The following is a 72,089-nucleotide window of genomic DNA, read 5'->3' on the forward strand; positions in this document are numbered from 1 at the left end:
ATAAATATTGTGTCATTTTATCTTCCCAACCACCTGGGAAGTTGGTGCTATTATAATTCTCATTTTACAGAAGAGGAAACTGAGACAAACAGAGTTAAGTGACTTGCCTAGGGTCACATGGCTAATGTTTCTGAGGCAGGATTTCAATTCAAGTCTTCCTGATTCCAGAACTAGTGGTCTATTCACAGAGCTATCTAGCTGCCTATAGACATGCCAGTTTGCTGAATCAATCAAGATTTTATTTAATAGAATTTTAAAGCTGGTTCATATTAAAACCAGCATACAATATTTCATTTAAATATACTAATACCATAATCATTCAGAGAAAATTCAAATGTTTAAAGATGGCTTAGAGCTCAAAAAAGAGATTTATCTATCTAAAAATTTTATTTTATACTGGGGATCTGATATTCCTTAATGTGTAATTGTATGTATATCTGATCTGCAAGTAGATTAGCTAGAGATATCTCTATCTACCTATTTATCTAATTAACCTTAGTTTATAGCCTAAATATTGAGTTATACAAACCCTTTCTGGAAGAAGAGAGGCATTTTGCCCAATTTTCCTTTTATCACTTTACCTTAAAATAAATGTAGAATATGGCTATTTGTGGCTTTTTTCATATTCATATGATTTTTAAAAAATATCTATGCTTTTAATCTTTGGAAGAAGGTTATTTTGCCTTCTAAAAACAATATTACACCTTCTTAGATAAGTCCAAACTTGGGTAAATTTCTATTGCTCTCTATCAGTCTTACATTTCTCTTTGATGGATAAGGTTCTTACTCTATAAACCATCCTTGCTTGTTTATAATTTCACTGAATATTTCGTTAATGATTTAAATAAGGCATTCCCTTACAATTTTGACAAGAAATGGTTTTAAGTTTATGTTACAATAGAATGAACAAAAACAAAATTTAAAGAGACTTTGAAGAAATAACTGATAAGCTCATATGGAAATAATGAAAGCAACAAAATCAATGTAAAGAGGTGTAAAAAGCATCTGATTGTTTTTCCTGGTATTTAAAGTTAAGTTCATAATAAATAATTTCAAAAATAAAAGGAGATAAAAACAGCCATTTCACCTTAAGTACTAGAAATTACCATTTCTAAAGAAAAATAATGGATTGGCAAAAATGATTTCTTGTGAGCAACAAAATACATATGCGTTTATTTGCATCTATTTTGTTTTATTATTATGCAAATATAACAAGGACACTTAACAAACTTTTTAGGGAGATAATTAATTCTATCTATTTCTATCTCTGTATCTGTTTCTGTCTCTTATTCTGTATCTCTGTCTGTGAGTCTATCTGTCTCTCTCTCCCACACACACATGCGCGTGCACGCGCACACACACACCCACAGTATATCACAGTCCATGTTCACTTGTCCTGGAATGCAGGATCAAACAGAATAGCAATAGACTAAAATACCATCGAAAATGCTGAGCAAGCATGGGAACCTTGGTAAGGGTTAAAGCAGAATGCATGAACTAAAAAACAAAGTGAAGTAATGAACAAGATAAACAGATCAGGGTGGAGCAAGACTACAGTAATGATTCGGGATTGAAATGGATACTGGGAGCTTGGTCTGCTGGGATGACAGATTGAGGGCTCCAATGCCTTACTCCCAATGCCTTGCCAAAACTGACAATGCCTCCTACACTTTCCCTTGATGAGGATCAGCTGTCTATGCCAAAGACAGACAAGTACAGACAGAAAAGATTCATGTAGGGATGGCATCTTAACATAACACAGATTTAGAATTAGAAGAGCTCTTGAAGGCTTTCTAATCTGATCCCCTCATTTTACAGAGGAGTAAAAAGAGTCCCAGAGAGGTGAAGTGATTTGTAAGGTCACTTCCATTATTGACAAGGTCATTTAAGTAATAAAAAAACAAAAGAATATCTGAATCCAAGTCCCCCAGTGTCAGATCCAGGGCTATTGCTACTAGACTATGCATTCAGTGTTGAAAGGGGGCATTGAGATAGAGTAATCCATGGCTCTCATTTTAAAGACAGAGAACCTGAGGCCCAAGAGGATGTACAGAATAACGTGACAAGTTAGTGAGAAAGCTACAATCTGAACCTACATCTTTTCATTCCAATTAAAAAAAATATATTGATTGAATGCCCATTATTTGAAAAACACTGTGCTAGGAGTTGTGAGTACACAAAGATACATATGCATTTATTTGCATCTATTTTATTTTATTATTATGCAAATATAACAAGGACACTTAAACTTTTTAGGGAGATAATTAATTCTCTCTATTTCTATCTCTGTATCTGTTTCTGTCTCTTATTCCGTATCTCTGTCTCTGAGTCTGTCTGTCTACCTACCCTCAAGGAGTGTACATGTTCAGATACATACCAATAGTGTTGGATGTATGATTTTGTTAGAGTTAGCATATTAAATTGAATTTGGTTTAGCCAATAGTGTGACAGAAATGTTTGTCAGTCTTTACAAAAAGTCTAGACAAATGATGTCAGACCACTATGCAGAATTTCTAAGGATTGGAGGATTAAACCTGCATAGCAGAATATCAAGGAAGATATTTATGGTGAAGAGGAAGAATTTTAAAATTCGGAAGGAACACTGAAATCTGTTTCAGCCTTTTATTCACTGTCTCTCCCCTTTCCAATAAAGGGCATCTGACTAAAATGACTTTTACCAAAAGACTACCCTTATAAAATCCCAATGGAAAATAGTTCTCATATGAATTTAACCAATTGTTTTTTGACCAACAATAGAATCCTTTAATCAACAGATATTGAGTACCTACTAGGTATTAGACATCATACACTGTACCATGTGGGATACAAAGTTTGTGAGGGTATTAAAAGTGGACTCAAAGTCTAGAATCCAAGGTTTTAATTTTCTGCCTTGCTTCCAACTAGTTGTTTGACTTTGTACAAATCAATTTATATCTGCGGATCTTATTTGCCTAATTTATAATATAAGAGTATTAGATTAGACAAGCTCTACTCTAAGAAATTCCAAGGATGAGTTGTATTATTGAAGATATAGTTTCTCATCTCAATATACTTATAATCTAATTGGGAAGACAATACATATACAGCTGTACAGATTTTTGTAAATAGTGAACAAAGAAGGTATAATTATATTTTGTTTTATACTTCTCCGATACAGTTACCAGAGTTTCTTTATGTCTCTCAGCATATGGCATGAAATTTTACACATATACATTATATACAAATTATATATGTATAAAGCACTTAATAAATGTTAGATAAATAGACTTGGAGACAGTATATAAGGGTCAAATGAGTTTTACCAACAGTGAGTTTAAAGCAAAGGGAAATCATAATGGGTTAGGGTAGATAAGGAAGGCATTTCTTTAGCCTTAGAGATACAAATGACCATATTTTTTTTTAATGAAAAAACATTTATTGAATTCCTACTAAGCTCAGTATTGGGGATGGATGACAACCATGGAAAGACAGTCTATGGTCAAGTTCACAGTTTGGCAGGGGGTGGGGGAAGAGACAACATATTATTAGAGAGTTCAATTGCTGGGTAAATGAAAAGACTTTTAAAAGTTCTAATTCCTAAAAGTTGCAAGAATGCACCAGAGGGGCAGATTGCATGGCCCAGACAGGCATCTTTAGATAGCAGTCTGGATTAGCTTATAGGTAGTTTAGGGTAAGAGCTGAGCACATCAGAGTTCAGTTGGATCTGACAGAGATGAGGAATCTGCCTTTCTTTTATTAGTAGTACATGTGAATAATTTCTATAATTGGTTTCGAGTATGTTTATAATAATTTCTACTCTAATTAGTAGTACATGTGAACAATTTCTATAATTGTTTATAGCATGTTTATAGTATAAAATATAGTATTTTGTTCATATTATTGAAGAAAAATTAAAATAGCACATAGCTAAACAGACAGTCATGGAAGACAGCTACAACACAAGAGGGGGAGAAGGGTAAAGAGATTGATTTGGAGATTATATTGCAGGACTAAAGAGAGTAACACTTTAAATTTCACCCTCTGCAAAGTATTAATTGAGTCTTCTCACTTCTTTCTAGTTGCTTCTCTGGCTAATCTTTTAGCTTTAGTATTGCCTTCAACTTTCGAACTGGCAGGTACATACTTCCACTCAACCTTCATGTCCTGAGTCATAGTATTGGTCTTTGTGGACTACTTCTTTATTTTTACTTGTTTTCCAGTCATTTTCTTTCCAATTGTGAATCCATTCATTCATGCCTTTGGTGACAAGATGATTATCTGTGTACACAGTGAGTCTGTCCTTATTTTGGGCCTTTGCTTGCTCGATCACTTTGGTAGCTGCTTCCAATGATGCTCTTTGGTTTCTCTGTCGTCCAGAATGTGTACTACTTATGTTTCGACCATTGTTGGGTCCCCAGAAGACACCAATACCTCCTTGCACTCCTTCTCTTCCATTATTTTTGCAGGCACCCTTGACATACACAGTGTTAGGGTCTGATGCCTGGTATGATTGCCCATATGGGCTTTCAGAGCCTCTAGTCTCCCAGCGATACTCATAGCTCCTTGGATTGTGTTTCCAACTCATCTCCAGTCTCTCCAAAGTCTTGGTGTAAAAAAGAAAATGAGTCTGACCTTCAGAGATTGAGAGCCTGACCATATTTTTTTAATCAACAAGAAACATACTTTTAAAATGTGTGGTTTTTTCCTATTCCTTCTCATTCTTAATCCATATATCTTTAAGTAGAAGGAAAGAAATAAGCATTTATTTATTGCTTTCTATGTGCCAAGCACTGTGCTGCTATGTGCTTGACAAACATTATCTCTCACTTGATGCTGACAACCCTGGGAGGCTGAGACTACTATCCCCATGTAGAGTTGAAGAAACTGGGGAAAGCAGAGGTCAAGTTATTTGTCCAGGATCATAAAGCTATTAAGTTTCTGAGGCAGGATTTGAACTCTGATTTCCTAATTCTAGGCATAGTGGTCTATCCATTGCACCATCTAGCTGTCTCTGTAATAGATGTTTTTTGCTACCCTTCATGCTATTTTGATTATTGATCATACAAACATTTATTTAGTGTTTATCGAGTGTGACATTATGCTACTTCTAGGAATAGTAGTCCACAATAGAAACTTCTTGACTTCAAGGAGATTATATTCTATGGGAGGAGGAATGAGTGTGTATTTGTATTGCCTGTCTTCCACTATCTTCATTAGATATTAAGAATAAATTATATCTGATGGGACAGCAACATTTTTCCCCTGGGGCATTATACTATGGGTGGAGCCAGGTATGAACTGTGGTATAAAAGAATTTGAAGTTATTTTGCATATTAATACAATCCTTTATCACAGAAGAACTAAATGGGATCATAAAAGAATGTGTGGTGTCCTAAATAGGATATTTAATTTTGTACACCAGAGGGAAAGTTGCTCCTTAAGATGCCATCTAAAACAATGAGCTTTGGTCACTTGCTGATCTGTTGAACATGGTGAGTCATTGAGGAAAGGGAAAAAGGAAAATATGCAATTGATTTCACAAAATAATGGTAGAAGGGATGGCTTGGAAGTGAGAAAAGAACAAAATTCATTGTCTATAAATACACACATATAGTTTTAATGCTGAATAAATGTTTAAGTCCTGGTGATCTTTGGCTGAAAGGTGCTATAAATGTCATCTTTTATTAAGCAGTGTATAAATAACAAAACAAATCCAGAATCTGAACCCTACAATGGTGTTACCTTTCTGGTGCAAATATTGCGAACAATTTCATTGAGTGACATATTTTTATCTTTATCTTTAATAGAATCAGTGGCATATTTTTTGTCCAGGCCAGAAATATTAACACTTTTTTACGTGGATACAATTGTCAAAGATACATTTATATGTTTTAGGACCTGCTTCCACTGGAATCCAAACTATTTCACTTAAGCATTAGAAGTTTACTTGATTAATCACTTGACTAATAAAGGAAGCATAGCATAAAATATAGTATTGGTATTGAAGTCGGTTAAGACCTGGGTTCAATTCTTTCATATTTATAGGCAGCTTGGCCCTGAGCTAGTCATTTAACCATTACAAGCCTAAGGCAACTTCTTAGGACTTAACTTCTAAGCCATAGATGGGTTGCAATCTCATAGAGAGGAACTCTGCATTTGCATGTGACCTGACAGAAGGAATTTTATCGTCTAGAGCAATGTGGCGGAATCTTGGTAGCGGAATGAAAATCAGGGGAAAAGAAGATCATTATGGGTCACTTAGGTCATCACCTTGAACTCATGCCCATGTTGCAGTACATAGAGACATTGATTTACTGCAAGACCAAAGTTTAATGAACGTGATTATTAGGTTGTGCCACAACCTAATACAAGGTTGTGCCAGGATGTGGGCCAAGTAATACAGCCTTATCTCAACTGTGAGTGGAAAATTTTATATTACCCACTGTATATTAGAATGGATTGTATATACAGAATGATCTTTCAGGAAAAAAATTAAAAAAAAACATTGCACTAGGGTTTCAACAGAACTACGTTTCTCATAGAATAATATTATGTTGAATGTGAAAATAAAAAATTTTAAACATATCGTTTCTTGACCATCTACTGAAAGAAAACATATAGATGGCAGGCTCATAGAACTATAAAGTCTCTCAAAAGCTCCCAACTCAAAATCTCTCATTTTTTTTAGGTGAGAAAACTGAGACCCAGGGAAACTACATGATTTACCCAGGATCATATAGGTAATAAGTATTATTGGTAGAATTTGGACCCTGTCCTCTGACTGTTGATCCAATAATACTTTGCCTGTGCCATACTATTTCTCCTGAATCAGTGCTTACTGGATTTATGCATTAGTACAGTATATCCAAAAAGTGACCTTATTCCAATGGTCAGAAACCCCAAATTAGAGTAAAATGGATAATTGACTTTAAAACATCAGGAGCAGTCTAAATAAGTTAAACTATCCAAGAACTCCCGCTATCCTCTGCCTACTACTCCAAACATAAAGCTTTCTAGAAGAACATCTGTTGGACAGTGCTCCGTGTAGGTGGAATATGGGAAGAAAAAAAATCGTTAAAGATAGATAACGGCTATTCTTGCCAAGTAGTCTGGGAAGTTTTATCTCTAGGCCATAGGTCAGAGCACTAACCATTTGCAACAGGAAAAACAAACATATTTTAAAAATTGTTTAGACCTGCCTTTGTCTAAAGTTCTGTTTTTTTAATTGTCCTCATTGGGTTTCTTCACCCTGTGATTCCATTGCCTGATGTTGATTCATCATTTTCAGTCATCAGCAGAAATCATATTTGCTCTCTCTGAGTAGTTGAGTGCCTGGGAAATTATTCCTTTAGTATTCCCACATGGAATAAAGTCATTAATACAAATGTAGTATGATATATATGGGGGATTGGGAGTCGGTGAGGAATAACTGGATTTTGGGGAGCAAGTAGGTAGCATGGTAGATAGAATACTGGGCCTGGACTCAGAAAACCCACATTCCTCAGTTCAAATCCAGCCTCAAACACTTACTAGCTGTGTGACCCTGGGTAAGTCACTTAGCCCTGTTTGCTGCAGTTCCTTATTTGTAAAATGAGCTGGAGAAGGAAGTAGCAAACCACTCCAGTGTCTTTGCCAAGAAAACCCTCAATGGGGTCACAGAGATTTGGACATGACTGAACAACAACAACAACAAACTGGATTTTTATTGACTTCAGATATTTTACTGCTTCTTATTCAATGTTGGCAATTTCCAAAGCTGTGAGAGCTCCCAGATCCCAGATTAGTACCATGATCCTACCCTTGTTCATAGAAGGCAGCGTCTGTTTTTAGATAGTATATGTCTAAAGTAGGTTTTCTATTACAAACCTTTAAGGAAGAAGATTTTAGGAGGTATTTAGTACGAGATCTATGAGAATGAGAATGAAGGGAAATAAGTGCAGTTGATTACGTATATTTCATTCATTCATTCCTTTCTGGATCAATTATTTCAGCTTGGTTGTGTGTTAAGAGCCAGAGGTTTACTGGAAAGAAGAACTTGGTAGGAAATCCAAGAAATACTTTGAAATTTGCACAGGAGAAGTATGGTAGCTAACTGGATTCCAATACAGAGAGTAACATGGGGAAGATAGTCTCCAGGAGAGAAATCACAACAAACTAGATTTTTTAGCCCAGGGCTGTACTTTCCCTAGGAGTGAGTGATATAGGCTTTTTGTGTGCTGGTCCCCCCCTGGAGATTATTCACATTGGACCTTTCCCTTCACCTCAGGGAAACCAAGTCAATGTGAGGGTGTGCTGGTATATTAGGTAGTTGGGCTTGCCTTCAATCTCTTGAAAGCCTGAAGTCCAGACACCAGTTTGGATTAATAGGTGAAAATACTAAGGTTTATTTAAGAGTGAAATCAACTTTAATCAATAAATGAAATTACTTCAAGATGGCTAACCAGGGCTGAAATGAACTCAAGGATATAGTGGCTATTCTGAATTCTACTCTAGGAATGAAGCTTTGGGGAAATGGGCAAATTTGAATAAGAACTTTGAATTGATGAAAATATCTATCTATCTATACATACATGTATATATATATACACACATACATATATGCATATGTGTATATATGTATGTATATAGATATAGATATACACATACATATAGTGATATTAAATTGAAATATGTGTTTTGTAGAGGTCGACAAGTTCTGGAAACATTGCCTCCAGAGTTCATGAAACGCTTTCTATTTTGTGAATTAGCGCAATTAGGGGAGTATTCTAGTAATGATAGAATAAGTAATGTCAATGGAACAAATAAATGAAATAAGGTTAACAGCTTCAGACACATGACTTGGAAACACTAGTGTATTAAACTATATAGTTTCCCTTAGTAAAAAGAATAATGAGGATAGGCTTGTTCGTATTGAACTTTGTTTTCTTTCAATTTTGATTTTCAGTTCCAAATTGTCTCCCTCCTCCTCCTCCCCAACAGATTGAGAAGGTAAGAAATACAGTACTAATTATACATATGAAGTCATGCAAAGAATATTCATATTGATTGTTAAAGGTATATTTTACACATTATTCTTGAAGAATGCCAAATGATCTCTAAATATAACAGCTAGCCAATCTATGCATATATTGAGGAACTCTAGTTAACCCTTAGGACAATGCTGATGAAGAACAAAATGGAGAACATTTAAATGGGGATTTAGTTTAAACATTAAAAATGCATTTACATTTTAATTTACTAAGCAATATTCCTCTTTGAAGGAAGGTAAATTCAAAATTTTCTAATCCAAAAATCAGAATTAATTTCTATACCTAGCTACCTTTATGATGAATAAGTCAATATTCTCACTTGCTTTAGCTTTCATCTTCTATTATTGTTGTTACCCACTTCTTTCCACTCAAATGGTAGTTGTATGTTTGTGCTGGAGAGACTGAATTTGTAAAAGATCCCTAAGAAAATGTGACACTAACTGTAATAACTTGTGCACTTTTATCAGCTTTTTTTTTTGCAAATTTAAAGATATTTTCAATTAGGAAGCATTTCTTTTCCTTCCCTCTGTCCTTCCCCACCTGTTGAAAATAAACAATCCCCCCCAAAGAAAAACAACAAACCAAAACCATGTAACAAATATACATAATCAAGCAAAAAAAATTCCTACATTTGTCATATATATATACATATGTGTGTGCATATATATGTGTGTATATATATATGTACATGTATATATATACATATATTCTGCATCTTAAGTCCATCATCTTTCTATCAGTAGCTGAGTAGTATTTATTATAATCAGTACTCTGAAATCTTGGTTAGTAATTATATTGATCAGAGGTCTTTACTTTTTCAGTTATATTTTTTTATCAGTGAATTGAGTTTTGTCATATTGCCACTGACTGCCACATCTCCAAAGATAATATTTCTATCCACAAAAGAGTCAATCTTTTAGGAACCTTTGCTTAGCCCCTGTAGATAAATGAAGACAAGAGAAAGAAATAATCCTAAAAGAAAAGAGAGAGTCCTTGATGACTGTGGTGTTCCTTCCAATAATGCAAATTCACACCTTCTCTTTTTGTGCATATATCTTTCTTTAAGGACCTGCCCAATGTACTTCAGACCATCTTCCAGGTCAGGGGTTTTCATATTATTTGTCATATACTTTTGGCAATATGGTGAAAACTATGGATCTCTTCTCAAGACAAGTTTTTTAAAGGCATAAAATAGGATTACAAAGGAAACTAATTATATTGAAATAGTTATCCAAATATATTAAAGAAACAACCAATAGCAAAATACTGTTCATAGACCCCAGACTGAGAATCCCTACTCTAGGTCTTAGGTTATTATGTGTAGCAGACTTGCATTCATGTTGTCCAAATACTTACCCTGGATCATTTTATATTTTTTATATTTATTTTTTGGATAATTTGTTGTTGTTCAGTTATTTTTAGTCAGATCCAATTCTTCCTTACCCCATTTGGGGTTTTCTTGGCAAAGATACTGGAGTGTTTTCCCATTTCCTCCTCCAGCTTATTTTTACAGATGAGGAAACTGAAGGAAACAGGGTGAAGTGACTTGCCAAGGGTCACACAACTGGTAAGTATCTGAGGTGAAATTTGAATTCAGGATGATGAGTCTTCTTGACTCCAGGTCCAGCACTCTATCCACTGTAACACCTAGCTGCCCCTATAGATATTCCTAAATCATACAGATCCTGAAGCCTTTTCCTAATATCATTTCTTGTATGCTATCCTATTGATTCTCTTCTCATTTCTTTATTTTCCAAAACCAAAACACCTTTCTCTGACTACATTATCCCTCCCTATTAAAATGTAGGTTTCTTGAGGGCAGAGATAGTCAGTCTTTTATAGATGTCTAGTGCTCAGCATGGGACCTGTCATATTAGCATAATAAGTTCTAAATAACTGCTCTTAAAATAATTCATTCACTGTTCTTCTAGTCAATAACAATGCATTCAATTGGTTCATTGGTACATATATATTGAACAAGCTCTTCAGATGGACGTGATTTGGTCCAGAATTAACTAGAAGGAAATGAGAATACTTGATTATATTTGGATGTACAGCTCTTTCAAAGAGTCCAAGTAGTTCTCTGATGTAAAAAGCTATCTTTTTAATCCTGTGCTATAATTTGTTAACCATGGCACTCCAGAATTAAAAAAAAAACTCAACCTGTCCATCAGCATTCATTAAATGTTTAGTATGCTCTTGGTACTGCCCTAATTGCTGGGGGGTAGGAAGAAAGGTAAAAACTCAAAAACAATCCTTGCCCTTATAAATCATATTTACTAATGAGGCAACAGCATATCAATTTAAAATAAAGCATAAACAAGATATATACCAAGCAGAAAGAAGGTAGCCTTAGAGAGGAAGGCTGAAGTGGATGGAAGGACTGGGAAATACCTCTTGCAAAGAGGCCCTGGCTGACAAAAAATTGTATCAGGAAATGTTGTTGGGACATGTACCTATCTACCTGTCTGTCTGTCTGTCTATCTATCTATCTATCTTCATGTAAAGAGAATCAGGGTAAACAGTTGGACAACTTGAATGCCATCCACTATGTACTATGTAATACTACAAGACCTAGAGCAGGAGTTCTCTAAGTCTTCAAAGGATGATATATGAGGCATTAAAAGAAGCCAAGGATGTCAAAACATTGCATTGATGATGGAGAGAAATCCAGGCTTTAGGGGATAGTAAGCACAAAAGTATGGAACTGAGAGATGGAGTCACATGCGAGGAACAGCAAATAGCCCAGAATTGGTTGATTGTAAAGTTTGTGTGTAAAATGTGAGAAGACTAGAAAGGTAGAAAAGGTATGATGTTGTACAGAGCCTTAAAAACACAACAAATGTTTTCCTTTCATGTTCATCAATATCAAATTATTTTATAAGATCATATTATTTTATTATTCCATGTTTTTCTATTCCTAATGAACCCTAATCTTGTTCTTTATCCCCAGCAAGATCTCCTAAAAGTATTGGTGACCCCCAAAGTTGTATACTCTACCACAGTTATTTTAAACTAGTATATGTTTATATTAATATTGCTAATAAACATAGCCCTTAATTCTATTCATACTGAACTCAGAGACAAAAACTGGTTATTTGTGGATGCCATAAGTCTGTTGGGGCAGCTAGGTACCACAACGTTTGGAGAACCTGGAGTCAGGGAGACTCATCTTCCTCAGTTCAAATCTGGCCTCAGACATTTATTAGCTATGTGACCCTCAGCAAGTCAAAGAATGATGAAGGTTAATCTCAGTCTCCTCACCTGTAAAATGAGCTGGAGAAGGAAATGACAAACCACTTTGATATTTTTGCTAAGAAACCCCCAAATGGGGTCATGAAGAGTCAGATATGACTGAAAAAAGACTGAACCATAACAACTGAATTAGGTCTGTAGTAGAAATGATCATTACTGTGAGCTGCCCAGGTGCCAGGTTTTTCTACCACCTTTCGAATTCAACTCAGAGATTTATGTGCTAGACATCTATGTGAAAGCAGACTAAAATAGTGAGGCATGAGGCATCATGCATAATGGCTCTGATGAGTTCTGCCTTGACTGTAAACTTTGCATTAAGACATTCAGGGATGGTTCATCATTATGGGCAGTGCTCATGTCAATACTTCTGTTGCCTCTTGATCTTTGGCAATTTGCCACTTGCTGCTCACTTGACATCGGGGGCCAAGAGCCAAAAAGCAATGAGTAGCAATAAGGGCAGCATCTTTGTACTTCCTGAGTCTTTGCCAACTTCTTCATTGCCTTTTTACCATGCTGCTGAATGGTAGGAGTCTAGGAACCATGCCTAACCAGGGTGACAGGTGTTGTTATTTTTTTTTCTTTTTCTCTTCTAACTCTAGCAGCTTTCTCATCCCCTACTGGCTCCTGATTCTAAGAAAATTGAAAATTTATGAGAAGCATATGGTATGACAACTCCACAGTGGCTCTGGGGATAGCCACCCTATCCTTCTCCCAAGGAAACAGCAAATCATAGGATTTGCTGTGCGTCATATCAGACTGCTCCTTTTCTATGCAAGCTGTCAGCTTTGATGAGGAATTCTACTGGTACTTTACTTCCACTAGGCATCATTACTACCTCTGAAGCTAAATCTGAACAGATGAATACAGCTACTGTCTGTTTTCTTTACCTCTCTTTCTCTCCTACTCCTCTGGTTCACATAGAGGTAAGAATGGCAGCCAGATATATGGACACTTATTGGCAGCTCTCCTGGCCCTAAGTTATTTCAGATAGTCTGGAGCCAGGAGGCCTCTCTTCTCTGAGATTGAGAATTAAGTCTCAGAGAGGTTGTTAGGTTGAAGGAGTTAGTAAAAAAAAAGAAGTAAAAGTGTTGGGAGGAGGAAGAATAATATAGGAGACCAAGAGAAAATGTAAGTCAGGTTTAGAAATCACAAATATATGAAGAGTGATTGTGTGAAGAAGAGCAAACATGTAAGGTGATGTACTGTATTTGCCAATGTTTGGAAAAAAACAGGGGGAAAGAATGATGAAAATCTGTGCCTATCTAGTACCCCTAAATCTTGTGACAAATAAACAGATAAGTGCCGTTTTTTGAATATGAAAATAGTACTGCTGACCATTGCCAGCTTGGAGTTATTTTCTTGTAGTGATGAATTTATAATAATCCATTTGTATATTTCTATCCAGTCTCTCTTTTGGCCAAGAATATCTTGTCTGAACAGCAGGGTCAACTATACAGCCAATAGGAGAATCTGCATTAAGATCCTAATCTCATTGACATCATTTTTTATAATGAATAGCATAGTAGGCTTTTAATAAGTATATGTTGACTAAATAGGTACAGGGATTGAACCTATGATTTCACTGATACATAGTGAGCTCCAAGGTGAGGAAATTCTTTCTACCAGTGCATGTCAACATTGTCTCTGAAATTTATAGGCTTTGAGAGTTGGCTAGAGCACTGAGAGCCTAACGTCACCTAGCCATTATGTATCGGAGGCAAGATTTAAACCCCTATCTTCCTGGTTCTGAGGCTGGCTTTCCATCTACTATACTGCACTGATTAAATAAATAAAAGGGTTGATAAATGTTGGAACTTAATAATAATAAGGAGAAATGCAGTATTTATAAGTGTTACAAGATGGACTTTTCCTACCTAAAAATGTAGATGTTAATTCTGTTATACATGTTCAGGGCTGGTGACAAAGTCTCTAGAGAATGTCGATTTTCTACTCTATATTGTATTCTATAGTAAATTATTTACAAAACCAGAGGAAGATAAAAGAAAAAATGCCTTTGCTTTGTGGTTGTTTGTGGTATTTTGTCACTTGGTCTATCTTTTGAAAAAAATCTTCCTTCTTCTGTTCTTGTGCTCTTCATTTAATGCCAATCAGCATCTCAGTCCATGTAAGCCCATTTGCTCCTTCTCTTCTGACTATTTTGGAGAACTCATCATGCCAGCAGTTCATTCCTCTGTTCCTCTAAATCCGCTTATAAAAACTAGCAAGGATCCTGCAGTTATATTGAAGGATAAAAATAATCCTTGTATAAGTAGAGGAGGAGGCTCCAGGAGTGAAAGGAAACTGACCCTTTTTATAGATTAATAAAAATAAAAAACTTTCCTTTATGTCCCTTACCAAGAAGTTTTAAAAGAAAGTGGTAGCCATTTATAAGTTAAACTAAATCACTGCCGTGAATTCTGAGCCCAAATGAAAACACAGAATGCTATACAACTCATGCTAAAAATGATGGCTTCAGAAGTGGAGGTTGGTTCCTAGCCTATGTGGCTATGACCTTTTTTTGATCCTTAAAGAGCCTGCTATAGTAACAACATTTCACTTTAAGTTCTAGGGTTTTGAATTCAAATCTGCGAAGCTTTTTCTGAACCTTAACCTTCTTCCTTGGACATCCTATCATCACTTTGATTTCAAGTTCTGACAGTTCTGACATTTGGTCCTTGAATAGTGCCCTGTCCAAAGGAATATTTTCTCTTTTTTATTATTGAGCTGGGATGTCAACAGAAAACTCTCTCTGAGTTTCAGCTCAAGGATATAATTTTTTGTGCTGCTACTTGTGTTGAAGAGCAACAACCTCGGTTGTGGGTTAAATTTAGAGGAGAATATATTCCCTTTCTTCTGTTAAAAATTATTTCCCAACTCAACAGGGTTATATTCCTTTTCTTCTGTTAAAAATTAATTAATTAATTAAGAATTTATTGCACACTGGGTGAAAAAAAGATTTCTGGAACGGAAATTTTTCATATCAAACTTATGCATTTGTCATTTTTCAAATAGCACAATGTGAGGAGGTGTTCCTTGGGAAGGGGAGAGATGACCAATTCAACATCTTATTCTACAGTTCTTGAGTTAGCAAAATTAAAGGAGGAAAAATAAAATTAGCAACATGTTGTTGTTGAACCTGACTTAAAGCCAAGGGCTGTACCACATAGTTTTCAACAAAATACAATTTGAGAGGCTACACAACTCTATAGAAAATGACTGGCTCATCAATCGAAATAAGGTACCTTGAAAGAGATCAACACATAAGAAGGCATACAGATATGCAACAATGAAAGAACAACACATTCCTTCACATGTGTGTTTACAAACATTTGTGTTTTTCTGCTATCATATAGCAAAGAACAAAATTACGTGACCTTCATGTTCAGGCAGAAAGGGAAAAAGGTGAAGTCACAGCCAGTTTTCTAATTGGTTTTAATCATTTGCCACCTTAGCTTATTACTAAACCACACTTCACAAATAAGCAAATTCACACACCTTATTCAAAGCATGAGCAATGTAAAAGTTTTGTTTTTCAAAGCCACAAGAGCAAAGAAATTTATGCCCATGTTTTCCAAGTATGATTTGGACAGATTTGTGTGTACTTAAGTGATTAAAAGAAAGATTTCTGGTTTTTGTCTTCTTTTTTTAAAGAAAAGAAATTCTTAAAAAGCACACACATGGCTATTGGATTAAGCAAACAAATGGAATGAAGAATTCAAATGTTAATATTTACCACCAGAAAGGATGACTGGCTTATGGGAGAAAGGCGGAAAAAAGGAAATTTGCTCATTCCTTCTGATGAGTTCTTCTCTCACGTAGGTCTTATCCAGCTCTAATTTCCTTTGATTTTAACACATTGCAATGACCAGACATCTGTGAGTATTTATGCCTTTTTTGGTTATGTGCTGTCTTGCTTGGCTATCCATCAAAACCAGAACAGGCTTCCCAGCTATGTTTTGTACAAAATGTAGAGTAGAATGATAACTGATTAGAATTACGTGATAAATGGACATTCTTTAGCTGATGCTGTATGCTCTAAACAGCTGAGACAACATATGAGCAGGAAATATAGTGTCTTGGTTCCTGTTCACACAGCTTTTTTTAAAACTTCTTACAACCAAAATTACATATAGCTCAGATACTACATATAATAGCCATCTAATATATATGATGACTAAGCATTCCATTGCTTGTCTCTTTGTGCATGTTGAAGACAGATATTTTGAAAACAGAATCTAAGATTTACCTCTTTTCCTTGTCAGAAAGAAAGTGAAATGATTGTCATAACCACCTTAGCCAGGACCCCTACTTAAACTCAGAAGAGATAGTTCTGACAAAGACACCTATGCTATAACCTCCAAACCTGATCTGATTCTTTTCCTTGACCCAGATGAACCCAAAGATGTCTGGAAATTTTTGTGTGTTGCTATTTGGTCCCAGGAATGAGGATATCATGCCTTTTAGGTAAAAGTTCTAAATGAAATACAAGGAAGGACTCTAAAATTAGTTTTCATAACCAGGTAGTGAGGGCTTAATATTAAAAACAAAAACAAATGAAAACTTCAAAGCCCTTAGGCCACAGTCAGCAACTGCTCTCAAATACCTTTCCTTAGTATGGTGAACTTTGGATTTGGAAACTTCTTATACTTTAGCCCTTGTAATTGAGTTCCCGACATTGCTCTGTGTATTCCCCGGCTTCTACCTTGGAATTCTCAGACACTGAATTCTATGACTTCACCTTTATCCCAGTCCTTGATTTCATCAGGACTGAAAAACCTGACAATTCTTTAAATCTTACAGGTATCCACCTCCTTATCACTTGGTCCATTTTCCCAGTCTCTTTCCCAGGTCTTCCTGTTGTGCTGACTGGTCTAGACATGAAGGCAGATCCTACAGCCTAGTGAAGTATTGGCATCCTCTTTCTTTATGAGTAAACAATTTATCTTCCACTTTTATGATTCTTAAATAACATCCAAGGGCTTATCTGAATTGGGCATGATTTTTACTTCATTTTTCCATTGGACTAGAAACTGACTGCATTATCTTAATAAGACTCTTTAGGTTAGCATGGTGTCCTGTAGCTTTAAATAGATTATTCCAGAAATCTAATACCACAACATTGAATTAATTAGAATATTACTAATTGAAAGTTTCATAGTACTTTAGAAATGGGAAGAAGCTTGGAGAACAACTAGTTATATTTCAATTAAATTCAATGAATATTTATTAAGTGCCTAATTTGTGCAAGGCACTCCGTTAGGCCCTGGGAACACAAAGAGACAAGTCAATGACTTGAAGTCTCTTACCTTCTACTAAGAGTATACACTTAAATATAGGACAAAAAGAGGAGAGAGCAGGCATGAACTGCAAACCTAGGATCAGAAAAATAAACTAATGAATATGAAGCAACTCTCTTGCTTGGCAGAAAATACCTTCCACATCTGAAACCTCAAAATCCTTCTCAAAAATTATCTTTCTTCTCTGAGAAGAAACATGGAATAAGAAAGAAAGGAAGAAATAAAGAAAGAAAGAAAGAGAGAGAGAAAGACAGAAAGAAACAAAGAAAGAAAGGAGGGATGGGAGGAGGAAGGAAGGAAACAAGGAAGGAAGGAAGGAAGGAAGGAAGAGAGGGAGGGAGGGAAAAAAAAGCTAAACTTGAAGGCAGGTGGTCTGGGTTAAAATTCTGGCTCTGATAATTAGTAGCTGTATGACCCCAGATAAGTCATTTAACTTTTCTGAACCTTCCTTTCCTCACCTCTAAGAATAGTATTACTAATACTTACAACATCAAATACAGGATTTGATCCCACCAATAGCTATCTAGTCCTATCTAGCCACTGAGGGAGCTAGAACTGTGTTAGAAACAGAGATTCTTGCCACTCAGATAGGAATCAACAGCCCTTCCCTTCAATTGAGACTTGATCAGGGTTAAAAAGATCTATTAATGATTCAAAGCAAAAACTAAAATAAAACCAAACAAAGGATAAAACAAAGTTTAGTTTACTAAGGCAAAACAATGTCTCTTCTTCTACTATTTTCTCAGTCTCTTTCTAGCTCCCTTTGCCCAATATCGACGTATGTGCCAATAGTTAAATTGCCTTCATTAGGAATGGTGAAGGTTGACCCTTTCCTTGGATGAAAATCCACTTCTGCCTCATTCTAACTAAATTCGAGGTCTATCCATGACCCTGTTAATGTGATCCTAAATGGCTCGTGTCTGAAGCCCTAGAGTCTTTTCTCTCTAATTACTTCAGCATTGAGGGCCAAATCATCCCTTTTTTTCTCCCCCTCAGTCTCGAAGGAAGGTGGCTTCCCATCAAATTGAATTTCTCAGTGTTGGAGTTTTCAGTCTATTTGCCAAGTTCAGTGAACCTGGGTCCAATTAACAACCATTCAATTACTGAGTAGGCTTATCAACTCCACCTACTTCCCTATGTTCTCATTCAGATGACTCATGAATGAAATGTCTCCAAGAAAGTTGTTCCCTCCTCATATCTCATCTTATTGTTTTACAAAATCCTAAATGATTTAAAATATAATATTAACAGTATGGACCTTCTGCAAACAGTATGTACTTAGGAACAGAACAAGGTATAGAATCAAGGTCATCAGGCTCTCATTTGATGTTCTTTCACATTGTATCTCAATTTGTGATTTAAAAAAGGGGGTGGAAGGGACAAACAAAAGGATAAGCTGACTCATTCTTTGTAGAAGAAGGGATTTAAAAGCAAACCCTTTATCAAGCATCAGTGATTTCATTTATGTGGATGATTCCTGGACCAGTACAAATCGCAGTCTCTCTATTCCTCAGTTTCCTATCTTTATTAGTTGATAATGGCTGAAAAAAATTCCTCAATTGATTGCTGGCAAGCATCTGGTGATAACTTAGAACTCAAATAGAATGGTTCGTGAATGGAACATACACAGTTCGTCATTCTATCTATACTAGAAGTTTTGTTTTGTTTTGGCAAGGTAATATTTTTTATAGTTTGTGTTTGGATAACATAGGCTTTGACAAAACATGAAGTCACCTCCTAAGCATGTTGAGTCATAAGCAAAAATTCAAGGACAGTATTTACCCATTGGAGGGAACAAGCTTTTTTTAAGTATTTTAGAAATATCTGTTTCAAGTCATTGTAACAATTAGAGGTTCACCTTAGAAGTAGGCTAGTGTTTGATATGCTAACACTTTTTAGAGCATGACCAATAACAGTTGACATATTTTTTACTCTAGTTGCAATTTTATTTGGACTTAGCAGAGGGAAACACAAATTTTAAAAGTGATAATAGTGAATTTTTCAACATGCTTTCCGGTTCAGATTTTAACAGTATAGATAGGCATTTCTTTTAGTTAATTAACATAGTGAAGTTTTAGTGTATTGCTGATCTGGACTGTATTGACAACTTGTATTCAATGATGCAGCCTTAGCTTGAGAAATAAAACTAATCATATTTGTCATCGTATCTGTACATTCATTAATGAGTATAATCCATTAACTGTGTCAGATATTTAACATTTCTAATTATAATAATTCTTCATAAGTCCCTGGGTGTTCGATTCCCCCCCACCATGAATATGAGTAAATTGAATGTGACAACATACTATTCATTTAGAAATATAAGTTGTTTCCCTCACCCTTAATCTGGAATATTTTAATTTAGTTTAATTTAGATGAGGTTAGGTTAGCTTAGATCATGTTTGGTTAGTTTAGTTTAATGTGTATGTGTTTTAATATGTACAAGAAGTTTCAAGACTTGCCTCATCTGGTCTAGTCATGCCTTTCAAAATGTGAAATCATTGGTTTCAAGGGCAGACATGTTAAATGTGCCGGATGTATTTCATGTACTATTCTTTTCATAATGCTTCAGTGTTTCTTAGGACAAGATATGTTGGTTTAACCACCAAGTGGAATTGATAGTGATTCACTGGGAAATCCCATGCTGGCCCATTACATATGCCCCGATGGAATGAAAGTGCCAAGTAGATGTCATGCTCTTTATAGTTTCCAAAGAATCAGTAGTGTTTCATCCCTTAGCTCCACCTGTCTCTACAAGGTGGTGCCCATTTGTTGTGAAGGTGTGGGCGAATTTGTTCATCTACCCAATCAATATTATCTCTGGGCCCTACTCTACTCACTGGCTTACCTTGTTTCATTTTTGACACTTTGTGCATTTCACTGCTGAGTGCTGACAAATCACCTCGGTATAATGGCATCAGTGGTATCAACGCTGGCCAAAAGCCTGGTGACATTTTCCTACCATCTTTCACTGTTTGTGACTGTTTTTCTTGGCTTCCCCTTGCTGGAGTTGAGTCTCTCTTCTACATTTCTATTCACATCCTGTGCTGAATACCAGAAACTCTTAGTAGATGGATAGTCAAGGAGGACAATAAAAGATAATAGAATATTAAGAAATAGCTAGCATTTATATAGTGCTTTAAGGTTTGCAAAATGCTTTAAGAATATTCTTTCCATTTGATCCTTACAACAACCCTGGGAGGTAGGTACTACCACCCCCATTTTACGGATAAGGAAATTGAGGCTTAAGAGACTTGCCTTGGGTAACACAACTAATGAGTATCTTGGGCATGATTTGAAGTTACTGACTCCAGGTCCAAAGCTCTATCCACTGAACCACTTAGCCGCTTCAAAGAATGACAGTAACTCTGCATATATTTTGTATAGAAACATCTACAGATAGCTGATTCTATACCTTTAGAAAAGGAAGCATTTTTGGAAGGTTTGAAATATTTTGTTATAATTTTAATTCCCCAAATATTTCTAATCTAGTCCAACTTTTAGTTGAACTCACTTAAGAGTCTGGAAAAAAGTGGAGAAATTGTCATGTCATCAACAGTACAGGTCAGATGAAGTTTGATTCTTTGATCCATACTTGAGCTAAGTACTTTTCCAGGATTGAAGTTGCTATCCTATGCTCTGAAAATTCATCTTATCCCAGCAATCATTTTTCATTGACATTTGTCAATTCAGTCAGAAGCATCATAAAAGTAGAATCTAAGGTTCTTGGGGGGTGGAATATCTTGCTTTTGTCTTTGTAGAGTCAGGGCCTAATGCAGTGCCTTGTACATAGTAGGCACTCAATAAATACTTATTGAAGGGAACCAAAGCATAAGGCAAAGTCCTTGCCACAAAAGAGCTTATAGTCTCATAGGAGAAATAAGAGTAACATATATTGAAACAATTGGAGAACAATGTGTGATAGCATGTAATTAAATGCTAAATGCTATGGGACAGAGAAGGAATGCTGGAGAAGTGCAAAAGGGAGTGTTGTGGTTTCATTAATAGTGTGAGTAGAGAGCAAGAAGGGAAATCATTTCCAAATTACATGATTTCTCCTGTCAGTGATGTTTGGTGAAGAGGAAATCCAGGCCCAACTTGGATCAAAAGCATTGTCTCTAAATGAAGAGCTCAAAAACTGTACAGATTTCAACTGACAATTATCCAACTCATGAACATCTTGTATAAATGAATGGCTGGCCCAGTGTATGCAGACCCACCCCAGAGTCCCAGAGAGGCAACGGTAGTCCCAAGCTGTTCCATTACCTTCTCATTGCAGAATCTATTTTCTCATGCTAAGGGAGAGGGGAGGGGGAAGGAAGAAGGAGGGGGGACCAAAAAAAACCACTTTAAAATGTTATTTGGTTCTCTCCTAGTACAATAGTCATTTTAAGTTCAGCTACATTATAGGTAAAATAAGCTTTTGTGGGTTGGCCAAGGAACCTATGTACCATTTATGACATTGTTTCTTTGGGAAAATGTGGTCCAAGTTTCCAGCAAATGAACTTTGGGAACATAGCTTGTTAAAAGTAGGAGACTGCCCATATTGCAAAGAATAAGTATTAAAATCAAGGCAAGCCCTAAGCAGTACAAGTTATTGTGGAGAATCTGCTGCCTCTTTCCTTTTTTTCAGAGCCTCTTCCATGTTCTAGTTTTCTCATGCGGTTCTATAGCTGTACAAAGAACTTTAATCAACATTAAAGATGGCATTGCTCCACCTGGTGATCTCATGTTCGTGCCTTAAGCACCCACTTATGTACTGCTTTACCATAGACTATTTATATTGGCTAAACAGTGATTTTTCCTCTGAGACACCACATCCTGCCTAGTCATATCCTGGGCCTGCTTTCTTTACACACTCATCAAAACTTATCTCCATTGTGGTCCTTGCCAAAAAGGTCTCTGCTAGCTAATCTGATGAACTAATTTTCACCACTGTGTTAATGGTTAATATGTGACAGAGATAAGGTAGTTTCACTTCAACAGGACCTTATGTAGAAAATCTATTAATTCAAAGGGCTAATTCTCTAGTAAGAAAGTCATAGTAACTAGAAGACTGATGGGGAAGAAGTTGTGGGTGATAAGAAGAAGGGTGGAGATGGGAGGTGTGTCTTAAAGCACTCCTCAAAGAATTCCACCAGGATGATTGCCTATCTATCCCTGAAATAGTTCCTGACTGAGATGGCCATAGATCATAGTCACTTTTAATACTACTTCTTATATCACAAAGGTATATGTGAATTTTTAATAGTAAAGTTACTTAAACCTATCGAGAAAAAAACCATAAGAAGAAAAGTTTGATTTGTGTATCTATACTCCCTGAACTATTTTTTAAATGTAGCATTTTTACTGTACTTTAGAAAATAGGAAGACATTTTATGCTTCTTAACTCATGGTCAGGGCCAAATTTTGCTTATCATTCTTTCTCTCTTGCAAAGATGATGTAACTGCAATTAGCTTGAGGGACATTACACAAAATTTGCAACGCAAAATGTCTATTGTGGAATCTTACCTTGATGCTTAAGCTGTGAATGTGATATCACCAAATTGACCAAACCCATCCCTAATATTGGCAATATTTTATGCCCAGTTTTGCTGCAGTATGAATTCTTTGATTAGATTGTCACAGTGTGTAATTTCATTCCCTTCTTGGGAGAGATGAAGTTTAAAAAGTTCATGATGGAATTTGCAAAGGATTTCTCCTCTCACCTCTTTCTGGATATCCTCTAACAAAAGTGTTCCCATGACATTTGGAAAGCTTCCATGCATGACACTTGAACTATCCTCATTTTCTGTCCAAAATTACAGTTGTTTTCCTTGACAAATGATGATTTTGACACTATTTAGGAGAAACCTATTTATCACTTATGGGCTATGTCTGGAGACATTTCCTTTTCTCTAATCTCAATACAGCAATAATTCTAAGCTTTTAACTTCCAGTATTGTTAAAAGTTAATGTGACCACCAGCTCAGTATCTGACCACTGTCTCTTGAGGGTAGTAAACCAGGTGTGAACTTCAAAGACTGGGAGAAAAGAGAGTTTGAGTTTTTTTTTCTTCCTCTCTTTCATTCCATTCCCCCACACCCTTTTCTGGGGGCTGTCTAAACAGCTCAGTCTTATTACTTCGTTTTTCCATATTACTTTCTATTATTTCATAATCATCGCTATTGTTAGGAAATTCTGAGTTCTTTGTCTCTCCCCCAACAAAGCCAATTCATAAACAAGAAAAGACACCTTTGGCGCGTAACAGCAGTAGCTTCTAAATGACGTGTCAGCCAGAGCATATGTACTAGCGGGGAAATGGTGGTACGTGTTTTTTCATTTGCTTGAGCTTCTCTGCTGAAATCTCCTCTTTGCATTGTGGAAACCTCTAGAGCAGGTTGGGGAACCCGAAGCCTCGAGGCCACATGTGACCCTCTAGGTCTTCAAGTTTGTCACAAGTTCTCCAACCCTGCTCCAGAACATACATCAACAACACTTGAGTATGTACCCAGGGCTGACTTTCTCTGGAGATGGACTATGCCTGTAGAGCTTCTAGGGACTCCAGGAAAACCCTGCTTCCCTAAGATAATCATCTCCTGCTTATTAGCTAAAATATTATGGCCGGCACTTATTTTCTCCAATTTAAGGCTTTGTCCTTTTAAATATGCAGTTATCCCTGGGAAGAGTAACATTTTAACCTCTTATGAGTCATTTATGCCTTAGGGCAAATGAAGGGGCTAAGAGTGTTTCATTAGTGGGATTGGGCAAAAGAACAAGCAAAGAGTAAAAGTCTACAGTAGAGCATAGAGACTATCATTCAGGGTATATTAAATTACTTTTTAAAATTGACTTTGTATATATTTATTTTGAATATACTTTTCTTTTTCTATTTTGTTGCCACACACACACACACACACACAAATACACAAAGTTCCTTAAGGACTAAGTCTGATTCATTTTATATTTATTTCTCAAATTCCAGCATAGTGTGTGGCACATAGTAGGCATTTAATAAACACTTGTTGAATGGATAAATGAAGGGCAAATGAACAAAAGAGGAACTTATTTCAAGGACCTTCTAGTCTCCTACGTAGGGATGAAGTAACTGCAAGAATAATTGAAATACAAGACAAAATATGATAAGAGAGGTACAGAGTCCTAAGGGAGGATGTTTTTGTTTGATTGTTTTGGTTGGGGGTCTGAAGGCTCCAAGAGTATTTCCTGAAGGATGTAATGTTTGATTTAGGTGGTAAATAATTTTGCCAAGTAAAGATTGGGGCGGAAGGAATTCAATCAGCCAGTCAACAAACATTTCTTGGGTGCTTATTATGTCCCAGACACTGTGCTGAGCATGAGAAAAGATGATGACCTGTCTTTCTTAAAACTGACAAAGGACAAACATAGTCCCTTATGTCAAGAAGTCCATATTATAAGGTCAGAGACTAATATGGAACTAGCTATATAAATACACACACACACGCGCACACACACACACACACGCGCGCGCGCGCACACACACACACACACACACATATATATATACATATATGTATATGTATATATATACACATATACACACACAGACTAGATGGAAGTTAATTTCAGAGAGGAAGACACTAGCACCAGGATGAATGGAAAAGGCCTCCTGTTGTATTTGACTCTTGGAGGAAGCCAGTGAATCTAAGAGACAGAGAAAATATCAAAAACAAAGATGTGGAGTCAGGAAACCCCAGGATATATTCAAAGAGCTGAAAGACATCCAATTTTATGGGAGAGCCAAAGGGAAGGAAGCCACTGATGATGATCACATCACCACTTGCAATAGATGAGACAAGAAATGATGAAAATCTAATGAAGGCTTGGTGAGTAATCCCCATCATAAAAAGCATGAACTTGGGTAAATGGTAATGAGAATGGAAAAGAGAGAAAGGAAACAAGAAATAGCATGGAACCAGATAATACAGAATTTGGAAACAGGTTAGATGTGGAGCCTAAAGTAGAGGGATGAAGTAAATATGTTGCCAAAGCCTCAAGCTTAAATACTGGGAGAATGGTTGTGGCATTAGCAGAAATATGGAAAATTAGAAAGGTGAGAAGAAAGGGGGTAAAGTGACACTTCTTAAAACAAATAAAATCCTTAAAACATACATTAAAATATATAAACAAGATTTTTAAAATCAGATATAACCCCATAACAAGTTATATAGGTAGGTCGATATAGATACATCTATATCTGCCTGGATCTAAATATCTCAAGTTTGATGTGGCAGTGGAGTATAGGGTAGCTGAGAAAGAACTCCAAACTCTTATCCTCTTGTCATCCCTCTTTCGCTTAAGATCAGCAATGAGAAATTAAGCATTCTTACCTTAGTCAGAAGTCCTGACAACTAAGGTCAAAACCATCATAAGACCTTTAATCCAAACTTTTACTCTTCTGTCAGGTAAATTGGACCATAACAAACTTTTGGAAATTTGAATCTAGGAGGACGAAAATAGTTGAGTCAGAGTACTTGTGAAGTGGCCTTTCCTTTTTCCTCTTCTATTTTTTTCTGATTTCCTTCAATTGCCATTATTACTACAAAGCTAAGAAAGCATCATTACAAGATTATTTGAAGATGAAAATATTAGATTTCCAAACAATAGACCTGGGTTTTGAAATTTAACTCTTCTATTTACTACTTATACGACCATGGGAAAATCAGCTGAACTCTGAGTCTCAGTTCCCATTATACAATAAGACTATAAAATGAGAGGAATGGACAATTTGATCACTATAATTCTCTTCAAGCTGTAAATATGAAACATTTAGGTTGAAAGGCCCCTATAGGAAAACACTCGCGCACACACACACACACACACACACACACACACACACACACACACAAAATGGGCATATTATAAGAATCCATATAAATCAGTATTTGAAGTAAGAAAAGGAGCAAGGGAGTAATTATATTCTTCTTTGGTAGCTTTAATTGCCCTTTTAAACTGCACAGACACAAACTTCTACAGAATGCTGCTTATCCCATTGTCTTTCCTGTCTTCTCTTTCTTATCATCCTTGATAAAGCCAAAACTTAACATGGGGAGATGGGGTTGTTATATTGGATAGTGCATATTTAAATAACCATTTTTCTTTATCACACAATGGAGGTTTCAATTCCAAGAGAGGAGGAAAAGCGGTAACCAAATCACACACTCGTATTGCCTTCTGAGATTCTGGGAGGCTGAGGATGATGGATCACTTAAGCTCAAGAATTCTGAGACAGACTAAGTCAAAGCTTCTGTGCACATGATCAACAGAATGGGGCCCATGGGTGGCCAGTACACTTCCAACTTGGGTAAGATAGGAAGACTGTCTCCAAGACCAACAAATCAAGCAACAAATGAATGAAGGAACTAACAAATGAACGAATGAATAAATGAAATGGTTATTATAAAATATTTGTTTTTTAAAATGGTAAATTGTTATGTTCAGGATAGGGGGAGTTTTATTGTGGCAGATCAAAAGAGAAGAACTGTTTTCTCCCCTTAATCAAACCCCTTAATCTTGGCTCTAAATAATTGTAGTCAGAACATTTATCCTGTCTTAAAAGTGTATGTTACTGAAGTGTGATGAATTTATGGGTTCCTCTTTCAGATGTGTCCACAAAGCAAAAATTTAACTTTGTAGTTTGCATGTAGCACCTAGCTTATTATGATGCCCAAGTTTTCAGAAATATTAACAATAAACATGTTTCCCAAAGTGCACATTTTTGGAATATATAGCGTTTATCACCTTCTTTTAGAATGAAAGAAAAACCATTGGAATTCTCTAGTACTTCCATATTTTCATCCAAACTAGATAAGAATCTCCACAAAAGTATCGATATTCTGTTTATAAAATTCAATTCTTTAAATACTTATTCTATTTGCTTGTCTCTGTACTTCGCACTGGGAATAAACATAGAACAAAGGAAAAGCAGCCTTTGCTATCAGTGAGCTTACATTCTAGTGGGGGTTATAACCTGTAAACTGATAAATAGGATAGCATAAATAGAATAATTTGAGTAGAGAGAGACAATTACCAAGTAAGGGGGTTAGGGGAGGTTTTGCAAATGAGGCTTTCCAGTTATTTTTCAGAGTGTTATAATTCCACTCCATTTAAAAGTGAGTTAAAATATCTTCAAAATGCTCAACATACCTGATCCTTCTCTTCTTCCAACCCCAACAATTCTTTCTTCATCTTTTTTTGTTCACTCATTTTTTTTGTTGTTGTTCACTTAAGCTTCTTCTCTGACTTGAGACTAAACAGAATTGGTCTACAGAATGGGGGCAGAAAATAGAGGACAAAGTTATTTAGCTCAGGCCCTGAGCATATCCAATCAAACCATATTTGTATTTTGTTCTTCCACAATCATACAGATTTTCACAAGCCTGTGATGTTGCTAATATAGCATGAGTTTCTGAATGTCACTTGAGAACAGAAATCATATCTTTGAAATCATGACATGTACTTGTCATTTGTAGTAATTTAATGTCTAAAGAATTTGTGTTGAATGGAAGATTTTGTTGAAAACATTTGGCAAACTCACCTCTCCCAAATGTGTGTGAATTTATCTGTCTTTGTCTATGAGTCAGGGATAATCAAAATGTAAATGTGGGATCTGAGAATGTTAGTGTTCTACTGGAAAAAGCAATGCTGGGACTGGCATCTCAGGGTCAGAGAGAAGGAAAGAAAGAAGAATAAAAAAAAAAGCCTTGCAGCATTTGTGAATTGAGTAGACCTAAAAGATCATAAAAAATGAATTAAAGTATTACAAAATTGCCATAAGTAAAACTTTCTACTCTGGAGAATATAAGTATAATAAACAAGTTCTAGGTAAAATCAAGGAAAGAATAATAGACTATAAAGGATTCAGGTGGTCATTATGAGTGCAGTCTGATAAAGAACTAAGGATTGGGATAGGGAGCCAGAAAGGAAGGGCTAAGCTGCTCAACATTGGGAGGGATGAGTATATGGCCAACAGAGTTAGATGGTCACATCTATGACTGAAAAGTAAAGCCACAGCCTGCTGGTGGGTGATGTATCTGTTAAGAGGAATCAAGTTTAATTGAATAACAAGATTATATCCCTGTATGCACACTTGCATAAAATACTTTTTGAACTCTAAATGGATGATTAAATATGATATACTGAAGAACACTAGAGAGAAGCAAAAAGGACAAAGTTACGGTCTCAAAGCAAAGCCCGTTGAAGAAAGAATACTCATTCCTTGAGTGGTGGAAATGAGAATCCTTCCTTGAGCAGAATGATCAAGTAACTAACTATAACTTCCAGGCATTCTAGACCCATTTGGAAATGGCATAATTTTTTTTAAAAAATCCATATTTTTAGTCCCATATTCCTGTGTGTTTTTTAAATGTTATAAAATAAAAACAATTATTTCAGGATTTTAATTGGTTAAGGTTTTTCCCTTGAGTAAGACTATATAGAGCTTAGCATCTGAAGGCTTTTATTGCTATAAAAACTATAATCTCTAAAGAGTTGCAGTTTTGTGCGCTTGAATGTGACTTTTGAGGAAAATGAAAACTGAATTCTCTTCTTTGGTTCAGTTGTTTTTCAGTCCTGTCTGACTTTTTGTGACCCCATTTGGGGTTTTCTTTGCAAAAATACTGGAGTGGTTTGCTATTTCCTTCTCCAGCTCCTTCTACAATTGAGGAATTAAGGTAAACAGGGTTAAGTGACTTGTCCAAGGTCACACAGCTAGGAAGTATTTGCAGCCAGATTTGAACTTGGGAAGATGAGTGTTCCTGACTTCAGGTCTTGCATTGTACCCACTGTGCCACCTTGAAAGCACTTGCCTCATGAGATTAATAATAACAATAATAGTCATAATAGCATATATATATATATATATATATATAGTACTTTAAGGTTTGCAAAATGCTTTACCAATATTATTTCACTTTTACACTCATGACAATCTTAGGAGGTAGATGCTATTATTATCTTCACTTTACAGACCAGGAAAATGAGACAGAGGCTAAGTGACTTTCCCAGGGACACACAACAAATAAATATCTGAGGCCAAATTTGAAACCATGCCTTCCTCCAGGTCCAATCTTCTATCTAAATATAGCCATAGAGAAGCAGATCGTAAAAGCTAGGCATGCATTTAAAACAGCTATATTTGAAAAAGTCTGACCTTGTGGTATTGGTAGGATATATAAATAGTCCTATCTTTTAGCTTGTTAGAATTAATGCTATTGGTGTCCAAAGTGTCCAAAGTGAATGACTGGGATGCACAAAAATTTGTGTAGATAGATCATTCTAATTGGAGTTTCTGAAATTAGTCACATCATGCCACAACTAGCCCGTGGGAAATGTCCTAGTAGTGATACTTTCAAATGAAGGCTTGAACAGAAAATAAACTAATGCAAGGAGTACTAGGAAGAGCTTTTGAAAGAAAAGTATTCCAAAGGTCAGTAGAGAGAATTCGCTGGACCTGTTGGAAGTAATCTGTGTTTAGAAATTTACAGTAAGTAATTTTTGTTAAGGAGAAAGTGGAAATGAGAAGCATTTTAAAAACTTAAGTATAAGGATAAATTTGGGTTTTATGGTATGAAAGTCAGATAGACATTATTCACCTTCATTAACAAATGACATTTATTAGGTTCTCTACAAAGTAAGATACAGTCCAGTCTGTCCTAGAAACTCACCACCTGGGTCAAGCACCAAATTCAAACACATATAGTTAGCAAATAGGGAAACAGAGGAATAAAACCAATTTATCAAAACATAAATGAGAACCATGAGAGGCTGAAGGGCATAAGCAAGGAGGACTTTTGAGTCAGGCAAACCTGGATTTAAATCTTGTCATAGACAAATACTAGTTTTGCTTATGGGGAGGAACCTCAATTTTTGCTCCTGGAAATGGGCTTAGTTAGACAGAGGATCTTATATTTGAAAGCAAATGAGATTTCATGTATAAAGTGTTTTGTAAACCTTAAATCATGATATAAATGTCCACTGTTTTTAATGTTACTAATGGGCATATAGGTACACAGAGCACCTGAATCTCAATCTGAATTTATTGTCTGAAATTACCTAATCAATGTTGATATTAATCAATTGATCATTAAATGGAGCGTTTAATAAGCACTTGCTGTGTATCAGGCACTATAGTACGTGCTTGAAATACAAAGATAGAAATGAAACAGCCCCTGCTCTCAAGGCACTTATGTTTTAACGCGGTGGGGAAGAACAACATATACATAAAACATACATATGAAATATATATAAAATAAATCCAAGGTAATCTTTTTTGGAGGGAGGACACTAATATGGGAGGACATGGAGAGTCTTTATATTGAAGTTGCCAGTTAGCTGAGTTTTCAAGGAAATAAGGAATTCAGGAGCAAAGGTGAAGTGAAATTGTATTCTGGGCATGAGAGAAAGGAGAGACTAGAGGCAAGGAGACCAATTAAGAGTCCATTGCAGAAGTCCAGATGAGAAGTCATGAGAGTCTGAACTAGAGCTCCTAAGGAGTGACTAAGGAATAAGATTTCATTAGCAAAATATACTTTCTTAATCTGAGTGCACTGTGGCTCTTGAACCCACGTGACTCTTTTATGTGCAGCTTGTAGCTCTGCAAGATCTCCAGTTTCTGTGCTAAGATATTATATTATGTTACACTCTGCAGAGCATGCAGTGATCGTATGCATCTTTTTGTTAGTAATTTCAAATGCAGCTCCAGGGTCACATAATTGTGAGTACCACTATCCTGACTCTAATGTTATCTAATTTGAGAGAATGTGATTTCAGTAAGAAGAAAGGAGTCAGGGGCCCCAATTCTCTTTCTAGTCTTGCTATTGATTTCTTTGTGGTTTAGATAACCAACTGAATCTCACATTAGCAATGTCTTCATCCAGAAGGCGGTGTGTGGTCCAGGAAAGAATCCTAGATGTGTAGCTGAAGAAGCTGGGTTCCATCCTCTGCCACTTCCTAATTGTGTCACCTGGGGTAACTGAGCCTCAATTTCTTCTACTGTAAAAAGATTCAATTGAACTAGATGAATTTTAATGTCTTTTCTAAATCTGAGAAATGAAGAGAGAGAGAGAAAAACACCAGAAGAATAACCCACCAGAAGTTAATCACCTCTTCCTCCAGTTTTTTCCCTATTGTTGTGCTGATTAATTTCAGCTATGGAATCAATTTTCAGCCACTTGGCTAGCTCCTGGAGTTACGAGAAGAAAAGGTTAACAAGTAGCTCACTCAAATAATTCAAGAGGACAATTAGCTCTGTAGGGCTTCCACCTTTGTCATCAGCCCAAAGAATTGGGTGCCAGGCTATATTAGCCTTGTCACAAGGAAGTAGAAACCTCCAAATCCCAAGAGGTTTTTTTTTTCCTTCACAGTGAACTCATGCCATTGAAGGGCACACATAGTATTTCCCTGTTACATTCATAATTACAAGATAGTCTGGTAATAAAAATGGTATTCATAGAATCATTACAGCTTGCTATAGAAGGCAGCAGAGTGTGGTGGTGGAGAGAAAACCAAGAGACCTGATTATGACACTAAGTAGTTGTTGCCCTTGGGCAACGCTGCTCTAATACTTTTTTTCTTTTAAACTCTAACATGGGGATAATAATCCGTTCCTTACTTTCAACAGAATAAAATCTATATCTTCGCTTCCAGGTTTTCTCATTGTTGTGCGGATATAAAGAAATAATTGATATTAAAATGTATTGAAAAATTATAAAAATGCCATTTGAACACATACATGCCATTATTTATTTGGTTCCTCTTATGCAGCAAAAATTATAGCTTGTAATTTTATAGTGCTTTTCAAAGCATTTTGCCTAGTGAGTGCCAGCGGATTAAAACTATGGACCATAGTTTACTGTAGTAACCTTGTAGAACAGATAATGCTATTGCTATCATCTCTATATTTATGTTGTTATTTTGGGCTGTAGTTATGATAGTGTTAGTATTGGGAACTCCCAGTATGGAAACTCCTTCTACTGACACACATCAGCAACTAGCTTGTAACCTGTACTCTCTCAGAGAGAGTTACCTGGGAAAGATATTCAGTATGTAAAAGAGGCAGGATTTTAACCCAAGTCTTTCCCATTCTAATCTAGCCATCTATCCACTATGCCATACCTCCATAAAAACACATATAGGACTCACCACTAGGTGTAGCAATTCAATTTGGAGAAGGGCAAACATAATAATGAAGTTGTGGATTTTTGCCTTATAAAAACCAGGCTGAAGACTGAGGGTATAAAGAAAAAAAGAGTTAGTTAAGGATCTTAACTGAGGAGGTTAAATTAATTCCAAAAAATAGACTTGACTAACAAATCCAGAGTCCTTTTCTCAGTTCTCATTCTCCTTAACTTTTTAGCAGCTTTTGAAACTATCAACCCCTCTTCCCTTCTTTATCGCTATTTTATTCTCTTTATCCCTTGGTTTGTTATTACCTTTTCCAGGTCTGCCTAGTCATTCCCTCTCAATCTCCTTTGCTGTCAACATTCATCTTGAATTGCTGATTAATTTGTGAAATTATGAAATGGGGGAGGGGCAGTCATGTCTTCTTCTTTGGGAACTTGCTGGGAAAGACTGTGACGGCAGTGGGAAGTGAATGTGTAATCACACTTTAATAAGGCAAAGAGGGTATAGGGACAAAAGGTACAGAAAATACAGACAAATGGCAATAGGGGAGGATAGAGAGGCAGATGGCATGGGGACAGGGATGAGGTGGTGAAAGAAGGGAGGCAGGATGGGAACAGGATGGAAAAGGGTAGAGACACAGAGAATCATTCACATAAATTTAGATTAGAGTAGGGAGCACTGGGCAGCATAGACCCAGTTGGAGATTGAAGAGTCTTTGGTGGGTAGGAGTTTGACATGTCATTTTTATTGGGGGGAGGCTAACTATTTTGGTGTTATATCAAAAAAAATCCAAATCATCACAAAGTTGTCAGTAAACTTTAGAGTTAATATATCCACATCATCTCAAAGTTGTCAGCACCATTTGGCATTCTGTAGGTCTTACTGCAGAAGTCTGGAACCTATCCGAAATATAAGACCCTGACTACAAAGCCTAAATGGCTTCCACTGATTCAGCACATATTTCCAGGATGTGATTTTTGGTTAAGATATGATATAATTTTCAAATATACTCCTTTGATCCTTGGGGTGGCTTATATGTGACTTTTAGATTCCCCTTTGCAATCTTACCTTCTGTTATTGTACTTTATATTGGCTACATATAAAATTATTTACTATACTGACCAAAGGAGGACCAGAATAAGATACAATTTCAGCATATGCCTCTTGCCTCTTAAGCATAGATGTCCCTTAAACGCGTGTCTTCTAAGGCCTCTTCTGTTATTTCTGGACATTTGCTCTATTGGCAATCTTCTCAGACACTGAGTTCCAATTACTATTGCCATAAAAATGATTCCAACACCTACGTATCTGGTCATTATCTTGTGCCAGAGTTAATGAACTCCATAATCCAGATAAATTGGATGACACTCCATTTTCCACCTTCATATATTTAGATGTGTGTATTTGGGGTGGGGATAGTTGGTCTCTAAGCAACACCCAAGTCCAGATGCTGTCACAGAAAGTAAAGGCAAATAATGAGTATCAAGCTAAGTGTAAAGATGTATGTGTCTTGCATACATTTCCTTTACAAAATGTGAAGAAATATTTCTTGATTTCAGGAGGAGATGGTTGACAAAAATATTGGCCAAGCCCCAGTGGCCCTTAAAAGACGTTCAAATAGCTTTAGAGTTCATCAGTTCAAGAAAGTTGGAGGTACAATTCAGAAAAAAAAATACAGCTGGGATCGGAGACACACTCTTCATGGGTACAAGGTATATAGAAGAGCAGCATTCAAGGCAGGAAGCAGCTTTAAGGAGGGATAGTGATGGCCACAGAGAAAAGAGCCGACTTTAGATTCTAGAAAGAAAAATTCGATAATATATGAAAAGCAAAATAAAATAGCATCTAAAGTGAAAAAAATCCTCACAGTTGAGAGTTGACTTGCCAAGAGAAGCTGACTTAAAGCGCTCGCCCGAACAACCTGCCCAACAGAGAAACTGTCCACAAGGGAAAGAAATGTTAGGATTCCATGGCAAGATGTAGGACACAGAGCCCTGTAGTACTGCAGGACCAAATTACCTCCCTTATATATTCCATCTATGTGGGCCTCTCTGATGAAATGCTGTGCTCACCCTTCTCATGTGTATTGTGAGACAGCGTGTCCAATGTTTATGATGGAAATGTTTTGTAGTTACTGTTCGTTCTCTACCATCTTAGTAATTTATTTTGCTTTGAACCAGTTGAATCTACTGGCTGACTGTTAAAGGTCAGCTCATTGATAGGAATTGTTTTAGCCATTCACACCCTCAGTGTAATCTCATGAGAACAGCCCCTCCTCTTGAGGCCCCACCTGCATAACTGTGAGTGCTGATCCGGGGAAGTAACTTCTTGAGAGTCAGGAAAGACACACACACACACACACACACACACACACACACACACACACACACACACATTTGGAGGCAATAGCAATTAAGTGACTTGCCCAGGATCACACAACTAGTAAGTATCTGAGGCTGGATTTGAACTCAGGTCCTCATGACTCCAGCACCATACCCTGTCTACTGCACCGAGTAGCTGCTCCAGGAAACACATTTTTAAATTTTTTTTTATTTTTATAAATACATGGTTACTACATACACAAGCCACCACCCATGCCTACATTCTAGTCCCTCCTCATCTCCATGGTTCTGAATCTTTACTTTCCTTTAAGACTCTTCTAGAAGCCTTCTTCTACATGAAACCTCTCCTGAATCCCACTATTTGATCTCCGTATTTCACTGCTCAAATTACCTAGTATTTACTTATCTTCCTAGCCATTTTATCCCTCAGTCTAATGTAAGTTTCTGGAGAGTAGAGTTGTTTGGTCTCTCTCTCTCTCTCTCTCTCTCTCTCTCTCTCTCTCTCTCTCTTTGGGTCTCTCTATCTCTCTGTCTCTCTGTCTCTTTCTTTTCTTTCTCTCTGCCTAGCACAATGTCTTAGACTTAGACACTTTACTTTTAATGAATGATACTTATAAATATTTGTTGAATTAAGCATTATTTTTTTTCTGTCTGGACTTTCCATTTTTGAGGTAAATCCTTTGTTTTGAGCCCCTAGCTTTCAAGTCAAAGAATGTCAGCTAGCACATGTATCTGCACAGTTCTCAGTGTTTTGGGCATGCACTTTTAGAGGCCGCTTTTGGCCATCTCTGTGCCTCCTTACTGTTACTGAGAGTTGGCTTTTGGTGTCTGTGATGGCTGTCAGCTGTGGTGCATCAGCTGGTACTGATGAAGTCTTCATATGAAAATATGCATATATACATTTTCCAGTTTGGTTTCTCCTCCTACTCCCTTTCTAGTGTTCTAGCAAGGCAAGAAATCAGAATGCAAACCTCATATATGACTTACAGAGCTATAGAAAGACAGTGGCAGGGAAAACAAGGATCATTCCCCACATTTTCTCTAGGAGCAAACTTTATAGCATGAGAAACATATTTCAACGATAACCTTGGAACAAAAATGGCCTTGGCAAGTGAGCATGACACCTGCCATTCTTAACACTTTCACTCCAGGTGAATCTGAAAGCCCTGCTGTTATGGTTCTCCTGATTGCCTGTTACCCTCAGCCTCTATTACAAGGAAGCAGTGGTAACAAACCTCAGTTATGCCCATGTCTTGGCACTACCACCTAAACCCTCTGCTCTCTGACTATTGGCACTGACTGCTGGCAGGGAAAAGACCACCAGGCAGCAGCATCAACTCCATTAGTGTCTGTCTAATCCCCTGTAATGGGATCTACCCAGGCCAAGACCAGACACAGTTTCTCCTTCTCACACCAACGCACAGCAGGTCACTGCTGAGCACAGCAGCAAATAGCTAATTGAGGAGATGATGGCAGTAGATTCACAATCTTTTTCCAGTGGAGGACCAGATTGTAGCCATCAGAAGACCCTGCGCTGCACCTTCTCACATCTGACATACTTTTGCCCTTAGCTGTATCTGTTCTAGAGCTCTGGAGTTGGAGCTGCCATTGCACCAATTTTTTTTAACATTTGAATTTATTTATTTTTGGTTTTTAACGTTTATTTCCACAAGATTTTGAGTTCCAAATTTTCTTGCCATCTCTCCCCTCCTCCCCCACCCCAAGATGGCATGCATTCTGCTTACCCTTTCCCCCAGCCTGTCCTTCCTTCTATGACTCCCCATCCCCTTCCCCCTTACCTTGCACCAACTTTAGAAATGAATTATTTTAGACTACTCATGAAATATTGCATGCAGCACATATGACTTAAATTATAATGAAGGATAGTGGATAATGGACTGCGGGGAGTGGGAGGGGGTTGAGATATAAAGAAGAATATTCTATGACTACAGTTGTCGTGCAACCTTTGAATGCCCCAGAGGGCTATGTATTATCATGAAGATTTCAATTAAATTCATTAAACATTTATTAAACATTTCCTAGCAGTCAGGTATGGGGTGGAGGTATTATAAAGATAAAAATCAACACAATTCCTGACCCTCAGTGAGCTCACACTCTGTGAGCCAGATATGACACATATACAAATGAGTATAAGATATGATAGAAAGGGACAAAAAAAGATGTCTACTCAAAGTGTTAGAAGGGAAAGGAATTTGAACAGAAACAGAACCCTTTCATCGCAGAGATTCAGGGTAGACAACCTGGAGGAGATGCCCTATGAACTGGGCTTAGATATGAGGATTTCCTCCTATAGATGAGTATATTTCAGTCATAAGGGGAGGGGGGAGAGGGTGGGAGAGAGAGAGAGAGAGAGAGAGAGAGAGAGAGAGAGAGAGAGAGAGAATGCCAAGAGGAAAGGAAGGAGAGGAGAGGAGAGAAGAGTTCTTGCCCTCAAGGAATTTTCATTCTACTAGGAGAATATAAAATGTTTACAGATTTCATACACATGTATAATGTGTGTATATATGTATGTATGTATATGTATACACACATCTGTAATGCAAAATAAATATAAATATTGGGAGGGGCTAATGATAGGAAGAATCTGAAAAGTCCTTTTGAAGTAGGTGCCATGTGAGCTGAGCTTGGACACAAACTAGGGGTTCTAGGATGTAAACATTGTGAAGAAGAGGCATTGTGATGACCTGTAGAAAGGGGTGGAGGGTGGATGTGGATTTTCGTATATAGGTAACAGCAAGGAGGTAAGTATGACTGGAGGTTGAATGAATGAAGGGGAATAATACAGAATCAGTCTGAAGTCAGAGTGGGGAGAGTTTTAAATGCCAAAAAAGAAGGAACTTTTGTTTTATCCTACACTTAATAACAAATTAATGATTTTTTTGGAGGAAGGGGGCTATACAGTTAGACCTATATCTTAGGGAAATCAATGTGATTGGTATGGAAAATGGATTGTAGGAGGCAGTTGTTCAATGTAGAGATACCCATTACACTAGCGCAGGCCAGAGGTGATAAGCACCTTATAACTAGGGTGATAGTCATGAGAGTAGAAGATGATGAATGTGAGATGCTAACCCATATTAACGTGTATCCTAAAGGAGAAAAATCTACAGTTCTGTGGCATTCTGAAGTATATAAAACACTTCACTCCCATTATCTAATTTGACTCTCACAACAGCCTAGGAGGTAGGTAATGCAACTGTTATTATTTTAATTATATAGATGAAGAGTAGTCTCAGAGACATGAAAGGACTGAAATGAGGTCAAGTAGGAGAGCCAAGACTTGAACCCAGATCTTCTGACTTCAGAGACCTTTCCCTGTGCCATGTTGCATTTTTTGACTTAAGTATGTGACCATAAGAAGGATCTGTGAATTTTGGCTGATGTGAGAATTCTCATTAGTACATAAGTCCTAGGAAATTGCCTCTGGCACATCGAAGTTGAGGAAGTTGTCCTGAGTTGGATCCAAATAGCTAGTTAAGTGTCACAAGAGGAATTGGGACTTAGGTCATGCTGATTCCAACCTCAAGCATTCTCTGCTCTATGCATGCCATGTTGCATCTAAACTGCTTTCAATAGCATATGAAAATTGGTAGTCATCTATGACTTAAGTCAACTGGATGATCAGAGGGCCTCAGAACATAAAGGAAATATTACCTTGGGTATACACACAAACACATACACATATACAAATAGAGATCTGAACAACAACAGAGAAATAATAACTCAACTTGAATGCTTCTCACCTCAACAGTGGCCTCCCCTCTCCCTTCCCCCAGGAGTAATGAACATTGAACAATAGATAGGAAATCATTAACAAAGATGAACAGCTTGCCTCTGGGTTTTCTGACAGTGACAATGTGGCTGCTGACAGTCATGAAGATTTGGGCTCTCCTGAGCACTGTTTATGCTATTATGATCCTAGTTTGTGCTCTCCAGAAAACCTCAAGCCCTCTTTGATCAGTGCTGCTCCTGGATGCAGCACCTGTATATATACCTGGGAGTCTGAAAATAGCAATAGTCACAAAGCACTGCAGTGAATTCAAAAGAGCCTCCCGTTGTGTTTGCAGTTTGTATTTCTATCTCACCCCTTGTAATGACACCCACTTAACATACTTTCCCTGATTCTACAAACAGCTGCAGTTTTTGCTGGCTCTCCCTTTTCCCTGTGGTTTAAAAAAAAAGTATTTCAAGTATCAGAGAAATGAGTTATATTTGTCTGTATTTGAAAGATTATTAGGGACTTTGATCAGTCATTCCTAAAGGTTTTCAATGGAGATAAAAGGAAAGACAAAAGTCTATTTCTAAAAGACATTATCGCCCCTCAGCCTACTGCCATGGAGTTTGCTGAATTTATGAGGAACAGGCAAAATGCCATTGTACCTGGATGCACTCTTTCTCTGATTTATCCTAGCTGCACCAGTGACTGGGAAGGGATGCATTGGTATGGCTATGTGAGAATCCCAATTTTGACATTTAGGGGCTAGATTTTGCAGAGCCCTAAGTAGTAATTTTTGTGCCTTGTATAGCTGGCACAAAGTCTTTCAATTTTTAAAAACAAATTTAATTGATGGATAAGGATTTGATCTCCTTGGGAAGAAACCCTAGTATACTGTGAAGCTATTCCTAGGAAAACTGCCTTCTGTGGGGAAAGCAGGGGAAAAACAGGGAGGAACTCACCTAGGTGCTGCACAGGGTAGAGGGAGAGAAGGAGAGGGAGAAAGAGAAAGAGAGAGAGAGAGAGAGAGAGAGAGAGAGAGAGAGAGAGAGAGAGAGAGAGAGAGAAACATGTTTCTAACATTCCTCCAACACTATCAACCACAGAGGACAATCTGTTTTTGAGGTAGCCAATGTATTACAGCCAAATGTTACCTTATCAAGGGAGATAAAGGAACTGAAATATTTAATTCTACAATCCCCGCCCCTGACCGACTCTGGTGTTTTCTGGGATACCATAAATGTGAAGATAGAAAGTGAAAAGTGAAGTAGTAGAAGTAGTTTTATCTCAATGTTCATTATAATATAGTCTTTGACTATTGCTTCTCTTCTCTTAGACCTATTTATAACTATTACAGACAACTTGAGCCATTGATAATTCTGACTGCTCATCACGAGTTTTGCTCCCAAGCCATTCTTCACTGGGTCCGAAAGGAGTGATTCATCCATCACTTCCTCTACTCCCCAGTTTTGGATCCTGCATTAACTCTTTCAATATAGAAGTTCCTCATTTCCAACACTTAATAACAGCAGTCATTGCCAGTAATGATTTTTGGGCACCTAAAAGAATTGATACTCACTTTTTAAGACATGAAGATGAGTTTGATGTAACAATTTCTGTGAGCAAATGTTTGTGAGGTTTCTTGTTTTCTTTTTGTTCAAGATACTATAAATGATGGATAACCATGAAAAAAGAATTTTATGTTCAGTTTTCCTGTTTCCTTTTCAAATGGAATCTATATCCAACTTAACAATAGCTAAAGCTGTTGGATTTTGCTTTGTTTCAAACCGAGCCCATTTTTCAATGTTCTAAAGAGCTTTTGAGGTTACTTTTGTTCTTGTCCTCGCTCTCATCTCAGAAGTAGTAAGTGGGGAGTAGACAAAGAACTCTGCCTAAATGGGAGATTTTTCACAATAGACTTTTCTCTACCTACCCCTTCAATTATATCTTAAATTGAGTTTCTGTGTATCTATTTATTTAGGGTGTGTTTTGCAATGTAGCTCACTGAATTGAGCCTAGTACTTTTTATTAGAAATTAAATAAAATATTCTAGTTATTTTCTTTGCTATGACTTTCTTCAAGATGAAACTTACTCCATTATACTCACAATGCAACTTTCATACTAAAAAAACAAACTGTTTTGAGTTTCACATATAGAACAGCTTAGGTTCACAAATTACACTTAAAAAGCCAAATGGAGCAGCATAAATAAGGAAAATAATTGAGGGCATTAAAGAAAAAGACTGACTACATTTTGAGAAGGAAATGGAAGTATGGAAGGACCTTTGAAGCATCTGCAATTAAAAATGTTAATAAGAACCCATGAAAAACAAGATCTGTAAATGAGTCTTTTAAGAAGTAGAGAAATATGATAAATTGTGCTACTCTGGATAATCACAATTAGCAAAATGGAGGATAATTAAAGAAACCAAATGAGAGCACAGACAGTGATAAATGGGGTTATGCTTGTTAAAGAGTTGTGCTATTAGCTGTTTCTGTGTTGGTGGGAAAAAGCGTAAGGAAAGAGAGGGGATTTATCAGTGAAAATAAAAGATGGGCATTCCATGCCCTATTGCACTTAATGAAATGGTAGTATAACAGTGAGAGGTCTGCAGGGAGGCGAATACAACAGCAGGCAAATGTCCCTGAACCCCCAGGGAAGCAGCCCCCACCTGGTAGCAACCACTCAGGCAAATACTTAGAGCTGTCAGGTCACCAAGGCCCAAGATTTCTCCATAGTAATTTTTTCCTGCAGGTGTCTTCCTTTAACAGGTGTAGCTATGAAACCCAGTGTGTTATACAGTGGTGAGGAGCACTAGAAACAGTCCCAATACTTTATGGGGATGTGGAGGCCAGCAGAGCCAGCAGACTCTACCAGCAATTTTTTTGTTATTCAGTCGTTTTCAGTTGTGTCCAACTCTTTGTGCATTTTCTTGGCAAAGATATTGAAGTGGTTTGCCGTTTCCTTTTCCAGCTCATTTTACAGATGAGGAAACTGAGGCAAACAGGGCTAAGTGATTTGCCCAGGGTCACACAGCTGGAACGTGAAAAAGGCCAGATTTGAACTCAGCAAGATAAATCTCCCTGACTTCAGGTCTGGTATTCTACCCACTGTGTCACCTACCAGTACTCTAGCAAGCTAGAAAAGCTTCATTCATGGAGCTGACAAAGCACAAGTATGTGTCATCTAAGAAAATAACTTCAGAAGTCAGAGAGCTGATCAGGTTGTTTTATCATTTTTGTTGTTATGTTTTTTAATAGAGCAATTTATATAGAATGTTGACTAAACTGTAAGATTGGAATTTTATCAGTGGAGAGAGTACCCACTTTGCTGAAGAATCACAGTGTTTTTGAATTCTGGAGCAATGGACCCACAGAGCATTCGCTGTTTGCACTGGTCCACTGGAAGTGTGGATATAGGACAAAAAAATACTTTGTAACTGTATTTCAATATAATTAATTTCTTTAAAATATTTCGTGTTTTATTTTGGGCAGTTTTAAAACAAATCATTATTTTGAGGAATCTATAGGCTTCACCAAGCTGCCAAAGGGGTCCATGACACCAAAAAGGTGCATACTCTAGACAAAAAAACAGTGCTCTACAGTGCCAGAAGGTGCGCAATCTAGTATGAAAGGAGTCCGAAGACCTGGGTTCTGGGGCCACTGCTTACTACTTGTCTAATTTCTGGAAAGTCATTTAACCCCTCCTTCAGAGGCGCAGCACAGTATAGCTGAAAGTTTACTGGGTCTCCAGTCACCTGACCAAGATTCAAATAGTAGTCTGCCCTCTAATACTTATGGAACCTAGGATAAGTCATTTGATTTACCTTGGCCTCAGTTTCCCCATACATAAGATGAGAGGACTTGACTAGATGGACTCCATGGACATATCCTACTATATTTTTGTGAAATTCAGTTTCCTTATCTATGAAAGGGAGATAATACCTTCCCTTGACTGATTCGCAATATAGTTATAAGAAAAGGAAAATATAGTATTTGAAAGAGCTATGAAAAGCAATTTATAGAAATATAAACTATTATTATTAGATATGGTAAGGATTATTGAGGTCATCACTATGGGTCTATATTTCCCAATTACATGTAAGAACAATTTTTAACGTTCATTTTTTAAAAAAATTTTGAGTTCCTGTTTTTCTCCCTTACTCTCTCCCTCAACTCCTCTCTCACTGAGAAGGCAAGCAATTTGATATAGGTTTTACATATACATATATATATATATATATATGAATTCCATTTTAGTCATTGTGAAAGACAGCACAGACCAAAAACAACAACAACATTATAAATTAAAAAAAACATTTGCTTTGATGTGCATTCATACTCCATCAGTTCTTTCTGTAGAGGTGAATAGCATTTTTCATCACAAGTCCTTTGGAATTGTTGTGTATCGTTGTATTGCTTAGAATAACTAAGTCATTCACAGCTGATCATCTTACAATATTGCTGTCACTGTGGACATACTTCTTCTGGTTCTGCTCACTTCATTTTATATTAGTTCATTTCATGTAAGTCTTTCCAGGTTTTTCTGAAAGCTTCCTGTAGTGCAGGAGGGCTTTTTTTAAAATTTTATTTTATTTTGAACTTAAGGAATGCAACAAGCATTTTCATAACATAATAGAATAGAAAAAATAGTAGAATAGATGATTGTAAATGAAACTGCAAATCTACTAGGTACAACTTGCTATTCCTTTTAAATATATAACAAAGTTATCATGTAACTTTCTTTTTTATCCCTTTTTTTCTGTCCCCTGCCCTAAAGATGGTCATCATTAGACACATATGTGTATACACACACACACGCATGCACACACACACACACACACAGATGTAAAACCATTCTACACATACTTCTATTTATCAGTTCTTTCTCTGGATACAAATAGCATCATCCTTCGTATTTCTTTTGTATTAGTTTAGATATTTATAATAGTCAAAATAACTTAGTCACTCAAATTTGTACTTAAAACAATATTGTTATTACTATATGCAACTGTCTCTTGGTTCTTCTCATTTCATTGTTCATTATTTCCTATGCCTATCCATGTTTTTCTGAGGTTATTGAGTTTATGATTTATTTGTTTTATCTTTTGTTTCCTCTTTTTAAATTTTTTTTTAAATTTTATCATTTTATTTAATATTTTAGTTTTCAACATTGATTTCCACAAGATTTTGAGTTACAAATTTTCTCCCCATTTCTACCCCCCCCCATTCCAAGATGGCATATATTCTGATTGCCTCGCTTCCCAGTCAGCCTTCCCTTCTGTCACCCCAGTCCCCCCATCCTCTTTCCCTTTATTTTCTTGTAGGGCAGGATAGATTTCTATGCCCCATTCCCTATATATCCTATTTCCCAGCTGCATGTAAAACAGCTTTTTTTTGAGCATCTGCCTTTAAAACTTAGCATTCCAAATTCTCTCCCCTCTTCCCTTCCCACCCAACCTCCCTACCAAGGCAAGTAATTCAACGTAGGTCACACATGCATCATTATGTAAAACATTTCCACAATACTCATGTTGTGAAAGGCTAACTATATTTCCTTCCATCCTATTCTGTCCCCCTTTATTCAGTTTTCTCCCTTGACCCTGTCCCTTTTCAAAAGTGTTTGCTTTTGATTACCTCCTCCCCCTGTCTGTGTTCCCTTCTATCATCCCCCCTTTTTATTCCCTTCCCCTTATTTTCCTATGGAGTAAGATACCCAATTGAGTGTGTATGCTATTCTGTCTTCAAGTTGAATCCAATGAGAGCAAGATTCATTCATTCCCCCTCACCTGTCCCCTCTTCCCTTCCCATAGAATGGCTTTCTCTTGCCACTTTTATGTGAGATAATTTACCCTATTCAATCTCTCCCTTTCTTCCTCTCTCAATGTATTCCTGTCTCACCCCTTAAATTTATTTTGTTTTTTTAGATATCATCCCTTCATATTCGACTCACCCTGTGCCCTCTGTCTATATATATGTATATTCCCTTCAACTCCCGCAATACTGAGAAAGGTCTCATGAATTATACACATCGTCTTTTCATGTAGGAATGTAAACAAAGCAGTTCAACTTTAGTAAGTCCCTTGTGGCTTCTCTTTCTTGTTTACCTTTTCATGCTTCTCTTGATTCTTGTATTTGAAAGTCAAATTTTCAATTCAGCCCTGGTCTTTTCACTGAGAAAGCTTGAAAGTCTTCTATTTTATTGAAAATGCATATTTTGCATTGGAGCATAATACTCAATTTTGCTGGGTAGGTGATTCTTGGTTTTAATCCAAGCTCCGTTGACCTCCAGAATATTACATTACGAGCCCTTTGATCCCTTAATGTAGAAGCCACTAGATCTTGTGTTATCCTGATTATGTTTCCACAATATTCAAATTGTTTCTTTATGGCTGCTTGCAATATTTTCTCCTTGACATGGAAACTCTGGAATTTGGCAACAATATCCCCAGGAGTTTTCTTTTTGGGATCTATTTGAAGAGGCAATCGGTAGATTCTTTCCATTTCTATTTTAACCTCTGGCTTTAGAGTATCAGGGCAGTTCTCCTTGATAATTTATTGAAAGATGATGTCTAGGCTCTTTTTTTGATCATGGCTTTCAGGTAGTCCAATAATTTTTAAATTATCTCTCCTGGATCTATTCTCCAGGTCAGTGTTTTTTCCAATGAGATATTTCACATTGTCTTCCTTTTTTTCATTCCTTTGGTTCTGTTTTATAATATCTTGATTTCTCATCAAGTCACAAGCTTCCACTTGCTCCAATCTGATTTTTAAGGTGGCATTTTCTTCAGTGGTCATTTGGACCTCCTTTCCCATTTGGCTAATTCTGCCTTTCAAAGCATTCTTCTCCTCATTGACTTTTTGGAGCTCTTTTGCCATTTGGGTTAGTCTATTTTTTAAGGTGTTATTTTCTTCAGTATCTTTTTGTGTCTCCTTTAGCAAACCATTGACTTGTTTTTCATGGTTTTCTTGCATCACTCTCATTTCTCTTCCCAATTTTTCCTCTACTTCTCTTACTATTGGGCTCCTCCATGGCCTGAGACCAATTCATATTTTTCTTGGAGGCTTTTGATGTAGGCTCTTTGACTTTGTTGACTTCTTCTGGCTGCATGTTGAGATTTTCTTTGTCACCAAAAAAGGAATCTAGAGTTTGTATTTGAGTCTGAGTTTGAGTCTGAGTTTTTTTTTCACTGCTGTTCACATTCCCAGACAACTACTTGACCCTTGAGCTTTCTGTCAGTATATGACTGCTTGTAGAGAGTACTTTGTCCCAAGCTTTAGAGTCCAAGTGCTGCTGTTTTCAGAGCTACTTCTACTCCACCATAACCACAGGCTCTGTCACAACAGTGCTCCTCCTCCCCCAAGAACCACCAACCAGGACCTCAATCCAGATCCTAGCAGGGAACAGTAAAAGAACCTGCTTTTGTGCCCACAAAGTGCTGCTTACACAGTTTCCCACTAACCTGCTCTTTGGAGTTTGTGGGTTGAGAATTCTGGTAACTGTCACAGCTCGATGATTCATGGCCCAAAGGCCATGTTCCAGCCTGCTGACTCCCAGTCCATTCTGTCCTGGCACGGGGCTGCCATTCCCAGTGAAAGTAGGCTTCTAGAACTAACAGCCCTCTCTTCCATCCATATTCCTCTGCATCAGTTCTTCCTCTCTCACTTTATTTGTATAAGATAATTAATCTTTTTGGCTGTTCCTGAACAGTTTTACTTTTAAGTCATATCATACTCAGATCTACCCCCCCTCTTTCTTGTGAACTACCCAATTACCAATAACAATCTTAGACATATGTTTTTCATTTTACACACATAAAAGGTAAAGTCTGTCCTTATCAAGTCCCTTGTAATTGGTCTTTGGTATGTACTTTATGTTTCTCCTGTATGTTAAATCTTCTGTTTGTTTGTTTGTTTTTTTGACAAAGTCCTGAAAATTTGACAATTCATTAAATATCCATTTTGTTTTTCACTGAGAATTATGTTTAGCTTTGCTGGGTATGATATTTTTGGCCAAAAGCCCAGTTCTTTTGCTCTTAAATATATAGTGTTTCAAGACCTGCTATCTTTTAGTGTTGCTGCTTCTAGGTCTTGTGTGATCCTAATTGTGGCATGGCCATATGTAATTTTTTTCTCTTTTTCTTAATATTTTTTCTTGAGCTAGGGATTTTGGAATTTGACTAGAATGTTCCTGTATGATATAATATTTCCTCATAGGATCTCTTTAGGTGGTGATAGGTGGATTTTTTTTTCTATTTCTATTTCCCCCTCTTGTTCTAATGCTTCAGGACTCTTTTCTTCAATTATTTCTTGTATTATTGTATCAAGTTCCTTTTTTTTTGATCATATCTTTCAGGTAGTCTGATAAGAATTTATATTGAAATCTATCCATAGGCCCCATGATAAGAACCTAAAGGCTTTTGTTTTTAAGCAGAAAATTAAATAAAATTAATGGAACTGATCAAAAGGAGCACACAGAGTGCTCTAGGAATGAGTCCGAGACTGCATTCACTGGGGACATGGCTATCCTAAAATAGAATTATAGAATATAAGAATTGGAAGGGGCATCACAGAGTTGTTGAATATATCTCCCTCATCCCATTTGTCTTGAACGATATTATTTTAAACATGAGAGAATTTTTATTGGAGGAGAGTGTGATAAGGCTTTGATTTGCCCTCTTGTGTCTATAGTAGAGGATTTTTGAGTCTAACTACTCCCTTCTCATATTTTCATGGATATTCTTGATATGTTTGTGGATTTTTCACATAAAGATTTAATAACGACCATAAAGTGACATATGGGTCAGTAGATACTGATGTTTCCTCAATTTCCTCTTTGAAGTATTAATATCACTTGTGATTTTTCTCACCCTTCTTTTGATTTCTTCTCCAACTTCTCCCTTGCCCCTTCTGCATGTCTAACAAGTCAATCCTTCAGTGCTTTTGAGATGGTGTTGTTTTGGGCACAGATTTTCTAGCTGATAATATGACTGCACCCAGGTGGCTGATACTAATATGACTCACCCATCAGTAAACAGTCAATTCTCAGCTCTTAAGATATAATTGATTTTAATTTGGGGGACATTTTACAGTGCTTGCTATGTGTAGAGCCTTCGAACTACAATCTGGAAAGAGTCATTAAGGTATATAGGAAGACAATTTCTGAATATTCTTTAAGCTTATTTAATTTCCCAAACTTGAGCCTTACTTTCTAACTTTTTTCCCCATACTCTTTTTCCCCACTTTCAAGTTGATATTACTAGATATCAAATGATTAGTTCAATGAGATTAGGGATCTCCTCAAATTATTCAAAAAATTTCTCTACCTCTTCATTTATAATCTTTGTTGGGAGATAAGGGGCAATTATGGTCACCTTTTGGCTAATGCTTTCTCCCTCCCTCTTTCTTCCTTCTTTTTCTCCATTCCTTCTTTCCCTCCTTCCTTCCTTCTTTCCTTTATTTCCTTCTTTTTTTCATATTTCTGTTGCCAAAGAATTCATAATGAAGTGGCCCACTTATTTGTAATGAAGCTCTCCATAGTGAGCTAGGTTGGCCTTTGGATAGCAGACTCCACCTATTGCCACCTATTGATAGCATTCTTTTGAATTTTCAACCTAGTTTACTTGTCAGAGTCTACGCTTCATTGTCTTAATCTTTGAGAATATAGTAACCTGAGCCGTCAGAGCCACCTCCATTCCACAATGAGTCATCACAGTGTTTGAATAGTTTATTTTCATTTACCTAGAGAAATATTTTCTTGATACATTTCTTTGGACATTTGTTTTATCTTCAAAATAGATAAAGACATGGAAATGTCAATTGGTCATTTTAAGTGAACAATATAATGAATTTGCTGTCAATGAGTAGCAGCCAGTAATCTGAAAAAAGAATAATGAGTCTTGGGATAAAATTCCACGTTGCTTTTAAATGAATTTCATTTATTCAGAAAATAAGTACTCAATTATTGAGTACTAGATATTGCACTTGCTACCGTGGTTATTTAATAAAAAATAAATGAATGCAAGGTCTAAAATGCATACTTCATCCACCCTTTTATCCTCACAAACACTACTTCCTAACTCATAAGTGTTTTATTGGTACTTTAAGAATACATGGTCCTATCCTCTTGCTCCTTATTCTGAAGATTTGCATTGTTAAAATATTTGGAATGTGTTTGCGACAGAAGTACAAATATATCATTGAAAGGACTAAAGGTTAGGCCCATTAACTGACTTTTGCTTCAATCTCATCTGTGCAGAATGAGAGAATTAACACCTTTTGTAGTCATATTCAAGATTTAAGTACTGTAGTTAATTATTACAGGAATTTAAAAAACAATGTCTTGAGAGCAACATATTCTAAAAGTAAAAGACAATACAAACAAAAATAAACTTTATTGAAATTTCAGCCTTGAGAATGAAATAGTATTTGGAATGTTTGGCTAAAGAGATAGGATTTATATATATTGAATAATTAATATACAGATTGATGGGAAAAAATTAAAACCTCTGGGTCCTTAGAAAATACATCTATTAATGCCCATTTGTGCTTCTGGGCCTACAAAACTGTTGCCACTTTTTTTCAGTCATATTTGAGACTATCAGTAATGAATATTAAACATGGAAGTTCAATATAATTCAATCTCACTATTCTATTTTTCAGTTATCTTTGGAAAGAAGTTCAGGTATTATACGTTATAGCATTAATAGACCCTACTGATACATAAGGACCTGGACTTGGAAGTGATTAGGAAGATGAGAACAGGATGGATTGTCTTCAGAAATAATGTAGAGCTTTCAATGATCCCAAATTGCTCTCAGGAAATAGAACCCCACCAGTATTCTCCTGCTGATGCAAATTATGGAATGCCCCAATCTTTGAAGAAGCAAAGTGTCAGATGAGTCAGTTGGAAAGAAAGACATATGGAAAGACATATGGTAGGTATAAATAGATTGTGGCTTATTGTCAGCAGTGATTTTTAATGGAAGAAGGAAAATAAAAGATGTAAATCATAAAATATAATTGGAAAAGGAGATGAGCTGGCCAAGAATTACCAAATAGTGAGAAATAAGAAATAGAAAGCTTTACTGCTGCACTTGTGTCTACATAAAGTCAAAAGACACAGAGAAACACCCCCAGAACTTTGGGTGGATTCTTAAGAAGGATTTATGAGAGGATGGAGGGTGTGGATGGCTTGAGATCTCTAGTACTGGAGTTAGTGTTAACATTGATTAGTTCATAAATCTATCGACATCTTGGAGTCTTTATAAATCCATATTTGCTTTTTCTCTCCTAATTTGAGCTTGCATATTTTCATTACTGTAACATGTTTCAATGTATAAAGGATTGGTGTGCCTTCCTAAAGAATATGAAAAGTACACATTAACTATAGATAGAAAAGGATTATTTAGCTTTTACCACATAGGCAGGTTCATCCAACAATATGGGAAGTTATAGTGATATCTTTAAAAAAAAGGCTCAGTAAGCATGACAATGCCTAGTATGAGTGGTAGGGTATATGTGAAGTCTGGTGCTAGTTGTCCATATTTCATACTTTTAACTTCTTTGAAATATTTATTTAAGAAAGCTTGGCTAGAAAGGAAAATTGAAATTTATAAAGGCAAGATTTGGGGAAAAGCAGTATGAGCACATTCTTTAGAATTTGGGGTATTAAGTCATTTGATTTCTTTATGAATGTTGAAGAAAACTATTTGCTCAATCCAAAACACACCCTCTAATTTTATAGCAGATCTGGATGGCTAAAGATCAGGCAACTTTAAAAAATGGGATTTTAAAGTTTAAGCATGAGACAGAAAGAGAAAATACTAGAATGAAAAGCAAGCAAAGGTCAGGAATCGGACTAAGGGACATAATTCCCAAAGGAAGCAAGAGTAATCTCCTTTGTTATTGATTGAGTCCACTCAAAGTGAAGCACAGTCAAGGAGGAAAGCATGATAGGATTAGCTTGTTTCCTGGATCTGGCAAGATCAAAATTAAGATCTTTCAATTGGGACATCAAAGGCAATCCAAAGTATGGATTAAATGCTGCTTCAAAATAAAATACAGAATTTTGAGGAGTCCTTCATAATCAAATTATCTTCTTAAGCCACAGTAAACCAAGAAAAATTAAACACCTACTTCTTGTGAAGAACAGTGTTAGGCACAAGGATTCAAAGACAAACTGAGGAATCATTCCAGTAGCCATCAAGGAATTTACATTCTGTTAGAGGATGAAGTACATATGCAGAGAAGTAAATACAAAGTGATTTGAAAAGGTAGAGAGAATTAACAAATATTGAGGGGAGTGGGGGACTCAGGGAATTTCATATAGGGGGTAGCATCTGGGTTTAGCTTAAAGAATATAAGAATTTTGAGAAGAGGAGACAAATGAGGAGCCATTCCAGGCATGGAAGATTTGTCTATATGAATGCACAAAAGTGGGGCACTGAATGTCTTCTGTGGGGAGCAACTAATATTTCACTTGGTTGTACTATAGATGGTATGAAGGGGAAATAACTTGAAATAAAGCTGGAAAGACCAGTAGGGGCCAGACTGTGGAAGGCCTTAAATGCCATCTACTTCCTGGATTCATTAGGCACCATTGGAAGCTAGACAAGTGTTATCAGACCACTAAGATTTTTCAGTAAGCTACTGCCTCAGAATAATGAATAGGATCCTGGTGGCTTAAAGGAAAATCAGTGAGAAGCTAAAACAAGGAAAAACTTCTGTTTGTCTTTTTAACCTGAAGCTGATGTGATAACCATACTACATTCAGTGTTATCCATATATCCATATGGGGATTATTTAGATTTTCATCTCATTTGGGCCCGCAATGTATTGGGAGGCTCAATAAATAGTTTCCAAAGCTTCTTCTAATATGTCCAGGGTGATTGGTTATTCCATTTTGAATGACAGATTAATTGATCAATATTTGTGATTCATATTGGAGATTTGTATTGCTAAATACATCACAAATGGGAGATATCTCAATGCAAGATTGATTGTGGAGCCACTTCATAGTATTGCCTTAACTCTAGAGTGACATTAATGATGCAAAACAGCAACTCTCTGAGTGCTTAATCTGAAGAATCACCATTGTTGGGGCGGAGCCAAGATGGCAGCTGGAAAGCAGGAACTTGCATGAGCTTCCCCCGTCCCCACCCAGGTCCCTCCAAACACCTATAAAAATGGCTCTGAACAAATTCTAGAAATGCAGAACCCACAAAATAGCAGAGGGAAGCAGGGATCCAGCCCATGACACCTTGGATGGTCGCAGGGTAAGGTCTATCTCACAGGGCTGGGGAGCAGAGTAGAGCAGAGCCCAGTGTGGGCTGTGCAGACCAACCAGACTGGGATCTGGGCAGAACAAGCCCTAGCACCCTGAATCAGTGAGCTGTGGCAGTTACCAGACTTCTCAACCCACAAACACCAAAGACAACAGAGAAGGTTAGTGGGAAAAGCTGCTGGGACAGAGTAAAAGGAGTTCCTGGTTCAGCCACCACCCCAGGGGCAGCGGAGGTGGTGCAGCTACAGAACTACAGCTGCAGTTGCTTCTGGCCCCAGGCCCACCTGGTGGGAGGAATTAAGTGGCAGATCTCAGTGGGAGTGCAGAGTCAGCTTAGATTTGAGTCGCAATCCAGGTTGGTGGTCCTTGGGGGAGGAGGAGTGCTGGTGTAGCAGAGCTTGCTGTGTAGCTCTCAAAACAACAGTACAGGCCCTCAAGCTTGGGGCAAAGTATTCTATACTCTACAAGCAGTCATACCTGGACAAAAAACTCAAAGGTCAAGTAAGTTGTCTGGGAACAGGCCAGGCAGTGAAAATGGACTCAGACGCAGACTCAGATTTTGGAATCTTTCTTTGGTGACAAAGAAGACCAAAACACACAGCTAGAAGAAGTCAACAAAGTAAAAGAGCCTACATCAAAAGCCTCCAAGAAAAACATGATCTAGTCTCAGGCCACGGAAGACCTCAAAAATGATTTGGTAAAGCAAGTAAGAGAAGTAGAGGAAAAATTGGGAAGAGAAATGAGAGTGGTGAGAGAAAACCATGAAAAACAAGTCAAGGACTGGCTAAAGGAGACCCCAAAAATATTGAAGAAAATAACACCTTAAAAATAGACTAACTCACATGGCAAAAGAGCTCCAAAAAGTCAACGAGAGGAAGAATGCCTTGAAAGGCAGAATTAGCCAAATGGAAAAGGAGGTCCAAATGACCACTGAAGAAAATGCCACCTTAAAAATTAGATTGGAGAAAGTGGAAGCTAGTGACTTTATGAGAAATCAATATATTATAAAACAGAACCAAAGGAATAAAAAATTGGAAGACAATGTGAAATATCTCATTGGAAAAACCACTGACCTGGAAAATAGATGCAGGAGAGGTAATTGTGAAAATTGTGAAAATCAATGTTGAAAACTAAAATAATAAATAAATAAAGACTTGCATGAAAAATTTAAAAAAAGAATCACCATTTTATTTTAGGTAGAAATTGTATCAACAGAGTGTGAGGCATGGAATTGTTACAGTATACTTGGGTCCACCCCGGATTATTTTAGGAGGTCTCACATGCTTTCCATTTTGCCTCTGTTTTAGTCTAAATGCAGAAGTCCACTGCTATATACTGATGTTATTGTTCATGCTTCATTTTCAAAGAGGACCAATGATATCACAAGGTGATGTCTTGTCTAGCCCATGGATTTGATTTAGGGGAGGCAAAGTCGCATAACATTATTGGCCTCTGTATCAGTAAGGCAAGTGTCACAATATTGATGGCGATCATGAATATGTCTGTATTGTTCTGCATTGCAGAATATAAGACTCTCCCTACAGAAGTCAGAAGAAATAAAATATTTATTCAGACACCAGAGGATCAAATCCCAAAACCAATTAACTCCAATTCAACATAGCAGCAATTATATCCCCAAACTAGTAAGCCCACTTTATCATAACAGCAAGGGACTTAAAACACAATATCACATCAGGAAGCCAAGCCATCCCACAACCTTCCCTTCTGCTGGAGCCTTCCTGTAAACACTCACTCACAAATCCTAGCTATCTGCTTGCCTTTGTCCTCTCCTCCAGAAGTTCTGAGAGAGAGTTTAATGGCTACCCTCAGAGTATATATATACCCTTTTTAGAACCCAAAGGCTTCACAACCCTCTTGACCTAATTAGCAAAAAAGTGGTGGGCCTTCCTACAAACAAGCCTCTCCTAATCGAGTTTCCCTTAACTAGCTCCACTGAGACCTGTTATGGGATTAATGGGTGGGGAAGATGTTTAATTACATTAACACCACAGCCTCACTCTCTCTTCCAGATTCATCCAAGTCCAATGCCAAGACAAAGGTGAAGAAGTCTGATGATACACACTGATACGCTAGATCTGATATGCTTATATCAAATTTTATTAGTAAATCAATCAGTGAATACATTAACTCTCTTCAAAATGTTTTTTCCCTTTGGCCATGGTTAAGTGGAAGAGAAGCTTGGAGTAGTGAGTAGGGAAGTTTGGAAGGTCTGGGTTCAAGTTCTGACTTCACATACTGGCTATGTGGCCATGGACATGACTCATGATCTCCACCAAGGATTTGTCTCATGAGAACTAAATGGCTCTCACTAAATAGGAATATGAATTTAATAATAATCTTACTTTGCAACATGAATGTTTCTGATAACTTTCAAACAGACCTCTCACCTTTTTTTTGAAAGCCTTTTGTTGTTAATGAATGCCTAACATTGACTATTATATCTAATCAAGTGAAAAAGAAAGCAGTTTATCAATTCATGTGCTCTAGTACCAGGAGCACCATCCTTGGAATAGCACACAGCATCTCTTTTTATTGCTTAATTAGTTGCTATTAAAAACCCTTTATTTTATTGTGTTTATGCCTGTCTAAATTTGATATTTACTCCAATTAACTCCAATAAGGCCAGAGGACTATGTGAACACGGAGCAGGCAAGTGTAGTATACTGTGTGACTACAAATTATGACCATTTGTGAATAAATACACTCACATTGGATAATGAAAGGCTAAATAGATTACAGGTTATAAACCAATTAAGAGGCACTAAAGTGAGTAGAAACCACAAGATTAGAACTGAAGCACACAGCAAGCCTGATTTGTGAAAAATAAAAGTAGAGTATTTTTAATAACAATAAACAACTGGAGCTGGTTTTGTTACTTAATTCACCCATTCTGTCCCAGTGTAGGTCTCTACCCTCTGCTGTTAACACACTTAAACCAATTATGGAACGTGAAAGTAGAAATTAAGACAGCCTTAGATAGAATCAATTAATCAATAAACATTTATTAAATGTCTACTGTGTGCCAAGTACTGCGCGAAATGCTTGGGTATACAAAAAGAAGGAAAAGACAGGCTCTACCCTCAAAGAGCTTATTACAATCTAATGGGGGAGACAACATACAAACAAATATATACAAACAAGCTACACGCAAGATAAATAGGAAATAATTGAGAGAGGGGGCACTAGAATTAAAAGTTTGGAAAAGGCTTCCTGTAGAAGATGGGATTTTAGTTAACACTTAAAGGAAGATAGGAAAGTCAGTGGGCATAGTTGAGGAGGGAGAGCATTCTAGACATGGGGGGCAGCCAGAATGAGGTATGATGCTTTTTCTGTCAAGATTTTGAGGAAGGCATTTGGTCAGTCAGCATTTATTTACCATGTGCCATGGGGGCACTATTCTTTTTCTTGGGACCATTTATCTAGAGATGAAAGGGAACTTTTGTTGTTCATTTATTCAGTTATATCTGATTCTTCATGACCCCATGGACCAACTGTCCATGATGGGGTTTTCTCGGCAAAAATATTAGAGTAGTTTGCCATTTCCTTTTGCCCAGGCTCAAAAAAGTGTTTGAGGTAAGATTTGAACTCTGATCTTTCTGACTCTAGGTCCAATGCTTTATCTGCATACCACCTAGCTACCCCGAAAGGGAACATTTAACTGATTAGAAAACTGAGTTCTAGAAAGGTTAAGAGGTTTGGTCAAGGACACATAGTTTTGCATAGCAGGGATTAGAAATCAAATACAGTGACTCCAAATTCAGCATTCTTTCTCCCATATCATTATACTATGTTCCAATGCTTCAGAAAAATCTGTGATTTCAGTAGAGCAAGTATATTCTCCATTGATTCAGATAATAAGCATTCTATACCTTTATATAGTTTTTTATAAGTTCTGAGGCCAAGAAATTTCACCCCTGGTGGCCAACTCTTAATAATGTCAGTAATGCTGGTAGCATTAGGGTTTTCAATAATAATAGTATTGTTAGTGGTAAAATGTTAAAGGTGAACCAACATTCAGCAAGCATTTATTTAGTATCTACTGTCTGCTGGATTCCAAATGTAACTGGAAAAAGATGTGAAACAGCTCCTCTCTTCAAAGAACTTACATTTGTTCAAGAGGGACAACGTATGTCCATGTAAACACACACAAAATAAATGTAATTTGATGATGGAATTATGAATAACTGAGGGCTTAGGAAAGACCTTGTGTAGGAGGGATCATTTGAATTGAGCTCAGAAGAAAACTGTGGAGGTAAGGAGAGAGTACATTTGAGCCATGGAAGACAATCTATGAAGAAGAACAGAGAAACAAAGTGGAATGTTATCTATAACTAAGAGCAAGAAAGTCAGCTTGGTTGAATTGTACAGTATGTGAAGGAGAGCAGTGCATGATAAGCCTGAAAAGATAGAGTGGATCCAGGTTGTGAAGCAGTTTAAATGTTGAACAGTAGTCTTGGTGTTTGATCCTAGAAATATTAGGAAGCCATTGGAGAGTGACATGGTCAGGCTCATGCTTTGGAAACAGCACTTTGTCAGCTGCACTGGAGGTCAAAATTACTTAAAGATGGTGGTAAAGTTGGTAATAGAAACATTTCCTGACACTGTATTTTGCTGGTTTAATACATCAACAAGTGTTCATTAAGCACCTGTTACGTGTTGGGCACCGTACTAGGCACTTACGATAGACAACTACAATGAAACAGTCCCTGTCTTTAAGGAACTTACATTTGATTGACTGAGGCAGTTCATACACCTATAAATATACATAAAATATATTTCCTGTTTCTATTAAGTCTGGCTACAAAATATAAAGTCAAAAGCATTGTGCCCATCATCATCTATGAATATTTAAAACAAGCAGTGGGATTCATTGTTGTGTGCTGTAGTCACTATCAGTCATTATTTTCAAATTTGCATTTTACAGCTTTGCTCTGTCTCTTATAGACAGTCACATAACGTCCTGAATTTCCTTATGCAAAAAGAAATATTATGTGATCTTTTTACTGAGTTATTGACTGTAATGCCAAGAACTAATTACCTTCTTCTACTTCATCTTTCCATCTACTAGCAAAGATGAGGTCTTGGCTCACTGGCCCCCTCCATGAGTTTTCCATTATTATCACTTCGACATCCAGGTTACCATGTGGAAACAATTCAATACAATGAGTATTTATTAGACACCTACTGCATGCTAGGCTACTGGTATAAAGATACAAACTCCTTTCTTCAAGAAGATTACATTCTAATGAGTCTTTTCCTTCACTTCTGCTCTCTTTTCTCAAAACAAAACAGTACAACTCTCACTTAAAATGGCTTAAAGAGCTTTATACAAAGCACTAAAGGCACCATTCAGATTGTTCCTTTTCGCTTACACTCCCCCAATAGAAACAACAGAATGCAGACTCCTTGTAGTCATCAATGGTTTCATGTTTGTTTTCCTTTATCTAGTACCTAGGTAGTACGCAGTATCTTAAAGGTGCTTAATAAATAATAGGTGCTTACTAATTGGTGTATTAAAGTATTAACAGTTAATTGTGATCTTATATGCAGACTTATAGAGAACTAAACTGTATTCTTTTTTTTAGGTTCTCTGCATTTGTTTAAATAACAATCCTTGCCCTTTTTCAGAGACTCACCCTTGGAGTCAGATGGCCTCTATGTTATCTAGATGCTCAATCAGATCCTTCCTTTCTCTTCTATAGCTTTAGTACATAAAGCTGGAAGGGGTGGTGCCCATCTAGAATTGGATTCCAAAATCTTTATCTCTGGGTATGGAAATCCCAGGCCTGTGGTAAGTAGTCCTCTTAATGCCCCATAAAAACAAGTCTTTCCACTGGGTTTTCACACTTGGAGGCAACTTAGGATGGCTTCTCTCATCCTAAACTCTGTGAATAAAGGCCTGAGAATGTTGTCCTTGACCCCTGGCTCCCTGGACAAGAAAAACATGTCTCTATATGGATGTTCAAGGTTTTGCTTTTTCCCCCTGAAATTATTTTTTTAATTAAATTTAATTGTGTTCCCTTACATGAATTCATTTTTCTTTCCTCCCACTTTCTCAAATTGAATGACAACAAAGAAAAAGCTTCACAGCAAATACACATAGTCAAGTGAACTAATACACACACACATTGTTGTTGTTTAGTCTTTTCAGTTGTCTGACTCTTGGTGACCCCATTTGGGGTTTTCTTGACAAAGATAATGGAATGGTTTGCCATTTCCTTCTCCAGATCATTTCACAGATGAGGAAATGAGGCAAAGTTAAGTGACTTGGTCAGGGTCACACAACTGGTAAATGTCCGAGGTCAGATTTGAACTCAGGAAAATGAGTCTTTCTGACTCTAGGTACTCTAGGCACTGTGCCACCTACTTGGAGATGTAGATAGATAAATAGTGAGCTAGCTAGAGATATAGAGATACAGACTGATAGAAAGATAGATATTTGCCTCATTCTGCATTTCGTGCAGCCGCATGTGAAAACTTCTGTCTCTCTGTCCTCCTGTCTGAGGCTGATTTCGTTTAGTTTCTTCTCTTCACAGACTGGGAAGAACTATGAATCCCAGGGTATTATGTTTTTGTTTTTGTTCCAGGCAACCACCTCCTAGAAGCTGTTAAAGTTATAATGTTGCCTTTGTACAGTTTTTCTCCTTGTTATCTTTACTCGACTAGGTATCAATTCGCACACATCTTCCTACTTTCAGCTGAAACTGTCCATTTTATTATTTTTTCTGGCACAATAATATTTCATTATATTCATGTGTTGCAACTTGTTTAGCCAGCCTCCAAGAGCTATGCTGAACCTTAGTTTCATATTTTTTTTTTTTTGCTGCTATGAAAATCTTAGCCAAAATAGACCCTGGCACTGCAAGGGATCAGGCAGCAGAGGGCAAAGAGTAAAAATGTGGTCCAGGGCACACATCTACCTACCTATAGGGTTTCAGCCTTTTAGAACAAATAAGAGTGTTATTTATGTTCCGACTCTGCAAGGAGCAGCAACATTTTTTTTTAAAGGTAGCTAAGAAAAATATCTTAAAAAAGAAAGAGAGAAGCACTTAGAGATTAGACCCCACCAAAACCAGTGCCCAAAACCTTTGTAAACCAGAGTTTATGTTGTAAAAGTAGACCTTAACAATGAAGAACTACCATGTGGAACTTCCCTCAGCTTCTGGCAGCTTCTTACCCCAGAATATCTCTCCATCACACTCACCCCATCTTCCATTGGAGGCTCCTTGGCCCTTTTTGGGGGGGAGCGGCTCAGGATGGCCAATTTTCATTTCCCCCCTGGCTTTGCTTGTGACTATATAGGCTTTTCAAGCATGCCTCAGCTGCCATCTCACTCTGGAACTTCTGAGGAAACTCATGGAAGCGCAGTGTGCTTATTGTAGGGACAGCAGCAGCATCTGAGAATTTAGAAATATACATTGTCTTCTGAAGGTGATCTGGGTAAGATGTACTCAGGATGAAAGAACGGGTAGTGATTATCAAAGAGAGGCCTTTGAGCAGGCATTGTACTCAGAGATGTAAAAAAGTGGGGGAACTAGAAGCCACCTGAGACTGTAAGGTTTCCCCAGGGTTGCACTAGCTGTCAGCAGCTCTCTCCCCATGGTGCTACAGATGATGATAATGACTCCAAGACAGGCCACCTGATCTTCTGAACACTGCTATTTATCAAGCTTAAGAAGTTTTCTTTTTGACAGAATCTGAGAATACCATGGAGTTTTGTGCTTATCCACAAAATAGAACCATGACCTGAAAATGACATTAAGAAATCATACAGTGCCTCTCCTTTGCATTTAATCTTCCTAAAAAGATAGTAAGTAATCTGCCAATTCTCCCTGGACTCCCCAAATTTTCCCTGGACTTCAGAAACTTGCAGTGTTCTAAACATCTCCAGAGAAGAGGGCACATATTTTCTTATTAATGAATCTCAGTTTGCACAGCTGTTAGCCAGGAAGTTATTTTTCTGATGTCTCATGCAAATCCCACCTGCTCTGCTTTGAAGCACATTCCTTTTAATTTCATCATCAGTCGATGTGGAAGAAAAAAAAATAATTTCTCTCTATGAGTTAGTAGATAAATCTAAGGGTTGCCAAAAGCACACAGAGATTAAATGATTCGTCTAGGATCACAAATATCGGGAGAATTAGAGGCATAACTTTAACTCAGGTCTTCCCTAATCTTAAACTATACTTTCTCTTTGGGTCAAATGGAATAAAATCCAGCCTGAAGTGAAGAAAAGAGTTTTTGTTTGTTTGTTTTTTTTAAATAGCAATCATTAGATCATTAGTACAACATATACTACTTCAGTGGGCAGAGCCAAGATGGCAGAGTAGAGAAACAGCTAAGCTCCTCCAACATTCTTCTCTAAACAACTTTAAAAGTATGCCTCAAATTGATTCTGGAGTGGCCGAGTGAATAAAAGGTAGGGTCAAATTATTTTTTTTCCAGTCCAAGACATCTTAGTGGGTCAGAAGGAGAAGTCTGTGACACTAGGGTGGGGGCTGGCCTGAAGCTTATGTGGCTGGAAAGAAATTACAAGGGACCCCTGCAATAGCATTGGGCACAGGATCAGGCACTGTTTGGCAACTCCAGTGCCTATGCTCACTTCCAGTTCACAGTTCCAGGTGGGAGAGCAGTGCTTGTTGTTGCAAGGGAGCAGGGGCCCTTAGGCATTGCATCACTTCAGGTTGCAAGGGAGTAGTGATCACACTTCTCCCCAAATTATATCACCTTGGAAACACCAAAACTTCAAACACCCAGAATTAGATCCGAAAAGAGGAGTTCTAAAAAGTCTGAAAGTTGATCCAGGGCCCCACCCATATCCCAACCTTATCCCATGAACAGAGCCCAACTTTAACATGAAGTTCAAAGTCTAGAATGAGGATAGGACAATGGCAAAAAAAAAACAAACAAACAAAAAAGGAACCTCATCATAAAAATCTAACAATGGTGAGAGGGATCAAGATATAAACTTGGGAAAAAACAATGTCAAAACAGCTACAAGCAAAACCTCAAAGAAAACAAGCCCAACAAAAATTCCTAGAAGAATTAAGAACTGATTTTAAAAATCAAATAAAAATGGTGGAGGAAAAATTAGGGGAAAAAGAAATGAGAATGGTACAAGAAAATTCTGAAAAGACAACAGCTTGGAAAAAGAGGCACAAAAAATTAACACATCGAGAAAAAAGAATTGATCAAATGGAAAAAGAAATTCAAAACTTTCCTGATGAAAATAACTCCTTAAAAAGCAGAATAGACCAAATGTAAAAAGAGGTACAAAAGCTCACTGAAGAAAAGAATTCCTTAAAAATTAGAATTGTGCATGTAGCAGCTGATAGTACTATGAAAATCAAGAAATAATAAAATAAAATCAAAGGAATGAAAAGAAATAGAAGAAAATATGAAATACCTTGTCAGAAAAAGAACTGACCTAGAAAAATAGATTGAGGAGGGACATTTTTAGAATCATTATACTGCTTTAAAGCCATGATCAAAGAAGGATCCTATATAACATATTTAAAAATTTAAAAGGAATATTACTCTGATATCCTAGAACCAGAGGATAAAGTAGAAATTTAAAGAATCCAGTGATCACCTCCTGGAAGAGATCCCAAAATGAAAACTCCAAGGAATATTTAGTAGGTCAAAGAGAAAATACTTCAGTCAGAAAGAAACCATTAAATATCAAGGAGCCATAGTGAGGATCACATAAGATGTAGCAGTACACATGTTAAAGGAGCAAAGGGCTTAGAACCTGCAATTCCAGAAGGCAAATGAGCTATGATTACAAGCAAGAACTGAACATAATCCTTCAGGCAGAAAAATGGACATTTTATGAAAGAGAGGACTTTCAAATATTTCTGATGAAAAGAACAGAGATGAAAAGAAAATTTGATATTCAAATACAAGACTCAAGAGAAGCATAAAAAGGTAAACATGAAAAAAGTTAAAGTTTACTCTATGAGAAGATGATACATGTAATTCCTAAGAACTTTATCACTATTATGGCAGCTAGGACTCTACATAGAAAGAGGTCATGGGAATAAATCAATTGTGTTGGGATGATCTCAAAAAAACATGGATGCATGAGAAAGAGGGATGTACTAGGATAAGGGAGAAAGCATAGGAGGAACGGTAAAAATTATCTCAGAAAGAAGAGGTGTACAAGAAAGAGCTTTACAATGAAAAAGAAAATATTATATATGGGGGAGAGAACAATGTTTGGACATCACTCACATCTGAATTGGTTCAAAGATGAAAAAAAAATGCATGTTTATTCAGTTGGTAATATCTTAACCAATAGGGAAGGAGGAGGTGAAGAAGATAAGGAAAGAGGAGGTGGGTGATAAAGGGGTGGGTATATCAAGAAAGGAAGTGGTCAAAAGTGAAACTGACATTAGAGAAGAGACTGAATGATAGAGAGAGAGAGAGAGAGAGAGAGAGAGAGAGAGAGAGAGAGAGAGAGAGAGAGAATGAGAATAGACAGAAGAAAATAGGATGGAGGGAAATGTATAGCTAGTACTCATAACTATGAATATAACTATGAATGTGAATGGGATGAACTCACTCATAAAATGGAAGTGGATAGGAGAATGAATTAGAAACCAGAATCCAACAATATATTGTTTACAAGAAACATACTTTAAAAAAAATTTTATTTTTAGTTTACAACACGCAGTTCCAAAAGTTTTTGAGCTCCAAATTTTCTCCTTCTCCCCACAAGACAGCATATAATCTGATATAAGTTCTACATATACCTTCACATTAAACTTATTTTCACATTAGTCAAGGTAGAAGAAAAATGAAACAAAATGAAAAAAAAGAAAAAAAGAGAGAGTAAATAGTTTCCTTCAATCTGCATTCAGACTCCATAATTCTTTCTCTGGATATGGATAGTTTTATCCATCATGAGTCTTTTGGAGCTGTCTTAGGACCTTGCATTGCTGAGAAGAGCTAAGTCTATCAAAGTTAGTCATCATAGATACCTGTGTCTGTAATCATGTATTATGTTCTCCCAGTTCTGCTCCCTTCACTCAGAATCAGATGATGTAAGTCTTTCCAGGTTATTATGAACTCCATCTGCTCCTCACTTCTAATAGCACAATAGTATTTCATTACATTTATATACCACAATTTGTTTAGCCATTCCCAAATTGATGGGCATCCCCTTGATTTCCCATTCTTGCTACCACAAAAAGAGCTGCAATAAATACTTTTGTACATATGGGTCCCTTTTCTACTTGTCTGATCTCTTTGCGATATAGCTTTAGAAGTTGTATTGCAGGGTTAAAGGGTATGCACATTTTTATAGCCCTTTGAGCATAGTTCCAAACTGCCCTCCAGAACGGTTGGATCAGTTCACAATTCCACCAACAATGCAATTGTGTTACAACTTTCCCACATCTTCTCCGGCATTTATAATTTTCCTGTTTTGTCATGTTATCCAATCTGACGGGAGAGATGTGGTACCTAATCAGTGGAGATTTAGAGCATTTTTTCATATGACTATAGATACCTTTAATTTCTTCATCCGAAAACTGCTTCTTCATATCCTTTGACCATTTCTCAGTTGGAGAACGACTTGTATTTCTATAAATTTGGTTCAGTTCCCTGTATATTTTAGATATGAGGCCTTTATCAGATACACTGGTTGTAAAGATTTTTTCCCAATTTTCTGCTTCCCTCCTAATCTTTGTTGCATTGGCTTTGTTTATACAAAAACTTTTCAATTTAACACTCACAATTATGCATTTTACATTTTTAATGCTCTCTATCTCTTTTGGGGTCATGAATTCTTCCCTTTCCCATAAATCTGACAAGAAAACTATTCCTTGCTCTCCCAAATTGCTTAGAGTTATCAGCCTTTATTCCTAAATCATGTACCCATTTTGACTTTCTTTTGGTATATGGTACAAGATATGCATCTATGCCCAGTTTCTGCCATATTATTTTCCCATTTTCCCAGCAGTTTTTGTGAAATAGTGAATACTTAACCCAGAAGCTGGATTCTTTGGGTTTATCAAAGGGTAGATTGCTATAGTCATTGACTAATGCATCTTGTGTACCTAACCTATTCCACTGATCCACCACTCTGTTTCTTAGCCAGTACCAAGTAGTTTTGATGACTGCTACTTTATAGTACAATTTAATATCTGGTATAGCTAGGCCACCTTCCCTAGCATTTCTTTTCATTAATTCCTTGATATTCTGGACCTTTTGTTCTTCCATATGAATTTAGTTATTATTTTATTCAGCTCTGTAAAATACTTTTTGGTAGTTTCATTTGTGTGGCACTACATAAGTAAATTAATTTAGGTAAAATTGTCATTTTCATTATATTAGTTCGGCCTGGCCATGAGCAACAGACATCTTTGCATTTATTTAGATCTGACTTTATTTGTGTGAAAAGTGTTTCATAACTGTGTTCATATAAGCCCTGGGTTTGTCTTGGCAGATAGACTCCCTGATATTTTATAGTGTTTACTGTACTTTTAAATGGAATTTCTCTTTCTATACCTTGCTGATGGGCTTTGTTAGTAATATATGGGAATGCTGTGGATTTATATGGGTTTACTTTATATCCTGCAACTCTGCTAGTTGCTTATTATTTCAAGAAGTTTTTTACTTGATTCTTTAGGATTCTCTAAGTAAATCATTATATCACATGCAAAGAGTGATAATTTACATTCTTCTTTGCCTATTCTAATTCCTTCAATTTCTTTTTCTTCTCTTATTGCTAAAGCTAACATTTCTAGTACCAAATTGAATAATTAGGGTGATAACAGAAATCTTTGTATCACCCCAGATCTTGTTGGGAATGCATCTAGCTTAGCCCCATTACATATAATGATTGCTGACGGTTTTAGGTAGATGCTGCTTATACTTTTAAGGAAGACTGCATTCATTGCTATGCTCCCTAGTGTTTTCAATAGGAATGGTAGTTGTGTTTTGTCAAAAGATTTTTTTCTGCATCTGTTGAGAGAATCATATGGTTTCTGCTAGTTTTGTTGTTGATATGATTACTTATGCTCATAGCTTTCCTGATATTGAACCAGTCTTGCATTCCTGGAATAAATCTTACCTGCTCACAGTGTAGTATTCTTGTGATAAGTTTTTGTAATATTTTTGCTAATGTTTTATTTAAAATTTTTGCATCTATATTCATTAGGGAAACTGGTCTAAAATTTTCTTTCTCTATTTTGACTCTTTCTGGTTTAGGTATTAGTACAATACTTGTGTCATAAAAAGAATTTGGTAGGACTCCTTCAACTATTTTCACAAATAGTATATAAACTATGGAAATTAATTGTTCTGTAATGTTTGATAGGATTTCCTTGTAAATCCAACTGACCATGGAGATTTTTTCCTAGGGAGTTCATCGATGGCTTACATAAAAAACTAGACTAACTCAAATGGCAAAAGAGCTCCAAAAAGCCAATGAGGAGAAGAATGCCTTGAAAGGCAGAATAAGCCAAATGGAAAAGGAGGTCCAAAAGACCACTGAAGAAAATACTACCTTAAAAATTAGATTGAAGCAAGTGGAAGCTAGTGACTTTATGAGAAATCAAGATATTATAAAACAGAACCAAAGGAATGAAAAATGGAAGACAATGTGAAATATCTCATTGGAAAAACCACTGACCTGGAAAATAGATGCAGGAGAGGTAATTTAAAAATTATTGGACTACCTGAAAGCCATGATCAAAAAAAAAGCCTATATCTTTCAAGAAATTATCAGGGAGAACTTCCCTGATACTATAGAGCCAGAGAGTAAAATAGAAATTGAAAGAATCCACCGATTGCCTCCTCAAAAAGAGCCCAAAAAGAAAACTCCTAGGGATATTCTTGCCAAATTCCAGGGTTTCCATGTCTAGGAGAAAATAGTGTAAGCAGCCAGAAAGAAACAATTTGAGTATTGTGGAAATACAATCAGGATAACACAAGATGTAGCATCTAGAATCTACATTAAGGGATTGAAGGGCTTGGAGTATGATATTCTGGAGGTCAATGGAGCTAACATTAAAACCAAGAATCACCTACCCAGCAAAACTGAGTATCATGATCCAAGGCAAAATATGGATTTTCAATAAAATAGAGGACTTTCAAGTTTTCTCAGTGAAAAGACCAGAGCTGAATAGAAAACTTGACTTTCAAACACAAGAATCAAGAGAACCATGAAAAGGTAAACAAGAAAGAGAAATCATAAGGGACTTACTAAAGTTGAACTGTTTCCTACACAGAAAGATGATGTGTATGATTCATGAGACCTCAATATCATAGTAGCTGAAAAGAATATGCATATATATATATGTGTGTAAACATATATATGTGTGTGTGTGTAAACATATATATATATATATATATGTGTGTGTGTGTGTCTATGTGTATATATATATATGTAGGTATATATACATATATATGTGTGTGTGTGTGTGTATATATATATATATATATATATATACATATATATATATACACACACACAAAGGGTACAGGGTGAGTTGAATACGAAGGGATAATATCTAAAAAAATAAAATCAATTTCAGGGATAAGAGAGGAATATATTGAGAGAGGGAGATAGGGAGAGATAGAATGGGGTAAATTATCTCCCATAAAAGTGGCAAGAAAAAGTGGTTCTGTAGGAAGGGAAGAGGGGGCAGGTGAGGGGGAATGAGTAAATCTTGCTCTCATCAGATTTGACCTGAGGAGGGAATACCATACATACTCAATTGGGTATCTTACCCCACAGGAAAGAAGGAGGAAGAAGATAAAAAAGGGGCAATGATAGAAGGGAGGGCAGACAGGGGGAGGAGGTAATAAAAAACAAACATTTTTGAAAAGGGACAGGGTCAAGGGAGAAAATTCAATAAAGGGGGATAGGTTAGGAAGGAGCAAAATATAGTTAATCTTTCACAACATGAGTATTGTGGAAGGGTTTTACAGAATGACATGCATGTGACCTACGTTGAATTGCTTGCCTTCTTAGGGAGGGTGGGTGGGGAGGGAAGAGGGGAGAGAATTTGGAACTCAAAGTTTTAAAAACAGATGTTCAAAAACAACAACAACAAAAAGTTTTTTCATGCAACTAGGAAATAAGATATACAGGCAATGGGGCATAGAAATTTATCTTGCCCTACAAGAAAGTAAGGGAAAAGAGGGTGGCAGGGGGAGTGGGGTGACAGAAGGGAGGGCTGATGGGGGAATTGGGAAATCAGATTATATGCCATCTTGGAGTGGGGGAGGGTAGAAATGGGAAGAATATTTTTAATTTAAAATCTTGTGGAAATCAATGCCGAAATAAAAATGTTTAATAAATAATAAAATTTTCAAACAAACAAGTAAACAAACAGGAAGGTGAAACATCAAGTAAAGGCTCACTCTGAACCCTTAGTCTTGAATCAAACAGAACCAAAGGAAGTAAAAAGAAAAGAATATCATATTCCAATCCCTCCAATCTTTTAATATAGAAGCTGCAAGGTCCTGTGTGATCCTGCCTGTAGTTCCATATTATTTGAATTGCTTGTCTCTGGCTGTTTGCAGTATTTTCTCCCTGACCTGATAATTCTGAACTTTGGCAACAATATTCCTTGGAGTTTTCAATTTGGGATCTCTTTCAGGGGGTGATTGGTGGATTCTTTCAAAGACTATTTTACCCTCTCATTCTAGGATCTCAAAGCTGCTTTCCCTGATAATTTCTTGGAAGATACTGTCCAAGCTCTTTTTTCATCAAGACTTTCCAGTAGACCAATAATTCTTAGATTATCTCTCCTCTATCTATTTTCCAGGTCAGTTGTTTTTCCAAAGAAATATTTTACACTTTCTTTTATTTTCTTTTCATTCTTTAGATATTATTTGACTGATTCTTGATGTGTCATGGAATCATTAGCTTCTATTTGCCTAATGCTAATTTTTAACAAACTGCTTTCTTCAGATAGCTTCTGTACCTCTCTTTCCATTTGGCCAATTTTACTTTTCAAGCAGTTATTTTCTCATCTTAGGTTCTGTACCTTCTTATTCATTTTACTTTTTAAAGGTTTGTAGTCACCAGTGAATCTTTTTTCTATTTTTTCTTTTACGTCTCTAATTTGGCTTTTAAAATCCTCCTTGAGCTCTCCCAGAAATGTTTTTTGGGCTAGAGACCAGTTCATATTCCCTTTTGATGTTTCAGATATGGGTATAGTGTCAATGCTATCCTCTTCTGAATTCATATTTTGATCTTCCCTGTCTTTATCGTAAGATTCTATGCTCTTTTTTACTTTTTTAGTTTGCTTCTTCATGGTGGTTGCATTTTTCCTAGCTTTTAAAGTGGATCTCTGCTTCTGGGGCTCAGGGGACTCTGTCTTAAGCTTCTTGTGCTGGGAACTAGGGGCCTGGTTACTGGTTTTGTGTGCTGTAGCCTCTGGTTTTGTCACCTAGAAGCTATATAATGCTGTAGCTGACCTGGTGCTGCACTGGAATTGGCTGGTGTGTGCCAAGGATTGAGGCCCAGTGAAGTCTTTCTGAGTTTCCCTGGGGTTCCACTGAAGCTCACAGTATGAGTTGTGGAGTAGGGGTTCTCTGGCAGCTGGAAGTCTCCTCTTCCCCTAGGACTGCTCTATAGCACTGGTGGCCTCAGCCATCACCTGCACTGGTGTCTGCCAATTCCCCTGACTGTAGGAAGGCAGGCCTGGGGTCCTGGTGATGGTGCTTGCCACTTCCACCCCACTGGGGCTCAGGAACTCCTGCTGGTCTGCTGAGGTGGGGCTTGCTGGGATGTCTTCCTTGTTGCACTGGTACCCTTCTGCCACAGCAAGAGGGACCATTCTCCCTAACCTATCAGGCTAAAAGACTGCTGTATACCTACTTTGGCTCCACCATTCCAGGATTTTTCCTAGGGCAGTATTCTCTGGGTTATTCAAGGTCAACAAGGGAGGGATGAGAGCACTTACAGTTTACTCTGTCATCATAGCTCCCAGAAGTTCAAGAAGGTGACTTTGAAACATTTACTCTGTGGGATGATAGCCCCAGGAGTAGCTGCTGCTGCTGACCAGAGGCTTTGCACTTTTGTCTCACCTAGCTCTGACAGACTCCCATCCTGTGCTGAGAGGTTTGGAGATCACCACTGCTGTTGGTGATTTAGCCTGCAGGCCCTGCTCCCACTCTGGTGTGGTCAGGTGTAGTCCCAAGCATTCAGTGATCTCCCAACCTGGTGCAAAAAATCCTTCCTGTTGACTTTCTGGACTCTCCTGGGCTGGAAATCTGCCACACTGTCTCTTAGTAGATTCTACCTTTCTCAAATGTGTTCAGATTCACTTTTTTAGAGGTACTGAAAGAATTTTATAAGAAACATGCTTGAAACAGAGAGATACACATGGAGTTAAAAATAAGGTACTGGGGCAGAATATATTATGCCTCAGCTGAAATAAAAAGCAGGTGTAGCAATCATGATGTCAGACAAAGCAAAATCAAAAATAAACCTTATTAAAAGAGATAAGCTGGGAAACCACATCTTGCTAAAAATTACCATAGACAACGAAATGATATCAGTAGTAAACATATGTTGTTTGTTCTTTGTTTTTGAAGAGGACTAACGACATCATGGAGTGATTTCTTGAGTCATCCATAAATTGGATTTAAGTGAGGTTGGGTTGTGCAGTCATCAGCCTGACTCTCTCAGTCTGGAGAGCCTTTTTCAGCCATCTTCATGGCCATTGGAACAAATTGTTCTCATCCACCCATTCCACTGGGAGAAGTTTTCACCTGCTTGGAGTAAACATCCCTCTAACTCACCAATGTGTTTGAGGCTCCTTGGTTATCCTCCACCTCATTTAGCCGATCTGCTGAGACAGTTTTACTGGGGTGTGGTTGCTGTGCATGTTATAGCTTCTTGGAGCTACAGGTGAGAGTTGAGTGATGGGTGAACTTCAAAAGTGGATGAGCATCCCCGAAAATGGCTCACCAAGCCTTCACAAAAGAAGTGCCAATCTTCCCTGAACACCCCATACCCTTTTTTAAACGTATATATACCAAATGGCATAGCATCCAAATTCTTAAGAAAAATTAAATGAGTTAAATGAGGAAATAGATAGTAAAACTATACTAGTTAGGGACCTCAATTTTCCCCTTCTGTAACTAGATAAATCTAGCCATAGTATAAATAAGAAATTAAGGTGATGAATGGAATTTTACAAGTTAGATGTGACAGACCTCCGGAGAAAACTGAATGGGACTAGAAAGAAATATATGTTTTTATCAGTTACAGTAGGCATCTTCCCCAAAATTGCTGATGTATTAGAGCATAAAAACCTCACAAATTCAGAAAAGCAGAAATATTGAATGCACCCTTTCCACACCAGTACATCCACTAAAGGGCTATGGAAGCCTAGATTAAAAATGAATCGGAAACTAAATGGTTTAATCCTAAGGAATAAATGGGTTAAAGAACAAATTACAGAAATAATCCATAATTTTAGTAAAGAGAATGATGAGACAATGTTCCAAAATTTTTGTGATGCAGCCAAAGCAGTACTTAGAAAAAAAATACGTCTCTAAACACATACATTATTTTTCTTAAAAAAAAAAAGAGAAGATAAATGATTTGGGCGTGGAACTTAAAAAAAAACTAGAAAAAGAAAAAAATGATAAAAATCTCCAACTAAACATCAAAATAAAAATCTTGAAAATCAAAGGAGAGGTTAATAAATTGAAGGCAAAAAGACCATTTTGAAATAGTAAAATAAAACTAGGAACTGGTTTTGTGGGGGGAGAAAATAGATTAACTATTGTTTGATTTAAAAAACACAGGAAAGAAAACCCAATTATCTGTACTGAAAATAAAAAGGTTGAATTAATCAACAATGAACATGACATTAAAGCAATTATTAGGAATTAATTTTACCAGTTACATGGTAGTGAAACAATCTAAGTGAGATATATGAATATTTACAAAAAAATATGTAAATTGCCTAAATTAACGGAAGAGGAAATAGAATACTTAAACAATCTCATCTTAGGGGAAAATTGAATAAGCCATTATCAGTAAGCTCCCTGAGAAAAATTCCTAGGACCAGATGAATTTACAAGTGAATTCTATGAAATATTTAAGGACAAAATAATCACAATACTACATAAATTATTTGAAAAAATAGGTGAAAAGTCCTAGCAAATTCCTTTTATATATAACACAAATATGGTTTTGATAACTAAAACAGGGAGACCAAAAGCAGAGAAAGAAAACTATAGGCCAATTTTCCTAATGAATATTCATGCAAATAAATTTAAATAAAATATTAGCAAGGAGATCATAGCAATATATCACAAAGATCATACCCTGTGACCAGGTGGGATTTATGTCAGAAATGCAGAAAACTATGGGCATAATTGACCACATGAATAACAAAAACAACAACATCAAATTATTCAGGGGGGCGGAGCCAAGATGGCCATGTGAAAACAGCTTCTTACAGGAGCTCTCACACAAATTCTGTCTGATACCTCTAAAAAAGTGAATCTGAGCAGATTTGAGAGAGTTAGAAGCCACTAGTAGACTGAATGTGGCAAATTTCCAAGCCAGGAGAGTTCTCAGGGTCAGCAGGATGGATCCATAGGCTGGGAGGCGACCAGCACATGGAGTTGCACCAGACCACACCAAAGCTGAAGCAGCTGCAGAAATCAGCCAGCTATCCAGGCTGGGAGAACGCTAGGTGTGCAGTGATCCCCAGGCCTCCCAGCCCAGGACTGGATCTGTTGGAGCTATAGGAGGAAGCAGCACAACTCCTGAGGCCACAAGAACAACTATTCCAGAGGCTTGCAACCAGCAGTCTAAAGGTTTGAAACGCACCTGCTTGAACTTCCGGGAGCCATAATGGCAAGCTAAACTGGATCTCATCCCTCCCTCCCTCCCTAACCCAGAGAAACTTTGAAATAGAAGAGCCAGAAGTGGGGCTTTAGTAGCCATTTAGCTTGAGAAGTTCTGGAGAGGGCCCTTCTACCAGTGGTGGAAGGAGACTAGTAGGGGAAGAGAAGTG

Source organism: Trichosurus vulpecula, chromosome 6, assembly GCF_011100635.1.
Source record: "Trichosurus vulpecula isolate mTriVul1 chromosome 6, mTriVul1.pri, whole genome shotgun sequence".
NCBI classification, from domain to species: Eukaryota; Metazoa; Chordata; class Mammalia; order Diprotodontia; family Phalangeridae; genus Trichosurus; species Trichosurus vulpecula.